Source organism: Pseudocercospora fijiensis, assembly GCF_000340215.1.
Source record: "Pseudocercospora fijiensis CIRAD86 unplaced genomic scaffold MYCFIscaffold_8, whole genome shotgun sequence".
In the NCBI taxonomy this organism is placed as follows: Eukaryota; Fungi; Ascomycota; class Dothideomycetes; order Mycosphaerellales; family Mycosphaerellaceae; genus Pseudocercospora; species Pseudocercospora fijiensis.
This window is the reverse complement of record NW_006921539.1, coordinates 2064668-2126665: the sequence shown is the minus strand read 5'-3', so window position 1 is coordinate 2126665 and position 61998 is coordinate 2064668. Positions and strand designations below refer to the sequence as shown.

At 44.7% G+C, this 61998-nt stretch overlaps 4 protein-coding genes across 4 annotated transcripts; 2 read left to right on the top strand and 2 right to left on the bottom strand.

Annotated features, from left to right (window-relative positions):
* Window positions 1-9828: 9828 nt before the first annotated feature.
* On the top strand, window positions 9829-22159 carry MYCFIDRAFT_93879 (uncharacterized protein; the record flags this gene model as incomplete). The annotated part of the gene is made up of 5 exons (XM_007931990.1): window positions 9829-16716; window positions 16879-17642; window positions 17723-18668; window positions 18759-19823; window positions 19928-22159. Coding segments are annotated over 5 exons (11895 nt in total), but the record flags the coding sequence as incomplete, so codon positions are not given.
* A 708-nt stretch (window positions 22160-22867) lies between these two features.
* Window positions 22868-23443, top strand: MYCFIDRAFT_123063 (uncharacterized protein; the record flags this gene model as incomplete). Its single annotated transcript, XM_007931989.1, has 2 exons — window positions 22868-23085; window positions 23245-23443. Coding segments are annotated over 2 exons (417 nt in total), but the record flags the coding sequence as incomplete, so codon positions are not given.
* A 165-nt stretch (window positions 23444-23608) lies between these two features.
* MYCFIDRAFT_35041 (uncharacterized protein) lies at window positions 23609-24660 on the bottom strand (the record flags this gene model as incomplete). The annotated part of the gene is made up of 3 exons (XM_007931480.1): window positions 23609-23875; window positions 23945-24493; window positions 24556-24660. The coding sequence occupies 3 exons, from the start codon at window positions 24658-24660 to the stop codon at window positions 23609-23611; spliced, it is 921 nt and encodes a 306-aa protein (XP_007929671.1).
* A 525-nt stretch (window positions 24661-25185) lies between these two features.
* MYCFIDRAFT_156764 (uncharacterized protein) lies at window positions 25186-26765 on the bottom strand. Its single transcript, XM_007931988.1, has one exon. The coding sequence runs from the start codon at window positions 26527-26529 to the stop codon at window positions 25432-25434; it is 1098 nt and encodes a 365-aa protein (XP_007930179.1). The 5' UTR covers window positions 26530-26765; the 3' UTR covers window positions 25186-25431.
* Window positions 26766-61998: the final 35233 nt, after the last annotated feature.

Below are 61998 nucleotides of genomic sequence, written 5' to 3'. Positions count from 1 at the left end.
CTTCCGCTTTAGTCGTCGCTAGACCTAGATCGATTCGTACGGGAAGAATAGCTTTACCGATCGAGACACCGGATTCGGACTACTAGAGGGCTTCGGCTATAAAGCGATTACGATATACTTTTATATCCTCGGCAGTTATAGCCTTAAGTTGCTTAAGTGCGCGTTTACTAAAGCTCGTATCGTTATCTAAGAAGTAGTCTTTATCCGCGTCGGTTTCTTACCTAAGTTCCCTACGCGCTTAACGGTTAGCATTGTATATATCGACTTCCTTCTTATAGCGCTAGAGGTAGAAGTTTGCCCTATCGTAGACGATAGCTTACTCGAAGCTAGACAACCGTAATATCTGCTGCCGGATCGCAATCTTCTCGCTCTTGCTACTACTATTAGCCGGGTTCGCTATAGTCTCGATGTTATCCTTATCTTCTTCCCCTTTACTACTACTACTACTATCGCCTTCGTTAGTGTCGATTATATATAGCTGCCTTTCGTAGTTGATTTGTCGGCGATTAGGCTATTTGCCTTTTTAGCCTCGTTTACCGACGATAGGATGCTCGCCGTTCCTACGCCGTGCGTACGTCTTCTTCGTATACCCTCGACCGTCGAGCCTATTTTACTTGTAAACGGAATATAATTTCGGAGTCCCCGGCTTTCCGCTTCGTAACCTTAGCTTACGTTTCTTACGTTCTCGAGCCTTCTTTAGCCGACCCTTCGTCTTCTCGAGTAGCGGAGGCTTAGTAACGCCGTCGAGTTTAATCTGGTTATACGTTATTAGCTATAGAATGCTCGAGTAAGTGTCTAGATACGACGTCTAACTATACGCTTCGTCGATATAGTCTTCTAGGTCGTTCGATATTAGAGCCTCGTTCCTAAAGAAGCGGATCGCTACGTGCGTATATTTATAAGGTATTCGCATGTCCTAGAATACTCTATAGCTATATATCCGTAGATTAAGGTCTACAATATATAATTCTTTTGAAGCACTACTCTTAATTACCGCTCTGCCTAGTGTTGTCGGTAGGTAGATCTACCTAGCCCTAGAACTGTATAGATATCGCTATTGTTCTTCCCTATAATAGTCCGACTATCGTAGTGTTTTGAAAGTACGACGGCGCCGCTCGTAGTTCTTAACTATTAACTTCTCCTATATCGCTTAGTAATACTAGAATACAGTTATTTCGCGTTCTGCTAAGTATTTATTGTTTATCGACTCCGAGTTGTTTAAGGTTAAGTGTCTAAACCGCGGATATTCCTCGAGCGGTGCGTAGTATGTTGTCTATCGAGACGTATCGATACCTTCGAAGTACGGTATTAATTCTACCTTCTCGCCGGTCTTGCTCCTCCGCTAGTCTTAGGGTATCTCGTATAGTATCGCGGACTTTTTGGCTTTAAAAGGAACCTCCGTTGTAATCGTAGCGAGATAGCGGATCGTATTAGCAATAGTAGGGCTAAAATTATTATCGAAGTTCTCGGTAAGGTACTGTATATAGTAGTAGTAGTATATCTTACGCCTACTATATACCTTCGTTACCGTAGGAACTAGGCCCTTCTACCGATCGCTAACTAGAGATCTATGCTCCGTTGCGGACAATTCGTCTATAAGTACTAACTAATCCTCGAGATGCTATAAAAACTACGACTATGTTTCCTCTAACTCCGACCGTATATAGTACTATCCTAGAATGTATACCTAATTCTCGGCATCGATGCCGGCGACTATTAAAAGGACACTACCGTATATACTAGATATATAACTACTATCGAGAGTAAACAACTTACGTAGATATCGAAAGCCGCTTAGCCGCGCGTATAGAAAGATCGTAGAAGCCTAATGCCGATCTTGCTAGTCGGTATATAGGGTATAGAATGTACTAGTATATATATCGTCGAGGCTCTATATTGTAGCTAGTGCGTCGAAAAGCGGTCTAATCCTCTGCTACGAGTCCTTTTCCGAGCTAATAAGTTCGTTTAGACACCGTTTCTTAATCCGGAAAGCTTGCATGTATATAATCTTATTTAAGTATTAGTTCTGTTCCGTACGTCGAAGCTAGTTTGGCTTAAGTCGCTAGTCGGCAGCAATAGCGTTAATATAGTGCCTAAAGAGGACGTCAACTCTGTAATTCCTTAGATTGTTGTAGTATGTTACCGGGGAGCATTCGTGTTCTTCTAAGGCAAAGACTTCTACTTGTTCCCCGTCGTCGCCCTTCTTATTATAGCGTAGCAAGACCTTGAATATGTATTGCTTCCTCCCGTCCGTATCGAATATACGATATTCGCGATTGCTTAGATATACGTACTCTTTACGTTTTAGCTTCGATAACCTAGCAAATAAAGACTACCCCTTCTATACTATATACTAATCGAATGCCCTTACTGCTACCTGCATATTTAGATAGCATTAGCCTTAGGCGAGCAGTGCGGGCGACGCGTTTCTACGCGTCGCTATAATCGTCTTTAGGTATAGCGATTCGTAGTATCGTATTTGTCTAGTATACTATAGTTAATCGTCGTCGTCGTTGTTATTATTATTGTTATAGGAACGAAGGTCGGCGAAGGGAATAGAGAACACGATATACTAATTTAACGTATTTAACGTATAATTAGGGGGAAATTAGCCGGGGTCTTAGCATGCTATCTATCTTATCTCCTCGGTCGCGGTCGGGGACCTTGTCCTACGTGCTCGCAGACTCGACAACGCGTACATTATAGCGGTATTGTCGAGATATACGATTATAATACCCGAACTAGCACTACGAGCCGAGCTTACGGACTTTAAGCTAGAACTCCCTTCGACCCCCTTCTATTTCGATGCGGTATTCCCCGATTAGAAGCATACTATAGACGCTCTTAACCGAGATATTATTAGTATATAGGAGTCTAGGGATACGTTTATCGCATAGTACTAGACAGGTCGAATACGGAGATTTGTATGCAAAGTAGACTCGGAATACGCAATAAATATTATTCTAGTAAAGTAGGACGATAGGATCTAGGTCGTACATTTTACCGATCATTTATCTTATATAGTAGCGGCGGCGAGCCCTCGTTACCTAAGATTCGTACCCGGGGCAATCTATATCGATATAGTTAAGGTATACGAGGCCTTTATTTACTAGCTTATACTACTAAGGGGATAAACAAATACGACCGAAGCGTATAATACGGCGCCGCGTAGCATTTTGTTACATCTAAAGCTTAGATGTAGTCGTTCGAAGGACTGTATGTTTCGTATTATTATTAGATATTAATACGAGTATAAAGGAGGTAGGGCGAAGGTTCGATAGTTTATAGAGCATATATATAGAGTCTGAGATCCGAGTAAGTATACGAGGTATGCCTAAATTTCTATATTCTATACGACTAACTATAAATATAGAAATATAACTATCGAATATTAACTAGAAGTAATCTAATATCGCATTATCGAATATACGAAACTCGCCTTCGCAATCGTACTCGCAATAGTACTTCGTTATCGTCGTCGCTAGTATTATTTCAATATCGTACGCTTAATCGTATAATCTGCGCCGATACGGCGTAACATTGCTCCTCCTATAGGTAGGAACGGTATATATAAGCAGGTTTCGAGAAGAGTAGCGCAGTTCTTTTTAGTAGAGCAGTATAGATTTCGAGCGATAGGGCTAGAGTTTTAATGGTTTCGGGGAGAGTAGCACGGATTTGAAGTAGAGCAGTACGGATTTCGAGCGATATAGCTAGAGTTTCGGCAGGTTTCAAGTATAGTAGTACAGATTTCGAGCGACATAGCTAGAGTTTCGGCAGGTTTTAAGTATAGCAGTACAGATTTCGAGCGATATAGCTAGAGTTTCGATAGTTTTTAAGAAGAGTAGTACAGATTTCGAGTAGGAGAGCTAGAGTTTCGATAGTTTTTAAGAAGAGTAGTATAGATTTCGAGTAGGAGAGCTAGAGTTTCAATAGTTTTTAGGAAGAGCAGTATAGATTTCGAGTAGGAGAGCTAGAGTTTCAATGGTTTTTAGGAAGAGTAGCGCAGATTTCGAGCGAGAGAACTAGATACTAAGTAGGTTTTAAGCTAGAGAATAGGAGTCTAGCTATACCTATATACGGCCGCCGCTTCTCGCTATATCTATACAGCGCTATAATTCTCGCTATTTCTATACTATACTGTTATAACAGAAACTAGCTACGCCTAGGTTTAAACGCTACCTCCGGTTCGTGCCTAGTCGATATTCTATAGTATTATACTATATTATAGTATAGTGCATTTTCCCCCTTGCTTCTAATTCTTATTGCTATACTAACTACTAGTAGATACAGATGGAGACGGTAGCGGCGTCTCTCCTAGATAATTGCCCTATATCCGCCTATACTATTCTCGAGCCTTTTGCTACTACCTTTCCTTCTCCGCTCCCTACTCTCGATCGATTACTACTCGAGCCTTAGCCTCGGTACCTAGACTAACTAGTTTGCCGCTAGAGCCTTGTCGAACTGCTCTCTAGATCTCCGCGTCGATCCGAGCTACCCGAGCCTAGAGATCTCTTATATTCGGTAAAGGTATTAACGATTTCGAGTACTAGTTTTAGAGTTACTCTACTAAAGAGGGGGACAAAGAGCACATAGACTCGTATATAATGTATAGTAACCACTAGTTACGTACTATGCTGTTTGCCGCCTATTGTATTTATATAAACGCAAACAGTAAACGGCAAACGGCAAACAACAAGCAATAGGCAATAAGTCGAATAGTATACGAGTTAACGAATACGGTAGATAGCAAACAATAGGACAGAAGGGCTTAGAAGCAGGGGCGCTAGCTAGGTCTAAATCGAGGCTAACGATAGAGGTATATACGTAGACAATAGCGGAGGCAACGTAGGAGTAGAGACTTAGCCTAGCTTTAGGGAATGTAAAAGACTAATAGTCCGCCTATAAATACAGAAATTCACGATTAGTCGGTAGATGCGGGCACTAGCGGGTGTCTAGTTTAGTGAATACAGAAATTGCAACGAGCGAGGCAAATGGCTAAATAGGCAATCGACGCAACTTTTCGAAGTATACGCTCTACGACCGACGTAACTAGAGTTCTCGAGTCTACGATATTGATACTTTATAAATAGGATATACTAGGCCTTCTAGAGATTACGAATGTAGAAGTACGTAGGTATGCCTATAAATATAGAAATTCACGATTGGCTAGCTAACGCGGGCGCTAGCGGGTGTCTATAGTAATAAATATAGAAATTCGATCGACTATAGGTGCCTACGATAAGAAGGCCTATCGATATAGACAAGAACTGCGATAGTACAAGAGAATAAGAGAATGTAAGCGGTTAGCAATAGTAGCGTCTAGCGCTATATAGTAAGTTTCATTTTTAATAGCGTAATAGCGCGCTAGCTACTACGAGATACTATAAGGTCTTACGACCTCGTCTTGCGACGAGGCGGCCTCGAGAACCGAACACTAGCTAAACCTAGACCAACCTAGACTAAGACTAAACAGTAGAAAAAAAAACAGAAAAATAAAGACCTAGCGCCTACTCCTCGTCCTTATTACCCTTAGCCTCCGAACTATCCGAACTATCCGACGATAAACAAGGCGGCGAGTCGCGATCTATATACGGATAGTTCGCCTAAATGTAGCGGGCGCACTTGCGCTATATACTAAAGGTATTAGTAGCGTACTCGCGGTACTCGTAGGTCGGCTCGCGGTAGTACTCGATATATAGGCGGCGGCGGCGGCGAGATAGCGACAGGATCTCTATAATGCGGCCGATATACGACTAGATCTTCTAACGGCCGGGGTAAACTAAATAATTATTAGCACATATATATAGACCTGAAAAAAGAGGAGGCCGAAGAGGGAGAGGGGGAGGGTAGAGCGGCGGCGGCGGCGGCGGCAGGCTTATCGTCGTCGACACTATAACAATGTTAGCTCTCTATTAATAGTAAAGGAGCTCGAAATGATTAAATATACGGTAGAGTTTCCTCGCTAAAAGGCGGCACTTAGTAGTCGTTCTACCTATAGATAAGATGTAAGAATGCTAAATATACTAAGTTCTCGAGGACTAAACTAGAACTTATAGGGCTAGTTCGTCGTCGCTACTAGCGTCGACTATAATATTATCGCTATATAGACTGTTAGTGAAATGAGCTCTGCGAATAACCTACTAGCTCTATACTTATCCTGCTGCTACTGCTGCTACTGCTACTACTACCGGCGCTAGCGTAGTACGAGAAAGGCCGCGCGGAAACGAGCGGCGTTAAGGGAGCGGCGGGCGAGGTCGGCGGCAGCTAAGCGCTCGCGAATACGACGACTAGAGGCAATTAGTATATATTCCTAATAAATGCTGTTAATATTAACAACTTACAGAATAGTACGGCGGCCGTAGCGGTAGGCGGTAGAGCTCTAAATAAAGCAAATTAGTTACTTAATGCCTTCCTTATCTAAGTTTAGTTAAGTCGTACCTAGCTAAAGAAGGGGTAACCGCGAGCGGTCGGAGCAAACTAGGGACCGGCTATCTTTGTTGCTTCCTATACCGTTAACGTAGGTCTTGTGTTTAAGGTAATGTTATAGACGAGGGTAAGAGGGTATATACGATATCTAAAGGAAGAAGGGAAGAAGAAGTAGAAGGAAGAACTAAGGAAGAGATATACTATCGTGAAACCCTACGGCTATTATTCTATTGTTTAAGTAATAACGAGGGTCTAGGTAGGGCTTTACTTAGATTAGGTAACGGTAATTAGCTTCGCGGTACGGCGAGGTGATGTTGCTAAAGTAAAGCGTTTGTGAATTTCTATATCCGTAGTAGTTGCTACTAGATATAGAAACTGTAATTCTAGTCGGGTAAGATTCGCGACCTTGCGATAATAGTTAGTACGGATTGGCTTCGCGCTGCGATAAGGTGATATTGCTCGAGTAAAGCGTTTATAGATTTCTGTATCCGTAGTAGTTACTACTAGATACAGAAATTGTAAATCGGCTAAGGTAAGCTTTACGACCTAGGCGACAATAGTTAGGGTTTCTTTAAGCCCGAGGCTCCCCGATACTATCCCTACGAACTAACAATAGTAGAACTGCAGATTGTAGTAAAAGGGACCGATTAGGTTTTAAGTTTAGAGTAGAGGAGAGTAACTAGTTAGGCTTAATTAGGATATATATAACCAATCGATTTTCTATATCTATAGTAAATACGTACGAATACAGAAAGTCGATTACTGCGAAGGTAGATTACTGCGAAGGTGGATTGCTACAAAGGTAGATTGCTGCGAAGGTGGATTGCTACGAATACAGAAAGTCGATTACGGCGAAGGTAGATTGCTACGAAGGTCGATTGCTACGAATATAGAAAGTCGATTGCGGCGAAGGTCGATTACTACGAAGGTCGAGCGGTTAAAAGCTAGTCGTCTCGTACTTAAGTCGTAAAGTCGTAAAGTAGTGCAGTCGTAAAGTCGATCCGCCGAGTCTATACTATCTTTTCTATATTCACAGCGCGTAGTATAGGATATAGAAAATGTAAGCTAAACAATAGGATCGAGCGTACGAAGGACTCTTTAATCGTTCCGTACCAAATTACTTTAGTAGTATATATTTGTATATCTGCTAGCTAAGGCTACGAATATAGAAAATCCTATGCATGTAATTTTTGCGCTAATGTTTCCTATGCCTGTAATTCCTATAGCTATAAAAAGCTAGTTAGATGGGACTAGTCCTATCTGAGTAATTCCTATGCTAATGTTTACCATCTAAGTAAGAGGAGTCCTATCTTAGTAATTACCATGCCAATAATTCCCATTTAAGTATTTACCCGATTTCAAAACCCCCGAGCTTTTCGGAGCCTCGCTGCGCGCGCTCTCGAATTTCGACAATTCTTTATATTCTTTAGATTCTTAGGTAAATTCTCGCTAATATATATCTTAATATTATCTATATTTATTATATAATACTATACTCTTAGTCCTATAAGTCTTAAGTTATATACTACTAGTAGGGTACTTGTTACGCTATTATCGTCGTTATCTAACGCTATCGCTTAGAGACTTTCGGCCTAAGGCAACGAAATTTTGCTACGAAGAACTTCCGAGAACTTCGCGGTACTAATAGCGATAGATATAGCGAATATATAGCGAATACTAGATATAACTTACTAGTATATATATTACCTAAGTACTTATACTTTAAGCTAGATTTTAATATATATTTTATCCGATATTACTTAGTATAGTAGGCGGAAATAGGTTATTTCTATAGAAATCGCGAAATTCGAGAGAATATATAGCGAGGCTCCGAAAGGCTTAGGGTTTTTAAAATTAAGAATAGAAGTCTTCCCTACCTATTATATAGCCTTAGTACTTGCCTATCGTATACCTTAACTTAACTTTCTCGAAATTCGACCTTCTATCTTCTAATAACTATAGCTATAGATATAACTAGTAATATAGGCGTATAATACCTAATTTAAAAGAGTAGAAAAAGCTAAATATTTCTACTACTATAAGAAAGTATTCCGTTAAGCCGTACGAGCCTTCTACCTATACTAATCTATAAGGCTTAGTCTAGTAGTCTTTAGGATACCTAGGTAGAAGATATAGACCTAGATAAGTATATAGCCTTCTTTATAATCTCTCGAATAGGCTAGACTTTAGATAAACTTAGCTTTAAATAGTTAACTAAAGTATACGACCGTTTTATAGGGAAGAAGGCTCGTAATAGTCGCGATTAGAGGCTACTTATAGTTAATAAATACCGTAACGGCTCTTATTTAACTATAGGGTTTATTAACTAGGGTCTTAAAAGGAAGATACTAGTAGGCGTATATTCGCCTTATCTAACTATTAAGAAGGGCCTTAGTATTTTTATATTATTATATTATCGCAGAGAGGTTCAGTTATAGCCTTAGAGGGCAAATAGCTATATTCTATAGGCTATTTTAGCCCGGCTTGTTCCTAGGCTCGTAGGCGAAGAATTAGGTAGAGTGGTCGTAATTGGTTATCGGCAAGTTCGGAAGCTAGCCCTGATTACTAATCTATTACGTGCACTCGGTCGCAATGTGTGTAATGGTAGCAAATAACTTGGAACATACTAGTGACCTGGAATTCTTCTTCATCTCCCTGCACGCGACTGAGGCGACTAGCTGTCTAGCGTGCATTGTCGGTAGAATGTAGGGAGATAGCATTGTTCGGCGTGACTGCTCGCTATCTATCTCCAATCACGCTACAAAATGGATGGCCCGAAGCCGCGACACTGGAGGCATGCTTATGACACACCTGCGTCAAGGTCGCGCGGAGAGCGACGAGCGATATGTGAGCGATGAGCAATGAGCCGATGATGTTTCGCTGCTAACAAGGACCGGGCAGAATGACCACGCAAGCCTCCTAGACTCCTAGGCACTCCTAGACTCCTAGGCACTCCTAGACTCCTAGGCACTCCTAGACTCCTAGGCACTCCTAGACTTGTAAACTCCTATACGCCTGGGCAGTCTGCGTCTCGGCCTCTCTCAAACGCGCGCAATGCCTCCACGAGTATGGACTGTGGCTCGGACAAGGAGACAACGCAATCCAGGCGCAATTCGGCCGTCCTCGGAAGATCGACTCTGTACACACAATTCGGGATGAAGTGTTACGCCCATGCCTTACCCTTGCTGGGCCTCGCACCTAGACTATCTCACTGCTACTAGACGTATCCGGGCACGGACGCCTGTGCCTAGGTGCACATGCGTGAATACCGCTGCGTACAGAGTTCCGATTTCCAGTACGCAGTACCCACATCCCTACTCTGCAGTGCCCTGCAGCCATTCATCTAAGTCTTTAATAGCATTTCTTACCCTAACAGAATTCACAGAAGCGCATCACGCGAATATGATTGAGCCCATTGCTGTCGTCGGGTCTTCCTGTCGCTTCCCAGGCGGCGCTTCATCTCCGTCCAAGCTGTGGCAACTGCTTAAGAATCCGAAAGACGTTCTTTCCACCATACCCAAGGACCGTCTCGGCCTAGGGGCCTTTTACCATGAAGATGGCGAGCATCATGGATCTACCAACGTTGTCGCCAAGGGATATCTGCTTGAGGAAGACCTGCGATTATTTGATGCCCCATTCTTCAATATCAATCCGATGGAAGCCGACGCAATGGACCCTCAACAGCGTCTGCTGCTTGAAACCGTCTACGAATGCATCGAGAGCGCTGGATATCCTCTCGACCAGCTGCAAGGAAGCGCAACGTCGGTATATGTGGGCTGCATGACGAACGATTACCGTGACATTCAAGGACGAGATTTGGAGACTATCAATCGCTACCATGGAACGGGCTCCTGTTTTAGCATTCTCTCCAATCGAATCAGTTACTTCTTCGATCTTCGAGGCCCTTCAGTCACGCTGGATACTGCATGCTCATCGTCTCTGGCCGCACTCCACTTTGCCGTGCAGAGTTTGCGAAATGGCGAATCAACTAGTTCAATTGTCGGAGGCGTGAATCTAATCTTCGACTATACTCCATATATTTCAGAGTCAAAACTACACATGCTGTCGCCAACATCACGAAGCTCCATGTGGGATGCGTCTGCCGACGGGTATGCGCGTGGGGAGGGCGTGTCCGCATTGATGTTGAAAACACTTTCTCAAGCCCTGGCACATGGCGATCACATCGAATGCATCATCCGCGAGACGGGAATGGGACAAGATGGGAGGACGACAGGAATGACGATGCCAAGTGGCGAAGCGCAAGCTTCTCTTATTCGCGAGACATATGCTCGCGCCGGCCTCGACCTTCGACGCAAAAGCGATCGACCACAGTATTTTGAGGCACACGGCACTGGAACTATGGCTGGTGATCCACAGGAGGCTCGTGGCATTTACGATGCATTTTTCAAGTACGATAAGAATGACGATTCCGACGGCGACATTGACGAGAAGCTATTCTGTGGATCGATCAAGACTGTCATAGGTCATCTTGAGGGTTGTGCTGGCCTGGCTGGCCTCCTGAAAGCATCATTGGCGGTGCAACATGGAACCATTCCGCCTAACCTGCTCTTCCGGAGCTTGAATCCAGACATCGCGCCGTACTATCATCGTCTGGAAGTTCCTACAAACGCAATGCCGTGGCCTTCAGGATCGTTTCCACGTCGTGCGAGTTTGAACAGCTTTGGATTTGGTGGTACCAACTGTCACGCAATCATTGAGCAGTATATACCCTCTTCTGCTCCCTATGCCTCAACACCTGAGCCAACGCCCAACGGACAAGATTTCTTCGCTGGGCCATTGCTGCTTTCAGCATCCACTGGAGCGTCTCTTGCTGCAAACATCAACGGCTTGGCAGACATGCTGGAGATGCAAAGCGAGGACGTAAGCAGCAATCCCGTCAGCATAGAAGACCTTGCCTTTTTCACACAAAGCCGTCGAACAACACTCCCACAGCGCATATCGTTCTCGGGAGGTAGATCTAGAAAGTCGTTGATCGATGCACTGCGATCGTCGACAACCGGCGTGGCCTCCGAGAACGTTGGCGTTCGAGCTCCTACGAAGCTGAAATGGCACAACCCTGGAATTCTTGGTATCTTCACAGGTCAAGGCGCACAATGGGCGACAATGGGCCGCGATCTGGCGAGCAAGTGCTATACATTCAAGAAAAGTCTCCAGACTTGCGAAGCTGCTCTTGCATCACTTCCTGATGCGCCGACTTGGTCACTCACGCAAGAACTTGCTAAAGAGCAATCGGAATCGCGCCTCAACGAAGCAGCCCTTGCACAGCCTCTCTGTACGGCGATTCAGATCGCTTTGGTGGACACTCTGGCGGCTGCCGGTATATCATTCCGCGGCGTTGTGGGTCACTCATCCGGCGAAATCGCTGCTACTTATGCCGCCGGCCTGCTGTCCGCCGAAGATGCCATGCGAGTGGCCTTCTATCGAGGCCTCCACGCCCACCTAGCGCAAGGAGAACGAGGTCAAAGTGGAGCCATGTTGGCGGTTGGCTTGGGCATCGACGATGCTGAGGCTTTCTGCTTGGACTTTGGCAGCCGTCTGAGCGTCGCAGCCAGCAACTCTCCTACATCGACCACACTCTCTGGCGATGAAGATGCGGTGCTGTCAGCCAAGGAGTTGTTGGACGAGCGAAAGACCTTTGCCAGACTGCTGAAAGTTGACACAGCCTATCATTCGGCCCATATGCTCCCCTGCGCCGCGCCTTATCTGGCTTCGCTGAGAGCATGTAATATTCAAGTGCGACCTCAGAACAATGAATGCATCTGGATCTCCTCAGTCCATGGTCATGCTGAGCTGTTAGACGACCCGGCGGATCTTGAAGTACTGGCTGATGAATATTGGGTTTCCAATATGTGTCAGCCAGTTCTGTTCTCTGATGCCGTCGAGTGCTCTTTATGGCGTGCTGGACCATTTGATCTTGCGGTCGAAGTGGGTGCTCACCCTGCATTGAAGGGTCCTGCAACACAGACCATCACGACAGCCTTGGGTCCGAATGCGCTACTTCCGTATGTGGCCACTCTGCAACGCGGCCAAAACGACGTTTCAGCATTCTCTGCTTCGCTCGGGTCCTTATGGACTACTCTCGGCAATTGGGTGGATCTGGACGGCTGGAGGCGAGGATACCTAGGGCCTGGCTCTGGGGCCTTCGCTCCGGTTGTCAAGTCAATACCAAGTTACAGCTGGTCACACAACCAGATTTTCTGGAAGGAGAGTCGCTTGTCCAGCCGATACCGCCTGGCAGACCGACGACCGCACGAGCTACTTGGTAGACGAGTCGCTGATGACTCAGACAACGAAATGCGCTGGCGGAACGTTTTGAAAGTCAGCGAATTGCCGTGGACAAGGGGTCATGTCTTCGAAAACGCAATACTTTTCCCCACCGTAGGCTACGTGGCTTTGGCTGTCCAAGCAGCAGCAGAGATTGCTGGCCTTGATCGGATCAAACTAGTCGAGGTCCACGACTTGGTCATTCCTCGTGCCTTGGTGCTTGAGGATAACCACGCCGGGGTGGAGATAGTATTCTCTGTGCGGCGTCGACAACCAGCAAGCCATGACGCCTTGACTGTCGACACAGATTTTGCTTGCCATTCGAGCGTTCAGGGTGGCGCTCTGGAGAAGAACGCCAGCGGACGCCTCATCATCGAGCTGTTCTCCTCTAATGATGAGGAAGATCACCTTGGTGATGTGAATCTATTGCCAGAACGCCGGCCATGTCGTTCCGGGACGACGTCAATCGAAGGTGAAGCATATTACCAGGCCATCCTCAAGACCACTGGATTGAACTACACTGGAATCTTCCGAGGTATGAAACACATTCGTCGAACGCTCGGCTTCTCCAGCGCCCGGGCATCGTGGCCAGCCGAAGATGTGGGAGATCAATACATCGCTCACCCAGGCCTGCTGGATGTTGCACTACAGGCGCTCTTGGCAGCGAAGATGAACCCTGCCCGCATCCCCATGCAAGGGTCATTTTTGCCTTCGGCAATGTCTCGCATGGTATTCAATCCTCACGCCCGTAGTCTCTCTGACGATGGCACGGAAGTGGTGTTTGAGACAGACTGCGTCCTGACGAAGAACAATGCTCGCTCTTTCGTAGGCGACCTTCATGTCTTTGGACCCTCGGCGGAATGCATACTGCAAATTGAGGGCTTCCGGATGGATAACTGGAAGCAGCTGAGTGCGAAACAAGATCGCCCGGTGTTCTCTCATTTGGACTACCAACCAGACCTGTTCCATGCTAATGGCAACAACCTTCCTGAGCTCCATCCAGACGCGGCCGAACAGAAACTCATTGAAGCAATCAACAGATCATGCCTGTACTATCTACGCACTTACTTCTCTTCGGTCTCCGATGCGCAGGTCGCTAGCTGGACCTGGGATCGTCAGGCATTCTATAATTCAGTAAAACTCGTCTTGCAGCATACATCGAACGGCACGCATCCAAACTTACAGAAATCTTGGCTCGACGACACGGCTGATCTGATGGAGAGCTACAAGCAGACGCCAGCCTTCAAAGATCAAATCGACATGAGAGCTGTGCACGTGGCGGGCGAACACCTGGCCAATGTCATGGCAGGGGAGGAGAGGCCGCTGGAAGTCTACCTGCGCGAGAATGTCTGGGCAAAGCTATACTCGCATGGCCGCTATCAATTACGGCTGAATCAGACCATTGCTGACCTTGTCCGCACCTTCTCCCACCGATATCCACGTGCGAGATATTGTGAGGTTGGTGGTGGCAGTGGGGGCACAACGCAGAGTATACTCAGCGCTCTTGGAGATGCTGTTGGCCAGTACACCTTCACAGACGTCTCGGCAGGCTTCTTCGAGACGACGCGAGAGCGCTTAGCCCATACAGACGCTGCAGCCGCAGGTCGAGTGGTGTACAAAGTCTTCGACGTGGAGCGAGATCCTGTCGAGCAAGGATTCGAGGCTGAGTCCCAAGATGTGGTTATTGCCGCAAATGTGCTCCACGCCACGAGCGACCTGACCAAGGCGGTGCAGAATGTACGCCGCATACTGAAGCCCGGAGGATACTTATTCATGCTGGAGGTGACGGGGGAATTCCTCGAAGGGCTATTGCTCATGGGTCCTCTAGAAGGCTGGTGGCTCGGAAATCGCGAGGGAACGGCCAGCCAGCCTGGATTGTCACTTCAAGGATGGGACGACCTCTTCCGATCAACAGGCTTCACGGGCGTTGACCAGCATCAGAGTGATGTCCCGGACCTGGATACGCACGCAATCTCAGTGGTCGTCACGCAGGCGACCGATTCGCGGGTGGAGATTCTTCGCGAGCCTTTGGAATTCTTGGACGACTTGCCGCTGAGTGATCAAGTGTTGATCATCGGAGGACAATCCCTGGCTATGGCAAAGACCGTTCGAAGCATCGCGCAGTACGTAGCGCGCTTTGCGGGACGTGTCCAGGTTGTGCAGAGCATTGACAAGATTGATCCCGACATCCACACGACGGCTCCTACTGCTGTCATTGCCCTGTGCGATCTCGAGCGGCCCTTCTTCGCCGACGCCATCACCGAGACACGGCTTCGGAAGGTTCAAGCTCTCTTTGCACAGGCTACGGATATGTTGTGGGTGACTCCGGGCCATCTCGACGACCATGACCCGCACGCAGCCATGATGGTCGGTCTTTGCCGGACGGTGGTGATAGAATTGGAGCAGCTCAATCTTCAGTTCCTGAACATGTCTGCGAAGGGCTCTCGGTCAGTGAATGCTCGCCCGATCGTTGAGGCGTTTGCTCGCCTTCAGCTCGGCGCTTCAGAGAACTTCCAGCTCCAGCCAGTTCTCTGGTCAAACGAGCCTGAGCTCACGCTTACGTCCGACGGTGAGGTGCTGATTACACGCTTAAAGCCAGATTCAGAGCGTAACAACCGGCTCAATTCCGATGGACGGCATATTAGCAAGGCGGTCGACTCCGTTGACGTGGCTAAGCACAAGTATACTGCTGTGTCTCGCGATGGCTCCATCAATGTCGAGCAAGCAGAGCCGTGGCTGCTTGGTGTAGGCCGTTGTCAGCAAGAAGTCGAAGGGGCCACTTCAATTAGAACCCTCTATTCTGTCACTTTGCCATGGTCCTCCTCCACAGTCCTCGCCACAGGCTTGGATAGCAAAGACCAACCCGTCCTCGTCCTCGCCAACGCCCATTCCTCGATGGTCTCCGCTGGTCCGACTTCGTCACTAGCGCTCGAGGCGACGACTCCATGCAACGAACAGCACCTGAGAGCCTGCGCTCTTTCAGTGTTCGCTAGACAAGTCCATGCCAACATTCCTCCTAGTCGCACTTTACGAGGACACAAGGTGGTCATCCATGGCGCATCCCCGGCTCTGGCTAAAGTTATAGCGAAGCTTGCTACGGGTCAGTCGCAACTCGTGTTCACCCAGTCAACGGCCAATGTCAAGTCGACCCATGCTCATGCCGTGCGCCTACATCCTCGAGCATCGACGTACAGCCTGCAGAGGTCTCTTCCTGCCAACATCGGCTACGTTGTAGCACTTGACAGAGACGATCCGGTCACCACTAAGCTGCTGTCAGTGTTCCCAGGCATCACGTTCGACCTTGATGCGCTCCTGCTAGAGGGGAAGATCTTGCCGCTCGCAGAACTTGGTTCTGTGATTTCGCAAACCCTAGCAGACATGGATGGTACCGTCGAGCATAGAACAGCAATATCAGCACACCACTTGCCCGGTCTTCCAAGTGCTTCGCTTCAATATCCTGCTGTCATCGATTGGACCATTCCTCATGAAAGCTCGCTGCAGGTCACCATCGGCCCAATCCGCGGCCAAGGACTATTCAACCCAAACAAAACATATTTCCTGGTTGGTCTTGTCTCAACCCTTGGTCGTTCGATCTGCAGATGGATGGTTGAGAATGGAGCGCGTCACATTGCGTTGGCCAGTCGCAGCGCCAATATCGATCCCCAATGGCTTGAAGAAGTGTCTCAACTCGGAGCCAAGGTCATGGTCTACCGCATGGACGTTTCCGACAAGACCAGCGTACAACGGACTGTTGCCACCATACGCGATGAGATGCCACCGATTGTAGGCGTGGCAAATGCCGCGCTCGTACTTCGAGACCGACTCTTCCTGGACATGCAAGCTTCCGACATGAATGACGTTCTTGGGCCAAAAGTCAACGGTTCATTGTACCTTCATGAGGAATTCAGTGACCCAACCCTCGATTTCTTCATCCTCTTCTCCACCCTGTCATGTCTCATTGGAAATGCCGGCCAGTCTAATTACGACGCCGCATCTCTTTACCAAGTCATGTTGGCAAAGCATCGTCGACAACAAGGACTCGCTGCATCGGTCATCGATGTGGGAGCTGTCGCGGACGTTGGATACGTTGCCGAACGCGGCCAGGCAATGTTTGACAAGCTGGCACGAACAATGAAGCTACCTCTTTCCGAGGTCGATGTGCACCAGATCTTTGCCGAAGCTGTGGCAGCAAGCCCTGTCCGGGAAGGCGAGATCGTGACTTCGACTACCGCAGAGATCGTAACCGGCATGGGACCTTACGTGTACGACAGCAACACGCCTAGCGAATCACATCCTCAATGGTACAAGAACATTCTTGCCTCTCACTACGTTCGAGAGGAAAAAGTGTCCAGCAATTTGGCCGGTGGAGCAGATGCTGACCCCTTGTCGGTCGCTGCTCGCCTAGAAGCCTCGACGTCCGAAGGCACTGTCACTGCAGTTCTGACGCAAGCCCTGGCCAGTAGGGTGGAAAGAATGCTCCAAATGTCTCCAGGCAGTTTCAAGGCCGACGTCCCCTTGCTAGATATGGGCATTGACTCGCTTCTTGCAGTCGAGTTGCGTACCTGGTTCTTGAAAGAGGTACACGTAGATGTCCCCGTCCTCAAGCTCCTGAGTGGAGAAAGCGGCGAATCCATATGTGCCTTTGCCGCATCTCAGTACCTTGCGGAGAAGAGCAAGGTCAACATAGAAGCAGATCCTACAGACTCCGCGACCCCCGAGAAAGATTCGGATCGTGATGGGAGGGCAAGCATATCATCTTCGGATGCCGAACGATTGAACTCGTCGTCGGGTACTAGTGATACTGGCGATTCGGGTGTGGAGATGAGGATGAGCGACAGCGAAGCTGAGCACAAAGAGGAGGAAACAGATGATGTAGTACCATCACCGCCGACTCTCAAGAGCACCGCGCCCATGACCCACGCTCAGACGAGGTGAGTCTTGGCCTGCGACCGCCCCGAGCGGACGCCCCTTGCTATTTCGGATTACCCGTGGACTGACGTGTCTGATTTAGAATGTGGATTGCTGACCAAATGTCAGCAGATCACACCCGAAACAACAACATCCTCATATATGACGTGAAAGGTCACGTTCATATCGCTCGTCTTCGTCGTGCAGTCGCGACAGTCGTGGCTCACCATCCGGGACTACATACCTGTTTCTTCCAGGACGGCACGGATGCACCACGGCAAGGCCTTCTCGAAACCCCTGTAGAGTGTTTCAAGCACATTCCCGCGTCGACAGAAAGTCGCGAGGCCGTGAGAGCTACACAGAATGAGCTACGTGCACGAAAGTGGCGCCTAGAGCATGGTCAAGCTCTCGAGGTCGTGCTCATTTCTCATACGAGCAATGAACATACACTGCTGTTCGGTTATCATCATATCGCGATGGATGGCTCCTCTTGGCGCACGTTCTTTCGAGACCTACACATGGCCTACACAGGTGTAGCTTTGCCGGCTCCTGGCAAATCTACCATCTCCCTTGCAATCGAAGAGGCGACAGATGATACTATCTCCGATGGTCTGAGCACGTTTTGGTGTCAGCAGTTCTCAACGCTGCCTGAGCCCTTCCCCCTTCTCCCTTTCGCGTCTGTCAAAGCACGGCCAGCTCTGGAGCGACTCTCCAATCATACAGTCCTCGCCGAACTTGATGGAGAGATAGCCGACCGCATCAACATCATCAGTCGATCCCTTGGCGTTACATCTGTTAATCTGTACCTGGCAGCTGTGCAAGCTCTCCTCTCACGCCTCGCTGAGACGGACGATATCTGTATCGGAGTCACAGACTCTGGTCGTGATGCCGAGACTGCCGAGAGCATGGGTTTCTTCGTCAATATGCTCCCTGTACGACTTCGAACATCAACGTCGAGACTTTTCGGGGAACTGGTTCAACAAGTCAACGCGACATATCGTGAGGCACGGGCCCATGCCAACGTACCCTTTGATTCGATTCTAGACAAGGTGAGTGAACCGAAAGGGCGAGGCCGATTCTCTCGGACGGAGTTATTCAACGTTGGAACATTTGCTAATCTCAAACCCACTTAATTACAGGTTGGCGTTCGACGTGATCCAACATGCACACCTCTCTTCCAGGTCGGCTTCGATGTCCGTCCTGGACAGTCCGCTGCGATGCCGCTCGGGAACTGTCAATTGAATATCTGCGACTCTATCGACTCGACCACGCCATACGATATCACCTTCCTCGTCGTTCCGATGCCTGTATCTGGACCTTCTTTCGTTCAAGTCTTCACACGCGCAGATCTCTACTCCCGGGAGGCCACTGAGCTCCTGGCACAAATGTACATCACACTTTTGAGCAACGCGATTCACCAGTCCGTGGTCGACTTTCCTCTCGAGAATCTTCAGATCTATCCTCGCGCTATGGTCCAGAAAGCCCTCGAACATGGTAAGCCCGATCGCAAAGCCTTTGCTGATTGGCCATCGACCATAACAGCAAGATTCGATCAAATCCTGACCGTCCATTCCACTTCCACGGCTGTGAAGGATCTCTCTGGCTCCTTGACCTATGCTGAATTGGCCCATGCCATCATGTCCTTGGCTGTCCGCATCCTTCCCTACCGAGGCCGTCGCATTGCTGTCATCTGTGAGCCCCTGCGGGAGTGGGCAATCAGTATGCTCGCCATTCACCGAGTCGGTGCAACATTTGTTCCACTGGATGCAACACTCCCTCCCGCGAGGCTTGTAGCCATGCTGCGGGCATCTGAGGCCGACGTAGTCCTGTGCCATACCGCAACCAGTGTGCTTGCCTCTCAAGTGGTGTCTGATTCTGGCTCAAAGGCTCAACCACTTTTACTAGAGGACACACCGATGTTGTGCGACCCAGCTCAAGTGGTGGACAATTTGGAGAAAGCATTGACGCCGTCTACAATCATCTGCACAAGTGGAACGACTGGTGCACCCAAGGCCATCTTGCTTACCGCTCGTGGTCTGCTCAATTGGGTTGCCAATCAACATGACCTGCTGGGTGTCAAGAAGGGCGAGGTTGTACTTCAGCAGAGCAATCTCGGGTTCGACATGGCTATTGCACAGCTTTTGTTGGCCTTCTGCCACGGAGGGACACTGATTATCGCTCCGCAGGCAAGCCGTGGAGACCCGGTGAGTATCCCCTTGCACACATTCTTCTCGGACATGACACCGCTATCTCGAGATCAGCGCCGACATCATTTGAAACATTGCTAATCGGTCTCTCCTGCTTTCAGGTGGCTTTGACCAATTTGATGGTGAAGGAGAACGTCGGCCTGACCATCGCTACTCCAACCGAGTATCTTATGTGGCTATGTTACAGCGGCGACGTTCCGTCTCGTATCAGTCACTGGCGTTTAGCAATATGTGGTGGAGAAAAACTTCCGTCCACCCTTCGCAGAGAATTTGAGGCCCTCCCTCACCGTCCACGTTTCACCGACTGTTACGGACCAGCTGAGACCACCATTTGCTGCACGATGCCTCATGACACAGGCAGGCCTGCCGAGGATCCGCTCACAATAGGCGCAACATCAATCGGCCGCCCTCTTGCTAACGTTGGTATTTTCATCATCGACTCTCAAGGTCACATCTGTCCACCAGGCATTCCTGGAGAAATCAGCATCACGGGAGATGCGCTCGCTCTTGGCTATGTGGATCCAATCGCTACTGCGAAGGCCTTTGTCGACAGCCGTAGCTACACCATTGACTCCCGGGAAGGCATCAGGCTTGAAGAAGGAACAATGTACAAGAGCGGCGATCGTGGCGTTTGGCGCTCTGACGGCACTCTTGGCTTCTTGGGTCGACTAAGCAACGACACGGTTGTGAAGATACGAGGTATCCGGGTCGACTTGAGTGATGTTGAACACGCCATCCTATCTCAAGGCTCGCATCTCATTTCTGACGCTGTCGTCACTTTACATCAGGACAACGATGATGTCCTTCTAGTGGCGCATATCAGCCCAGCTATCAAGAACAATGACGCGCTCGAGGCACCGCTCGAAGACTTCATGCGACAGCTAGCGCTTCCGCGACACATGAAGCCCACTCGCGTTGTGCTCTACACGAAATTGCCAATGAACGCAAATGGTAAAGCGGACCGGGGAATACTGGCTCGCACTCCACTGCCTCCACGGAAAGCCAGTGCTGAACATCACGAGGGACCTGCTGCTGGCATGGCGATGCTGAAGCAGGTGGAGCTGCATCTGCTATGGCAACGCGCTCTTGGTCGTACGGACGTTCCTCGTCGTACGGACGTTGACTTCTTGGCCATCGGAGGCTCATCTCTGCACTTGGTGAAGCTCCAGGCAGCGATTCGTACAGATATGCTCGTCACCCTATCCATTCGAGATATGTTCATGCACAGCACGCTAGGAGGTATGGCCGACTTGATCACGAACCGCTCCGCCGACCAGTCTACTCCTGACCGAATCGACTGGGACCAGGAGACAAGGCTCAGCGAAGATATGGTACTGGCATTGAGATGGCAACATATCATGGACAGGTCGTCTCCCCGAGACACATCCGAGGTCCTGTTGACTGGTGCAGATAGCTTCCTTGGTGGCCACATTCTGCGTGCTCTACTTCGCGATCCCGCCATCCAACGGGTTCACTGTCTCGCAGTGGAGTCAGTTCCCGCGGATGTCGATGCCCGGCGCGTTGCTGTGTACGAAAGCAGCCACAGTCTACGCCAACAGAATCTTGGCTTGAGCGAAGATAGCATTTCCCGTCTCGTGGAAGGCGTGGACCGAATCATCATCGCCGGAAGTACTGGCCACTGCTTGAACAACTACTTCTCACTCCGACAAACGAATGTGGCCAGCACGAAACTCCTCGCCAAATGGGCGGCTCGTCGCCGTGTGCCGCTCCACTACATCTCTTCCAGCCGAGTGACACTGCTTCACGCAGACTCACAGGCCGCGCTCCCACCGATCAGCGTGAAAGAGCACCAGCCACCGCTGGATGGATCGGAGGGCTACACGGCATCCAAATGGGCCAGCGAAGTCTTCCTCGAAGGCGTGGCAGAAGCAGCAGGAGGCGCATTCCCCATCACGATCCATCGTCCTTGTGCACTGCTCGGAGACGAAGCTCCTTCCGACGACGCGCTGAACGCCATCCTCGAATTCTCGGCCAGGATGGCGGCAATCCCTCGCGTCTCGCAAATGGCCGTCCACGGATTCTTCGATTTCGCGCGCATTGAGACCGTCTCGGCGGATATTGTGGGCGATGTGCTTGCGCGGCCGCAGCCACAACATCTTCGCTTCCGTCACTACAGCGGAGGGGTCAGAGTGCCGCCGAGCGATTTCAAAGGCTATATGGAAGCATTCTATCAGAAGGAGTTTGTGGAGGTGGAGTTGGACGAATGGCTGGCGAGGGCGTTGGAGTTGGGCATTGAGCCGCTGATTACGGTGTACTTGCGGGCGACGTATGGGAGTGTTGGGAATCGCAACATCGTATTTCCCTACATGGGCGCTTCGGAGGAGAGTTGATATGTATATGAGAGACGAATGGAATAGACAGGGACATTAGAACCCGGATTGCCTCAAAAGGGAACCCGTCGATCCCGTTCCCAAAGCCTCCGCTGAAATGAACATCTCTCGTCTCTCTGCATCTCCAACAATGTTCCAATGCAAACTCGCGATCCTACGATACGCCACGTACCTCATGTCCCCAGCGCGTTTCGACCACCGCCACGTACCTCATGTCCCCAGCGCCTTTCGACCACCAGCTTCCGAGTCTGCGCCTGGATGATCATTCTTGAAGGGAAGAGAGGAGATATACGGCACAAGGGAATTCAGACTGGTTGCAGATGAGCTATTTTTCGATACATGTCTGGACAATGCTTCGTATGAAATCACGGTCTCTGCTGGCTGGAGCAGGAGCAAGACAAAGAAAGCACATGGCCAATGATGTGGTCTGTCTGCAGTTCTTTGTGTCGCCGAGTATGGCCATCTCGAAGACACGCATGAAGAAGTCTCATTTCCGTTTCGGACAAAGAAGCCCTTAATAGCAGCCGGCGAGCACCTCGAAATGGCACCAGTACATCTTCCCATCCACCAGCTGCGCAAAGCAGTTCTATCCGCATTTCATCCTCCGCAGGTCGCAGGAATCACCACTCGCCGTTTTCTTTCCCGTAATCCATCGAACAGCTCCCCGAAATGGCACCTTCCACGCGCAACAATACAGTCCTGGCAAAGAAGATCGCGACGCTGCAGCTTCGTCTCGCACCGCTCGTGCCTCTCCCAGAAGGCCCACCACATCCGGACTTCCCAAAGACGCTGATGGCCTTCCATCTGCTCACGGAAGACCAGCTCGACAGCATCGCGCACTATTACCATCAATCCACCCCGCACCGCTTCACCCATCACTATCCGGCGACCATGAATTGGGACAAAGAGTTTCTTGCAAAACCAAGAGTCACCACACCGACTTCCGCTGTCAGCAAAGACGGCAGGCAACCGCGACGGCACAGCAGAGCTCTGTCCCATGATGAGGCACAGTGGCTCGAAGACTTGATGGACACGGTGGAGGACCTTCAGACCCCCGTCGTCCCTAGCCAAGCAGACGACATTCAAGGTAGCAGCCGCAATCCGTACGCCAATCTCAGTGACAAAGAGCGCATACGCATCAAGAGGAGGAAAGTAGGCAAATTCATCGGGCTGGTGGGCATGGAGACACCGATTGAGGAAGTCACGGGTCGCGTTCAGGCGAGCATCGATCGAGCTGTAGAGCGCAGCAGAGAAGAACTGCGGCGGAACGAGGAAGTCATGTTGCGAAGGCGAAAGATGGCGTGAGTTGGATCGACCCTACCCACATTTCTTTTCTTCAGGATGCTCGTATTGATCGTTGATTACAGTCCTTCGACTTCTCGGCGTGCTAGCTCGTAGCGTTTGGATAGAAAACATCATTCGTTCCCCAATTCATAAAGTCTCCTTCAAAATCGCAACATCTTTCCATCCTGCGCTTGATACCTGGATTTTCATGCTCTCGAGAACACGTGCTTTGACGTTTTGATCTCGCACATCAATCCCAGCAAATGCACCGTGCGTGCTCGTAAAGTCGTACGGCTTCAATCTCTTCCACATCTCATGGATGACATCCGGGGGAAGAGGGATCATATTCGGGATCGACCACATGAAGACATAAGAGTTCGTTCCGGGCGGGCGATCGACATGGTACAACCCAGACTGTCCTCTCATCAGCACCACTCATCTCCCACCTCCAACAACAATCCCATCATCATACTTCCCACTCACCGGCGTCGTCACCAACGTATCAGCAACCATCAACTTCTCCTCCCAAAGCAAACACAACGATCCCGGAAAATGTCCGCCCACCTTAATGGCCTTGACAACATCCCTTCTTCCACTCCCACCCCCCAAAATCTCTTCTTCAATCCTCCCCGTCCCAATCATTTTCCTCCTCCCATCCGGATCACCCCGATTCACCCACTCGACATCCTCCTCGGACACAACCACGGGACAATCAAACGTCTTCGCCCAATCCAGATGCGTGGTGTAGTAATGCGGATGGGAAATCACAATCGCGTGGAGTCCGCCCTTGGAGGTGATGAAATCCACCGTCTCCTGGTCGAGGTAGGTGATGCAGTCCCACAAAACATTCCCCCCGGGAGTTTCGAGGAGAATGCAGCGTTGGCCGATGGCGAATTTGGGCGAGGTGAAGATGGAGGTCATTCGGGGGTCGAATTTTTCGGGTTGGATTACGTTGTGGTAGGTTTTGCCGTGTCGCATTGCGGAGAGATTTGTCCATGTTTGGCCGGTGGGAGGGATGAATTGGCGTGGGTCCTGGGGATGGGTGGGTGTGGTTAGTGTTGGGTTGGGGTGTTGCGATAGGGAGGGTACTGTACGTCGCAGATTCTACAGCCTTTGGGGGGACTCGATGCCGGGATGTCGAATTGTGTGCCGCATGCTACGCATATGAGCAGATCGTCTCTCGTTTTTAGTGTCGCCATTGTTCGATTGTCTTGTCTTTTGGAGGATTGGGTTGTTGATGATATCGTCGCTCAGCTTTGGCCGATGCTCGGCGTCGGCCCTCCATCCCTGCCACTTCCCTCCCACTCTTGCACAGATACATCCCTACCTAGATATATGTGGGACTCGGACGCATAGCTTCGTCGCGAGTTCAGACAATGCTTGAGGCATCTCGACAATCGCAACTATTAGGTAGGCATCGGGAATGAGTTGCTAGACCTCGTTAGGGTAAATTTGCTGAGGGTCATGGGCTACGAGATTACCAATATACTCTCAAGACTTCTATATCTTGAGGGTAGCTCAAGTAATTGAATTTTTTTCAGATTGTACCAGTGAGTCGTGATGCCAAGTCGACATTTATCGTAGTTGCATTGCCGCTTCCTCTCCACGTCAACTGCAGAACTGCACTACAGTACCAGGATAGATCTTTGCAATATTCAAATTTCGAAATCATACATGGAACAAGGCCAGGCCTTGAGAACTTGTCGACGCGATGTTGAGAGCGGCACGGTTCCATGGTCGATTCCAAAGCAATGATCGAACCTTGTCCCACAGCAGGGACAAAGCATACAGAGGACTGCTACCAATGCTATCTCGCGACAGCACACGAGCTCGCAATGTGAAGAGTGATTAGGTTGAGTATAGGGAGGGCCCTCGATGAAAAGACTCGTGTATGCGTCACTGGAGTTTGCGTTGGAGCAAGACGTCTGCTTTGTTGATGCTGGCATCAGAAAGTATCAGAAAGCATCAGTTTAGCTGCTGTCTTCCTCGTCATCGCTTGCGTCCTGGTTGGCTTTCGCCAGCTCCATTCTTAAAGCGCGCAAAGTGCCCTCCAAACTCTCCTTCAACATTGGCGTCTTGACCTCCTTGATCTGCGATTCAAGCGTCTCGATCTTCTGCAAGAGCTCTTCCCTCTCTCGGTCCTCTTCTGACTCACCAGCCGATGCCATACCCTTTCCATCCTCCATCACCTCGATCTCATCGCCCCATGCCCCAGCGAATTCTCTTGCCATGCGAGAATCCTTGATAGCGAAAACAACCTGATTGAAATTGCCGCATTCTCCTCGCAGCGCATACCTCCACGCTTGAGCAATCTCATGAACAGGGTTTCCGTAGGCTCCACAGCCCCAAGCCCCCAACACGACGCGATCGGCTTTCTTCTCGACCAGAATCTGTAGCACACGTCGAATTTTCTCTCGGGCAAGATCTCGATCCTTTTGACTCGCATAGCAACCATGCTCTGTAAGGTCTGGAAATCGTAACATGCCCGCTGAGATAACATCGACATAAAATCGCCGAGCCTTCGGAAGAGTTTCTTCTTGCAAACGGAAGACGAGAGCATCCGGTGACCAGATTCCGCCGAGCTCAGGCAGACGATACCATTCTTCCTTCAATGACGGCAAGAGCGTGGTACGTGTACACAGCAGTTCTTCTTGTGATGTTGCGCCGTTCAGCACGCCGCCACCAGGTCTCAAAGGCGAGGCCATGTTGAGAACAGCGACATTCTTCTTAGACCTTGAACTATGGTGCAGATCTTGCGCTACCACAAGTGTGTCTGCGACGTGGATGCGAAGCTCCAAAGAAGGCGAGGCAGAGTCCTGATTCGGGGACGTTTGAGAAGAGTCATCAGCTCCTTGGCTTGCGCGCCTCGTAGCTTTCTTGCTTCGACTCTTGACGCCTGGAGGATGCGAGATCAGCTCAGCGTTTGCAACACCTTTCCGCGCTCTTGCATCGGAATTCAGGATTTGCGGAATTGTCTTGGTGATTATGACGCGTGCGTGTTTGGCTCTCTGGTCCTTTCGAAAGCCTTGTTGAGCGATGGGGGCGTAAGAAGGTTGAGCTCGACCCATGGTACGATCTTCCTCGATATGATTGAGTGTATTCCCGTAAGGAAAGACTTTGGCTGTGACCAAGTCATGTTCGAAATCACGCAGTTTCTAGTGCGTTTCTCGCCACCGTGATGGCTGACTGCGAGCGGATGCTGCTCAAAGTTGTTGTAGCGACAGAGTGCATCTGAAACATCTCTTTTCGGATCAAAACAAGACAGCCCGTTACTGTCGACCGATATTCAGCTTCTTTTTGGCACGATAATTTGGAGAGAAACAGGTGAAGAAGAAGGCGTGAGGAAGCTAGATGTGTCTCAGAGATCTCAGACGGAAAGGACTTAGTCCACCCGGCCTAAAGCTTGAGACAAGCCATACATCTTCACGACGCACTTCTGCCTCATACTACTTGGACCAGATTATGCGGTGACTTGTTTCGAGATAGTGCCATCAAGACCACTAATACCGCCCCAATGTCGACTCTCAATGAAAGCTGGGACCATCTCACAGCCTCTTCCTCGTCCCATCCTCCTCAACAACAATAATTCTCTTCCCAATCACAACTCCCGTCGCATTCGGATCAGGAGGATTCATCTTCCGGTTCCATTGACCAGTCACAGACAAATGATTGACATACACAGGTCCGATCGGGCGAGAAATATAATGACTCCGCACCTCTTGTGGCATGTTGGTGAGATAGTGACGTTTTTGAAGTTTGCTGTTGGAGATGGGGTGGAATCTGTCTTCGCTGGGTTGCAGAAAGAAGACCTTGAGGCCGGCGTAGAAGTCGGAGAGGGATGGCATGAGAGGTGTGTGGCGGAATCAAGGATGAGGGATGCACAATTGTGTTTTATGCATCGTCTCTGATCGATCTGCTGGGCCTCTGTGATCGAGCAAACAGCATTGAAGGGCTTCTTGATGTCGTCAAGGGTGTTTTTGAACCTATTCACTTAAGCCTGCTCGTCTTGGGTCGTAGATATGTCCCGCTTTGCTCTGTATCGTATGGACCTGTCGTATGGACCTGTCGTGACACTGCCTCGACTTGAGGCGGCACGTAGCCGTGTTGGACCTCTTTCTCTATGCTTCTCACGGTATCTGTTCGGACGAGCATACCATGTTGGCTGGTGTTCTGGATGCAGTGATACGCAGTATGGATGTAGACAAGCGTCGCCGTCGTCGTCGCCGTCGCCTGAAGGGCGATCAGTGTTACGTGGCTTCGACGAGCAGAGACCCATCCTTCCTGCGAATGTGTGGACTGCTTCAATAACAGGGAGTCGCGATCAAAATAGCGTTCGAGGATCTTTCTTCACTACGACTGGAAAGATCTGGCATCGTCATTAGAACGCCGTGTGTTGCCGCTCTAGCGCCTTCACGATGGCACTTCCACAGTGGAGGGGCTGGGAATGGTCACGGTCGCCATCTCATGCCTCCCATAAAGAGCAGTGCATGTAGAGAAGTTGACTTGCGATCTGGGAGAATTTTGTCTAGATATCCCAGCCTTTTGAGAACCAATACAGCCAGTCGATCAGCGCCTCATCATTCTCGTTCACATCATCGCGTACTGGCGCACGCCTTCCTCTCAGACTCACACTCGATTGCTTGCATCCTGGCGCTCAAAACGATCGTTAGCAAACCAGTCTAGCCTCCTGACCATACATGTATGTATGCCACTTGCCCATATCTAGACGTCAAAGTAATCAGCCACCAGTTTCTGACGTGCGGCATCGGTATCGACAGCTATTCCGTACCCATGTGACTTGGACTCGACCTGCTGCTGGCGTCGCAACGATAGCTGTAGCCTTCGACTTCTTCCTCATGTTGCCAATGTCTCGAATCCAGGAGCATATGCACATCGTTCGGGATGTGCTCGTTCAGTATCGCTTCGGGCGGGGATCGAGGCTCAGCAATGGCGTCTATTCTCTGATCAGCAAATATACGGACCGGCGTGCAGGAAGACTTCTACCTTGAAGCTGAAGCTCCGACCAGGACGATGGGCTCGTTGGCAGGGCAAAGACATGCGCAGTTAGGATAGAGACAATGATATAGATCTTTATCATTGGAGGCGCGAAGATGTCAATGTGACAAGATGACAAGGGTTGAAGATCCGGTCCGGGACCAAGCACCGATGTGGTGCGATGTAAGTCTCAGGCCTCTGCTGGAGCGTCTTAGCAGTGCCAAAGCGACGACGACCTGGCTCTATGAAAACTGTGGATATGGCCACCGGGGCGCAACCTGTGGTATATCCCTATGTGTTGTGATTAAGCTGAGCAGAACAAGTCATTAATTGATTAACTATAGAATTGTATAAGGAAAGGAATCAAGTTTCTATCTAAGCTAAAGGCTATATATATCGCTAGGAAATTAGGCCTTAGCACTTGGCAGTGCTAACTAATCTGTAATACTCCCCCTCTAGTAGAACCTATTAGAACAAAAGGCTATTTTCCCTTACTTTTCCCTTTCTTAGCTATTATAGGCATTATTAGATAAAGTATAGCTATCTTGTAATTAATTAGATATAGGTAACCTATATATTACGTTCTAAGTAATATAGGGTTGCTTCTCCTAGTTCGCTAATTAGTCTAGTTCTTTTATATATACTAAAGTAAAAATAAAGCCGTACTTACTATACGTTTACTACTTAGACCCTATCTGTATAGTAAGCCTAGCAGTCTATATTTAAGAAGTGCGCTTTCTGTTTAAACTTAAACTTCTTCTTTCTACTAACTAATATATAACCGAAGTTTTCCGATATAGTTTAATATAACCTAATTTTAACTAAAGGTACTATTATAGCTGCGGCAACTTAGTCTAGTCTAGGTAGCCTAGCTACTAGTATAGGTAGTAGTAGTAGCGGCGGTAGAGGAGATGATCTAAATAAGAAGCTACCTAGTCGCTACGATAAGCAGTAGTTAATCGATAATAGTAAGGCTTTATTAATTAGATACGCCTTCCTATACTAATAGAGAGTAGTCTTAAAAGAGATTAAGATTACTATCGCGATCCTATAGAAGATCCTAATCGCTCTAGCTAATTCGAAGTTTAACGAGATACCTCCCTAGCTACGTAATAGCGACGTTATTATCTTTATACGCTCCTTTAAGCAAAAGGGCAGTAATACTCCCTTATATCTAGCTATCGCGGCTGCAATACGTAGGGCGGATAAGAAGTTTAACCTAGCCTCTAGATCTAACGTTAACTATCTTCTAGCTATACTTATATATACTACTTCTAGTCGTACTATCTATTAGGGGAATAATAGGTGCAAGCCCTATTAGGAAGGTAAGGGTATATATAAGGAGTGTGTTACTCTAACTGTTAATAGGAGTAAGTTTCTTAAGGGTGCCTATACTAATTGTACTAGCCTAAACTATTATAGTTGTTATAATAAGTCGAGTAAGTTGGGTTTAACTTGAGACTTAATTAGAAACTAACTAGGTTGTGGGCTATATATCGCGCCCTCGTTCGAGTACTAGTCGCTAGGCAAATCTTCCGGGTCCTGTTAGGCTACTGCCTCGCAATATAGGCAGTATAGCAGGTAGTAATTAGCGTCGCCTATATATCCCGATTCCTTCTAGGATTAACTAGAATACTCCGGAAGGCGCTTAAGCGATTACGAACGCGTTAGCTTAGTAGGTAGGGGTCTATACTACTACTACGATAGCTAGTCGTAGTCGGAATCTATACTCTCGGCTTTCTTCTAGATCGGCTATACTAGTCCCGTCTAGCTCTTCTTAGAGTAGGCTATTAGATCGTTATTCTTCCTAGAGTAGGCTATTAGATCGTTAGGATAACGACAAGGTCGATACTAACGAGGAAATAGGTAGTCCTTAAAAGGATAGGAGTATTCTTAGAAGGTTAGAGATCCTTTAGACAAAACTTCTAATATATAATTTAAGATTTGCAGTATTAGGGAGCTTCTAGTCCTTATAGATTAGGCAAATCCGGTTTTAATGTTTGTTTCTACTTTAAGATATTGTACTAAGAGCTAAAAGATTGCTCTAGATACCGAAATACCCTAGCAGAGAACTAGAAGAGTACTTAGTCTATAGAGAGTAATAAAATAAAAATAAGTATATTAAGTTTAACTTCCTGTTCTAGTAATAAATAAGAATAAAATAAGTGACTTTAGAGTTTGTCCTTTACTAGTCTAGATCCTAGAGGATAGGGTTGTTTAACTTAGGCTTAGTAAGCTAGTCTGCTATTTAGAGATTAGTAGGAATGTACTAAACATTAATCCTCCCTTTATTATACTACTCTCTATAGTAGTAGTTCCTTAGGGAAACATACCTTAACCTACTAGAGTTAGTATAATTCTTTATAAGATAGATAGTTAACTAGTTATTACAGTTGATTTTAATATAGTTAAACTTAAACCTAGTAAAGCTACTAATTTCCTTAGAGAGGTTCCTTAGCTACTTTAACTCCCTTATAGCTTTAGTAAGTGCTACGTACTCTACCTTAGTACTAGAGTAGACAACTTCCTTCTAAAGCTAGGATTTCTAGAGAACTAGTCCTCCTACTATAAGGAGTAGGAATCCTAATATAGACCTCGAGGTTTTTAGGTTACTAGCGAAGTTAGAATCTAAGTAGACCTTAAGATAGCTCTTAAGATCAACTTTTCTAGACTTGCTCTTCTTAAATACTAGGGACTTATTAACTGTTCCTACAATATATTTCTAGATATATCTTACTACTATAATATGCTCTAGTCTAGGGTTTTATAGGAATCTAGCTAAGTAGTTAATAGTATAGGTAATATTAGGTCTTGTCTAGTTAGAAAGATACTATAGCTCCTTAATTATCTAATTAAAGAGTTCGTAGTCCTCCTTCTTATAGTCTAGTTCGAAAGCAGTTAGGAGTTTCTTAAGTAGGTACTTTATACCCTTATATTAGTTAAAACTATGCTTTCTTAGCTTCTCTAGAGTGTAAGAAGGGTTATATTAGCAGGTAGATAGGGTAGTAGTAAATTAGTATAGTATTCGATAGAGATCTAAGAGGAGAGGGAGGAAGGCAGGCTAGTTAGCCTAACGCTAAGCGCTAAGCCCTGCCTAAGGCATTAGGACCCTAGCTTCACTCGGTCTAGTTATATACCAATTACGTATAACCTCTAATATACGCTTCCCTTCTAAAGGCCGCGCCCTCGTAGCCTGTCTATATTCTAACCTAATCTCCGTTACCGCTAACTTAGTAGATTAACTAAGTTGTTTAGCCGCGCTAAATTAAACGCTTAACTACCTAATTATATAACTATATCAAACCTTACCTTCTAGTACAATGTCTAACTTCTAACTGCGCTATTACTACTAATATAGTGCTAATAAGGGGTTATATAGCTATATAAATTGAAGGCTAGTAACTAATTATAATACGAGCGTACCTTCCCTACTATAATAGGTAGGTATACGGGGTATTGTAGCACTACCCCTGTTCTAAGTAAGGTTATCCGAGTTCTTTGCGTCTACTCTTAAAAGACCTAGAAATGTCCGCTTCCGAAGGTTGTCCGCTTCCGAGGGATTGTTCTTATTATTATAAGGGCTATTATTTACTATCGTAGTTTTACTAGCCCTAATTAGTTAGGTTTAGCAGCCTTTAATTGTTAATCTTATCTTATCTTTTTAAAAACATAGTTCGTCTAGTTTCTATAGGTAAAGGCTATTATAAGTGCAATAGTTAAGGTTCGCCTCGCTTAAAGGGTTAGAAAGATTAAGGAGTAACCTATTATCCGCAAGATCGACCCCGGCTAGCTTAGCTCTATAGTTTTTGCCCTTAGTTAGTCTATTAGTCGCTTAATCTTTTAAGCGGCTTAAAGTTTTAATTAACCCCTTAGTGCCTCGGCTTATATTATAGGTAAGGTTGTCTCTATAGGCGTAGCGATAATAACAAGTAATATTAATAATAGCGGCGCTAGCCGTCTTAGCGCTAACTTTACCTCGCTTCTAATCTTCTTCTTTAACTAATAATACACTCCGTAATACCGTTACTAATATAGCTATATCGGCTACCGGTATACTACTAGCTTATAGCGCGATACTATTATCTCTATTACCGTTATTCGTACGCGCGCGCGTATCGCTATAAAGGGCTACGCCCTAGGTAGAAAGCGCTAGCCTTAGGTATTCGGCCTACGCGACTCTAACCTACTACTTAGCGCTTAGCGCACTATACAAAACTATTCGGATTTACGTAGATAGACTTAGCTCTTTATCGAACCTATTAAGTCTTATATCTAGCATCTGCGTACGCGTTACTTACCCGTAATATTAGGTTCGATCTTTATTATAGGAAACGCTAAGGTTTACTAGGAACCCGAGTAAGAAGGCTAGGGGAACGCTACCTCTACTACGCTAGAGATAACTAGGGATAAGATTTATCGCGCCTTCGAGAGTCTCTATACTAGGTAATAGACAATAGAAGCCTAACTATAAGCTACGCGCTCTACGCTCTAATAGGCGGAAGTATCTCGCTAGGCCGGGTCTACCGAAACTAGTACGACGCGAGACTAGTCTACGAACGAGATCCTAAAAGGACTCCTAGAAACCCTCTCGGCTACCGGCTAAAATATAACGGCGTTACGCGAATAGAAGCTACTATCGTAAGACGGAAAAGCTAAGACGTTTCGGGACTATCTACTACGACTAAGAAGTTCGTACCGAGTTCGTTCTAGGTTAAAACCGAAGCTCTCCGAAGATTACTACTAGGATACTATCTACGATACCTTACCGGCGAAGGAACGCGCTAGAATACGCTACTTCTAGGAAAGAGGAAGCCTTACGAAAGGAAAGGACCCCGAAGCTTTCTTCTAGTAACTTAAGGACGTATTCGCGGATAGTAACGAAGCCGCTAAGGCGCTAGAGCAACTCTAAGCCCTAAGATATACTTAGGGACAACCCTAGTACGACTACTAGCTAGAATTCGACGGCCTCCTACTAAGCGTAGGTAGAGACCGCTAGACCGACGATACAAAAATCGGATACTTAAAGAATACCTTCTCGAACGTAGCTAAGACTTATACCGCCGCTATACTAAAGATTAAGGATTACTACCTCTATATAAAGGAAGTCGAGCGAATTATAACGAACCTCGAATCGACGGACTAGTTTAAATAGGCTATAAAACGCTAGTAAGAAAGGAAGAAAGAGACCGCGAGCCCTTCGGTAGTTATCCTACCCTATATAGCTCCCGCGGCGAACCCGAAGGTCGACTCCGATAGGGACGTAGTTATAAACCCCGCCTAAACGAACGCCTTCTATAAGAAGAACCGCGGAGGTTAGTAAGGAATAGTAGGGAAGCCTAGGGCTAAATAGGTCGACTCTATAGAGAGAGAGAAACGTAAGGAGAAAAGGCTCTACTTCCGCTACGGAGCGAGCAGGTACTATATTCGCGACTATCTATACGTACCGCCGGTTTAACCTACTAAGATTAGCGTTACCTCCGTATAACCTATACTAGAAGACGCGGAGGATTAGTCGGACTTAAGTAGTTCCGACTTAGGAAAAGAGTAACTCTCGCTTAGAGTTAGGAGTTGAGAGTAGATAAAGTATAGGCAAGGAAATAGGAAGAAGTTAAAAAGGATATAAACGGGAACCTTATATATACCGATATAGTCCTCGAAAATAACGTCGGAACTTCTACTCTTATCGACGAAGGATACTAGTACTACGCTACGATTAATACGGGCCTAGCTAAAGGCCTCGGGCTTAGCTATATTAGCCGAGAGTCCTAAGAAGTAAAAGGAGCGTCGTCTATAATATAGGACGCGAAGATTATCGGAGTCGTCGCCTTCTAGATAGAAATTAATAGGTTCTAGTAGACGGTATACGCTTATATCGTACCGGGATTAACCTTCCCCCTTATCCTAGGGAACCTATAGAAGGTATATAATAAGGTTAGGACTACGCCCGAAAAGCGTTAGTACTATTATAAGAGAGCCCGGTATTAGGTTAATAAAGGGCGTTACTACCGCGAATTCGATATAAGCGGGAATATCGCTACGATCGACGCTACTAGGAGCCTACTTACCGCTATAATTGCCGAGGATATTAAAAAGGCCCTTAGACCCCGCAGTGGTTCGGGTTGGTTTGGTTTAGTTTGCCAAGCCGAAATTCTAGTTTAGTTTGGTTTGGTTTGCTAAGGAACTGGTATACGGACCGGTTTGCCGGCTACGTGCCGGCTACGGACAAAACCCCGACCTAAAACACGTCTAAATAGCCCGAAATACAGATGCAATTGTGTAGCGTAGACAATATAGGGCCTCCGAGGACCTCCGGACCCGATCTAAGGTCGTCGTATATCGTCGCATATCGTCGCAGTTTAGTCGGATTTTCTCGGAAACCGGCTTAGACTAGCGGGGTAAAAAACCAAACCGGAACCAAACCGGAGGGGTACCGCTAAGAAACCAAACTATATACGTTTTATAGTTCGCAAACCGAACTACTACGGGGTCTAAAGGCCCTAAAGACGAAAGAATATCCGACGATCGAGGAGCTAAAGAAAAAGCTACCTCTAGAGGTTCGTAATATAGCCGCGCTATTTTATTAAAGGGAAGCCGATAAGTTAGCGCTCTATCGCCCCGGTATCGACTATACGATAGAACTCTATAAAAACCTAGACGGATCCTAGCCGTAGCTCCCCTAGGGCCCGCTCTATAGTATATCGAAATAGGAGCTCTTAGTCTTACGAAAGTTACTTAACGAACTCCTAAAGAAGGGATTTATTAGATCCGCGAACTCCGAAGCGGCGGCGCCTATATTGTTCGTTAAGAAACCCGGCGGTAGGCTCCGGTTCTACTACGACTATAGGGCGCTTAATACTCTAACGAAGTAAGATAGATATCCCTTCCTACTAATCCTAGATACTATAAGGAACCTAACGGAGGCCTAGTAGTTAACTAAGGTTAACGTAGTCTCGGCCTTTTATAAGATTAGAATAGCAAAAGGATACGAGTATAAGACGGCCTTCCGGACTAGGCTAGGCTCGTTCGAATAGCTAGTATGCCCGTTTAGTTTGTCCGGAGCCCCGGCTATATTTTAACGGTATATTAATACTCTTCTACGGGAGTATCTAGACGACTTCGCATTAGCGTATATAGACGATATAGTTATCTACTCGAGCGGGTCGAAGGAAGACTATTTCCGTAAGGTAAGGGCGGTTCTTAAGAAGCTTTAGGATAGAGGCCTTTGTAAGAAGGGTATGTTAGCAGGTAGATAGGGTAGTAGTAGGTACAAGTAGTATTCGATAGAGATCTAAGAGGAGAGGGAGGAAGGCAGGCTAGTTAGCCTAACGCTAAGCGCTAAGCCCTGCCTAAGGCATTAAGACCCTAGCTTTACTCGAGCCTAGTTACATACTAATTACGTGTAACCTCTTTAGTCCTAATACACGCTTCCCTTCTAAAGGCCGCGCCCTCGTAGCCGGTCTATGTTCTATTCTTAACCTCTGTCGCTACTAACTTAGCAGGTCTAGCAAGCTTCTTAATCCGCGCTAAATTAAACACGCAATTACCGATTATATAACTATATTAAACCTTACTTCTAATACAACACAATGTCTAACTCTAACTGCGCTATCCTTATATACAATAAAGTAATATATAACTACGAGAATTAGGGACCTTCGACTAATTACAATACGAGCGCGTCTTCCCTACTATAATAGGTAGACGTACGAGGTATTGCAGCCCTACCTCCGTTCTAAGTAATATCGTTCCGAGTTCTTTGCGTCTACTCTAAAAGACCTAGCTATGTCCGCTTCCGAGGGTTTATTCTTATTATTACGAGGGCTATTATTATTCGTAGTTTCGCTAGCCCTAATTAGTTAGGTTTAGTAGCCTTCAATTGTCAATCTTATCTTATCTTTTTAGAAAAAACACAGCTCGTCTAGTTTCTATAGGTAAAGGCTATTATAAGTGTAGTAGTTAAGGTTCGCCTCGCTTAAAGGGTTAGAAAGATCGAGGAGTAACCTATTGTCCGCAAGATCGACCCCGGCTAGCTTAGCTCTATAGTTTTTACCCTTAGTTAGTCTATTAATCGCTTAATCTTTTAAGCGGCTTAAAGTTTTAATTAAAGTTTTAATTAAACCTTTAACATAGCTATTCTTTTAACTTAATTAGTATAGCGCGCCTCCGGCCTTAGGCCGCAGTATAGGTAAGGTTGTCTTTGCAAGTGTAGCGGCGACAGCAGGTAATGTTAATAATAGCGGTGCTAGCCGTCTTAGCGCTAACTTTACCTTCTTCTACTTTCCTTCTTTAACTAATAACAACTCGGCAACACCGTTACTAATATAGCTGTATCCTTCCTTTCTTAAATAGCAACACCCTCCGTAACACTATTACTAATATAGCCGCGCCGGCCGCGCTGTCCTTACCGACCGCCTAGGCCTCGAGGCCCCGATAGAATAAAGGAATAAAAGGGGGATCTATAGAGCGCGTTAGTAAAGAGGTAGAGTCCTTAAAACAGCAGGCAATTAGTTAACGCGTCGTAGCGCGCCTAGTATAGTCTTATTATCCTTTGTTACTAACAATTGCTTATCTCTAATTAGTTAGCTAATAGCACCCCGGGGGTAGTATTATTCCTAGGCGACATTATAGGCCCTTAGCCTTCTTCTTGTTCTTTATACTAGTCTAATACTTATCTAACAACTTAGTTATATCTTCAAAAGAGGCTTTAGCTTCCTACGAGTCCTATTTAGGTAAATAGCCTTGCTATCTTAACAGGTACTCCTTCTTGCCTTTCCTAGTCCGATGCTATAGGATACGTTCTATAGACTATAGTTCTTCGCTATTAGCTAGTATATCCTCGGATTTAGTAGGTGCTTTATCGCCTTCGCGCTAGTAGTATAGTTTAAGGAGGGAGATATAGAAGGTATTATAGATAGTGTAATAAGGTAGAAGCTATAACTAGTAGGCCTAGCTATTGCCCTTCGGTTCTCGGATACGAAATAGGCTAATATATCTTAGTGCGAGCTTGGGCCTTGTTTTACTATTAGGCGATAGGTGTTTGCGGATGCGGAGGTTCTTAGTGCTAAGTATAACTATATCGCCTTGTTTAAAGGTTATTAGTATATAACGCTTATCGTAGTAGGCCTTTTAGTATTCTTAAGCCTTTGTCAACTTCTTAGCTATCTTAGCATAGATTTCTCGCATCTTCTAGATACGTTCTATTGCCGCAAGTGTCTCTAGTACTTAACGCGCTTCCCTTCCCTTACGCTCGGCCTCGAGCGAGGTAAATGGATCTTATAGTAACGCGGCGTTTTAACCTATTATAGCTATGTATAGTAAAACCTTAGTTAATAAGTATATACTGTTGTTATACACGAATTCTATAGGCTATAGGAGGTTAACCCAATCCTTAGGATTCTCGTTAATGTAACTGCGTAGGTACTACTATAGGGTAGCATTCTGTCTCTCTATTTAACCGTTAGTCTATAGATAGAAGGCTGTTAATAGCCAATGCTTCAGTCTTAGCTATAGGCATATTTCGCTCTAATAGTGCGATGTAAATGTCGAGCCCCTATTAGAGACTATCCCCTTAGGGGTTCCCTAATAGGTATAGAAGATATTACTCTATAGCGCCTCTACTATATTAATAGCAGTCTAGTCTTTCCGCGCCGGGATATATCGAGCGCCTTTAGTAAATCGATCTACTATAATAAGGATAGCATTATACACGTCCTTACTACCCCTACGCCTAGTAGATAGAAGGCCTATAATAAAGTCTATTGTTAGCTTAGTAAATAGCTTCTTTAGAACAGGGAGCGAAGACAACTCGCCGAACAGTAAGTGCTTCGGTGCTTTAACTCGCTAGTATACTATATAGGTCTGTATATACTCCTTTATATACCGCTTACTATTTAGCTAGTAGTATATACGCGATAGTAGCTCGTGCGACCTCTCTATGCTATAGTAACTAGCGAGCTCACTATTATAGTGCCTCTTTAAAAGCTCTTATCTAATCGATTGTTTAGCGGGGATATAGTATCTGCCCTTAAACTTTAAATAACCTTTGTCGTCGATCGACTAATTACTCTTACTAGATCGAGTCGTTCGCCTACTTATAAGCCTATTAATACGCTCGACAGTAAAGGCGTCCCTCTACTAAGTACGCAATAGCTTATCTATAAACGATTGACTATCCCTATTTGCAAGGTTATTTAATAGTACCCGTACTATCGAACGAGGTACGTATTATATACATCTAATAGCACTAGCAGCCGGAACTACTACAACCTCTTCTATAGTGCTATCGCTATAGATAGCAATATCTTTAATCGAGTTATTATAGCTCGAGCGATCTACGTCCTTCTTAACGTATACTAGAAGAACGACAACTCCGCTATAGTATTTGTTACCGCCGCGGGGTCCGGAAGTCCGCTTATCCTACGCTTACTTATTAATAATACGGGCTATAGCAATCTTATACTATAGGGTTGGAAACAAAGAATTAATGTGTTAGGTCTCGCTATCGTAATTAGGTCGCCTCGATAGGCTATTAGTAGGGTTGCTTACGCCTAGCCGATATAATACATTAAAATCAAACCCGGCGAGGTAGACGGCCTATCTAGCCTATCGACCTATAACCCTAGTAACCTTAGTAATGCTACGGAGGTTGTTATAGTCTGTATAGACCTAAATAGTGTACTATACACTATCGAGATAGTGCCTCTAATGCTTAAAGGCCTCGATAATAGCTAGGAGCTCTTGCTCGTAGGTCTCGTAGCGACGCTCTATATCGATTATCTTTCGTAAAAAGAAGGCAATTAGGTGCTAGTAATAGTCCTTATCTGATTGCTATAACATAATAGCCGATGCAGCGAACTGTAAAGCGTTAGTCTTAATACGGATCTGCTTGCTTAGTACAAAATAGTATAGCAAGGGGACTTTAGTAAATCGCTTCTTTAGACCGTCAAAAGCGGCTTGTGTCTTGTTAGTCTATTTGAATTCTCTAGACGGGTTAGCCTTGGTTTTAGTAAGCTTAGTTAGAGGCATTATATACCGTAAATAGCCCTTAATAAAGCGGCGGTAGAAATTAGCGAAGCCGAGGAACGATTGAAGCTCCTTAATAGACGTAGGAATAGGCTATTTAGTAATTGTTTTAATCCGATTAGGATTAGCCTTAATACTATTAGTTAATACGATGAAACTAAGGAAGGCTACCTCCTTAGCAGCGAAGGTGCATTTAGAAGGCTTGCAATACAGTCTATAGGCTCGTAGGCGGTCGAGGACCTTGCGGACTATAGCCTAGTACTCCGCAATATTAGGTAAGTGTATATAAACTAGGATGTTATCTAGGTAGACTATATAGAGGTAATCTAATAGGCCTAATAGGGCCCGATTAATATAGGACTAGAATGTAGCAGGGGTATTAGCTAGCCTAAATAGTATAACTAAGTACTTAAAATAGCTATAGCGAGTACGGAAGGCCGTCTTCTATTCGTCGCCCTTACGAATGCGGATACGATAGTACGCATCCTTAATGTCTAGTATAGTATAGAAGTAGGCCCTAGAAAGGCGATCGAGGGTCTTATTAATAAAGGGGAGTAGATGGCGGTCTTTAATAGTAACAGCATTAAGCCTACGATAGTCGATATATAGGCGTAGGCTACTATCCTTCTTTAGTACGAACAGGATAGGTACACCGGTAGGACTATTGCTATACCGAATTCGACTATTAGCTAGGTTTTCCTCTAGGTACTTACGCAATACAGCAAGCTCTCGTTTACTAAGGTTATAGAGGGGACTAAAAGGAACCTCTTTGCTCTCTATAATGTCAATCTTATAATCTGTCTCTTTAAATATAGGCAATGTCGATGCTAAGTAGTGTTTAAATACATTAATATAGGTTTCTCGAATAAGTACTAGTATACGAGAGAGCTAATTAGGGTCTATGCTATTAGGGGGTATAGGTTTATCGTTATCTCTACCGAGAAGATTAGCTATCGGATTAGCTAAGGTAGGTATTAGGTTGCTAATAAATAGGACCCTAATATTATTAGGACACTCGCTAATGTCGATATATTTAATGTCCTCTCTCCTAGCGATTCTAAATCGCTATTATTAACTGCCTAAGTCTATAACTATAGCATAGTACTTAAGAACAGGGTTGCTAATAACAATATCGGAGGGGAGGCTATCTATATCTACTATATAGGCAGTAAAGTCTAGTAGGCGTTTATTTCCGAGGTCGTCCTTTAGAACTATAGGAACATAGTAGGCCCTATAGGTTAAGTGCCGAGCGTTATTAAACTAAGCAAGGGTTAGCAGGTTAGTCCTCGGCAGTTGTCGAAGGTCTAATTGCTTAGCTAGGCGATAGCTAATAAGGGCACTAACTGAATTTCCTAGATCTAGTATAACCTTAGTTTAATAGCTAGTGCCCTTCGTATCCTATATAAGGTAGGAGCGTATTATAGCTAGTACAATGTCGATAGTCTTACGCCGTACAAGGCTAATAGTTAGTGCGGCGCTTACTCTTTTTTCGACTAATTAAAAGAGCCGACTAGGGTAGTATTAGCGGCTAAAAGGTGTTTCTTATACTTAGCGGAAGCACGGTCAATTCGGGCCTAGTCCTTAGGTTTGTCGCATTAGCCTAGTAGATAGCTAGTGCTATTACAATTGAAGCACTTCAATCCGGTTAGTAGACTACCGTAGCTATTGTTGCTATTGTTAGCCGAGCGGTTAGTATTGTAGGGATACGAGCCTCTTCTACGGCCCCTATCGCGGCCTCCTCTATATAGCCGCCGGCTACGGCCTCTTCTACGGTCGTTGTTACTGTTCCTACTATTAGTATTGTTGTCCTAGTAGGAACCTTAGTTTCCTCCGCGGCTACGGTTGCTACGGTTAGTACTAGCTAGTCGGATCCTTAATTCTAGTCGTTATTAGAGCTAAATAGCCCGTTCGGCTGTTTCTACTTCGACTATAAATTGAATGCGTATTAGATTAGCTTATTCGAATACACGGCGACGGTCCAATTCGAGGATAAGTTCCTATCTAAGCTTAGGGCGTATTTCCGAGATCTATATAGAATTAGTCTTAGGCGGAAGGTCGTCTTTAAGGGTTTTTAAATAGGCTTCAAATAAGCGAGCCGATTAATTAGTCTTCTATTTAGCTCGAAGATACAGGTCCTAAGCATATTGTTGCCTTAGTATAGCGTTTCTAAGGGTGTCTAGTATAATAGTTTTATAGGTTTGCTACTAAACAGCAGTCTAGTTATTAAGGGAGTCGAAATAGTTATCCTATATACGCTTTAGGTCGCTATTAATGTACTACATAGCGTATACGACTAAGGAATAGTCGTCTAGTAGCGCTCTTAGTACGTTGCGCTAGTTAAGTTCACAGTTACGAATATAGTCGTTATACTACTTCCGACTAGAGCTATTAAATACAGTACAGTCCTTAAGTTTAGTATCCTTCTTTTAGATAGGTAGTAAAGAAGGTCCTACTATTGGCTTAGCAGTAGTTGTTAGAGATTCCTAGAGGCGGCGAATCTCGAGAAGATTATCCTTCAGCTATTGTTCTTAACGCAAGGTAGTAAGCCTGTTTTAGGTAGCTTCTTAAAGCCTCGCTACTAGCTAGGGCCCGAAGGCTAGTTAGCTATATCGACGGTTAACAATGTTATTAAGAATGTCGTTAACAGGCAATTCTAGATTATTACCTAGGACTATAGGTTCTTCGGTAGGCCTAGTAGCAGGCTCTTTAGTAGGAGGCACTTTAGTAGGTGCTTTAGTAGGCAATTTAGTAGGTACTTCGGTAGGCACTATGCTACTAGTGTTGTTATTGCTAGCGCTACTAGCGGTAGCACGGTTATTGTTTCGTAATAAACCGGCTATTATAATAGGGGGTGACACTAATAATGTATTATTAGCCCCTAAGATACGGATATAGCGGAATTAGTAGATATTAGTCTAGTACGATTGACTTAGTATAATAGGCCGTATAGAAGGCCTTGCTTAATAATTGGTACGGTTGCTTCGATAGAATAGTACGTATAGGTCCTATTCTTCGGGCGCAATATAGTTAGATTAGTCTTATTCGTAGCTATACCGCTAAAAGCTTAAAATAAGGACTATCTAGCTACTGCCCTTAAAGGGTAGATCGAATACTATATAAGAAGGGTATGTTAGTAGGTAGATAGGGTAGTAGTAGGTACAAGTAGTATTCGATAGAGATCTAAGAGAAGAGGGAGGAAGGCAGGCTAGTTAGCCTAACGCTAAGCGCCAAGCCCTACCTAAGGCATCAAGACCCTAGCTTTACTCGAGCCTAGTTACATGCTAATCACGTGTAACCTCTTTAGTCCTAATAGCCTTTACCTCGATATTAAAAAGAGCGAATTCGCCTAGAAAAAGATTAAGTACTTAGGATTTATTATCTACGCCGACGGAGGAGGAGTATTAGCCGACCCCGAAAAGATAGAAGCTATATAAAAATAGGTAGCACCTAAGACCTAAAAGGAAGTTCGTCGTTTCTTAGGATTTACGAACTACTACCGTATATTCGTACCGAATTATTCTAAGATCTCTGTACTATTAACCGCGCTTACTAGTAAGGGAACCCCGTTCTCCTAGGGAGAAGAATAGGATAAAGCGTTCGAGACGCTAAAGGACAAATTCTACCGCGCCCCGGTACTTGCCTAGTAGGACCCGTCCCTTCCTACCTTCCTTAAGACGGATTATAGCGGGTTCGCGATTAGGGGCGCTCTTATCTAAGAAAAGGCGGGAATCCGCCGATCGGTAGGCTTCTTTTCGAAGAAACTAAATAAAGCGGAGATTAATTACGATATCTACGATAAGGAAATGCTCGTAGTCGTATCTAGTATTAAGTTTTAGGACTCCGAGCTAAAATTATATAGCCCCTTTACGATTTAGACGGACTATAAGAACCTAGAATACTTTATAGTAAAGCGCTAGCTATCCGAAAGATAGATCTAATAGTAGGAAGAACTAGCGAAGTACTAGTTTATCCTAGTCTACCGGCCGGGAATCGAAGCTATCCTACCGGATACCTTATCGAGGAGAGAATAAGATACGTTAGGCTAAGACGACAAGCTTTCGAGGTTCCGGAGATTCTTAGAGCCGGACCTCTCTCTAAACTAGCCGGAAAACGTCTAGATTACTAGTACTACTATCTATAGCTTCCTACGTATAATAAAGGCGAGCCCGTTATCCCTACTCGCGAACGAAACGGAGCCCGCGTAGCCTTCGCCGGAAAGCGCTAAACTATTCTAGGACCTAGAGATAAACGATATATAGAAGAGCATTATCGAGAAAGATACGGTATACTAGACGGTAGTATAGAAAGTCCGTAAGGGATATAGAATATTGTAACTAGAAATTAAAGTAAAAATTTAGATTAGGGATTATATAATAGACCCTAAGGGGTTCCTTCGCTACCGCGGTAAGCTCTAGGTTCTAGGAGCCCTAGCGACGACGGAAACCGAATATAAAGATATAGGGGCCGAGGAACTATAGTAGGATATACTACGTACGAAGATTATCTAGTCGATCTACGACTCGCCGCTCTACGGCTACCCCGGCTAGGATTCTACTACTTCTATACTAGGTCGCGACTTTTACTAGCCGCTATAGTCGAAGTAGGTACGGCAATTCCTACGGAACTGTAACTATTATAGACGCAATAAGGTATAGAGGGAATATAAATACGGCCTCCTAAAACTACTACTAGTACCCGACCGTTTCTTCTAGGAAATCTCGATAGACTTTATAACTAACCTACCGGAGTTAGATAGGAACCGGTATCTATAGGTAATTAAAGACCGCCTTAGTAAGTAGATCGCTCTTATCGGTACTCCCTCTATAAAAGTAGAGGAATACGCGGTTTTGTTTCTAAAATACTAGATTAGGTATTACGGACTACTTCGTACTATTACTAGCGATAGAGGTACGAATTAGATAAGCACTTTCTAGAGGGAGATATATCGACTACTCGGCGTAAAGTAGAGGTTAAGCTCCGCCTACTACCTATAAACCGACGGAGGTCTAGAACGCGCAAACTAAGATATATAAGCTTACCTATAGAACTATATTAACTAGATACAGTCTAATTAGAACTAATAGCTTCCTACGGTAGAACTAGCGTTTAACGGGAGACACTAAGCGGGGCTAAGGATAAGCTCTTTCTTCGCGACTTACAATTACGAATCTACCTCCCCCGTTACGTTAGAAGAGGACCTAGCTATCGATAGACGGCTAACTATAGCGAAACAGGCGGAGGAGTTCGTAGACAAGATTAAGAAGATCTTAGATCTATACTAAGTATAAATAGCGGAAGCTATATAGAAATAGGATGATAGCGCGAATAAGACTAGAACTCTAGCGCTAGTATATCGTATTAGAGACAAGGTCTAGCTCGACCTAAGGAATTACTAGACCGGTAGACTAAAGAAGAGCCTCGACTCGAAGTACGCTAAGTATACGGTAGAAGAGGTATTATCGCCTATCTTAGTATAACTCTCGGGGATATCTAGCAATATTTACCCGGTATTCTATACCGACCTTCTAAGACTTACGAGCCGGGACCCCCTTCTAGGGTAGGTAACCGACGACGAATAGCCGGACCCTATTTTATTCGAGACGTATAAAGAGTAGTAGGTCGAAGAAATCCTATATACTTAGAAAAAGAAGCAGAGCCGAGGGCGAGAAGTACTCGTAAAATAAAGCAGGTACTATAAACCTACGTAGGAACCCCTAGACTATATCGCGGATACCTCCGCGCTAGACGACTTCGAAGCGAAATATAGACAAATCGAGAAGAACGACGGGCCTCTAGAAGATTAGGAGAAAAGAGGAAAACGGAAGAAATAACGCGGCAACCTAGAGTTTTTTCCGTAGAGTAACGGGTTTATAGATTCTAGGGACTTTTACTAACTTCTAGAGTTTAGATTTTCTTACTAACTTATTAGACTTAGGTTTACTAGAACACTAGAGAAGAGAAACATAATTTAGAGTTAAGAAGAATTTTATTTAGGTATTTATAAGTAAGTATCGGGTCTCTACCCGAAATTAGAAGGTTACCTTAGGACTATAACAAAAATAATAATAATATATCCGAAACCACCTAGAGCCTACTAGAAAACCTACGGAAACCTTTACTCCTCTAGCGGACCTAGACGATTATTACTAAGGTAGAGGGTAGTCGGAACGCTACTAAAAAAGAGAGGTTAGCGAGAGAGAGTCGAAGAGTAGCGAGGAACTTACGTCTAAGTCTATTAAGCTACGACATTAGCGACGGTATTCGTTACCTCCGAAGCGATAGCGCTAAAATAAACGGTTAGCGAGGGTTTTATCGCGGAAAACGGGGAATCTTATCTAGATAATAACCCCTACGGTTAGAGAGACTTAAGAGCTTTCTATACCTTAAAAACCTTAAGAAGCTCGGAGTGCTTCTCGGCGATATTAGCGCGGGTCGCGCGGGTATAGCTCGCGTAGGCTACGTAGGCTATTTAAGGACTAAATAGTTAGCGAGAGATTCGGTACGGGAATCGCGATAACTTATAGTAAGGCGCAAGCAATTCTCTTATAAGCGCAATTAGCGCAAGCCCTCGAGCTAGCGGGCTTAAGAAAAGTTAGCGGACCCCGCGATAAATCGGACGGGAACCTTATAGATTAGTCGGTATAGTCTTCGCCGGAGTTATAGCAACTAACGTAGTAAATTCGACGAGCTATCTAGGATAAGTTAATTTTACGAAGGGAACCGAAGAGGAAGGGGAGGGACTTACGGTATTAGTAGTAATAGTAGTAGTAGTAGAGGTATATATAAAGAAAAGAAGAAGAAGAAGAAGAAGAGGGAAATATTAATACTCTTAGAAAGCGACGCCGAAGTAAAGGTCGCGAAAGTAAAGGAAAGCGCGATTATAAGTAAAGCGTTTAAAAGCGCAGTTATAGCGCGTTCTAGAAGGCAGTAAGCAGGTAAAAGAGCGCGGTTTAGTAGTCGCGAAGAAAGTTATAGTCGTTAAAACCCTAGGTACGGCAACCCCGACTAGAAAGTAGCGGAAACCCCGATCGTAAAGGAGGAAACTACGAGCGCGTTACTCTAGGGAAGCTTAGATAGGTACAGATCTAACGGATAAAGTAATAGCGATAGAAACTACGGAGGGCTTTCTATCCCTGCTAAGGAAGGGGAGGAGGACGAGGGTAATATAAAGGGCTACGCCCTAGGTAGAAAGCGCTAGCCTTAGGCATTCGGCCTACGCGACTCTAACCTACTACTTAGCGCTTAGCGTACTATACAAAACCATTCGGATTTACGTAGATAGACTTAGCTCTTTATCGAACCTATTAAGTCTTATATCTAGTATCTACGTACGCGTTACTTACCTATAACAATCGCCCTTATTAATCGCTTAGGCCTCGAGGCTCCTAGAATAAATAAATAAGAGGTAGAGTCTTAAAAGAGTAGTAACTAATTAGCTAACGCGTTGTAGCGCGCTTATTAACGCTTAGTGCGCGTTCGCTATAATAGTGTAGTCTTATTGTCCTAGTTTGCCGGCCTCTAATTAGTTAGCTAATAGTACCCTAGGGGTACTATTAATCCTAGGCCTTAATAGTAACATTATAAGCTTTTAGCCTTTTTCTTGTTCTTTACGCTAGTCTAATACTTATCTAATAACTTAGCTATATCCTCGAAGGAGTCTTTAGCTTCCTACGAGTCCTATTTAGGTAAATGGCCTTACTATCTTAATAGGTACTCCTTCTTGCCTTTCCTAGTCCGGTGCTATAGAATACGTTCTATAGACTATAGCTCTTTACTATTAGCTAAGACTTCCTCTAACTTAGTAGGCGCTTTATCGCCTTCGCGCTAGTAGTATAGCTTAAGGAGGGAGATATAGAAGGTGTTATAGATAGTATAATAAGGTAGAAGCTATAACTAGTAGGCCTAGCTATTGCCCTTCGGTTCTTAGATACAGAATAGGCTAATATATCTTAGTACGAGCTTAGGCCTTGTTTTGCTATTAGGGGATAGGTGTTTGCGGATACGGAGGTTCTTAGTGCTTAATATAACTATGTCGCCTTGCTTAAAGGTTATTAGGGTATAGTGTTTGTTATAATAGGCCTTCTAATAGGCCTAGGCCTTTGCTAGTTTATTAGCTAACTTAGCGTAAATTTCCCGTATCTTTTAAACCCTCTTAATAGCTACTAGTGTCTTAGGGGTTAGTACTTAACGCGCTTCCCTTTCCTTACGCTCGGCCTCGAGCGAGGTAAATAGACCTTGTAGTAACGCGGCGTTTTAACCTATTATAGCTATATATAGTAAAACCTTAGTTAATAAGTGTATACTATTATTGTATACGAATTCTGTAGGCTATAGGAGATTAACCCAATCCTTAGGGTTCTCGTTAATATAACTACGTAGGTACTGCTATAGGGTAGCATTCTGTCTCTCTGTTTGACCGTTAGTCTATAGATAGAAGGCTATTAATAGCCGATGCTTTAGTCTTAGCTATAGGTATATTTCGCTCTAATAGTGCGATATAAATATCGAGCCCCTATCGGAGACTATCCCCTTAGGGGTTCCCTAATAGGTATAGAAGATATTATTCTATAGCGCCTCTACTATATTAATAGTAGTCTAGTCTTTCCGCGCTAGGATATATCGAGCGCCTTTAGTAAATCGATCTACTATAATAAGGATAGTATTAAAGACGTCCTTGCTGCCCCTACGCTTAGTAGGCGGAAGGCCTATAATAAAGTCTATTATAAGCTCTATAAATAGCTTATAAGGGATTAGTAATAAGGATAACTCGCTAAAAGGCTAATGCTTCGGTGCCTTAATACGTTAGTATACGGCATACGTGTTTACGTAGTCCTTTATATCCCGCTTACTATTTAGCTAGTAGTATGTGCGCGATAGTAGCTCGTACGACCTCTCTATACTATAGTAACCGGCAAGCTTACTATTATAGTGTCGCTTAAGAAGCTCTTATCGGATCGAATACTCGGTAGGGATATAGAGCCTACCCTTATAGCGTAAATAGCTATTAGCATTAATCGACTAATTCTTGCTAGATCTAGTCTTGCGGCTACTTCTAAGCTAATCTATACGGGCTATAGCAAAGGCGTCCCTTTACTAAGTACGTAATAGCTTATCTATAAATGCTCGGCTATCCCCGTCTATAAGTTCGCTTAATAGCACCCTCGCTGTCTTATATAGTACGCACTATATACATCTAGTAGCACTAGCAGCCGGATTAACTATATTAGTGCTTTAATCGCTATTACTATATATAGCGATATCGACTAGGGAGTTATTATAACTTCTCCTATCTGTGTCCTTAGCCCTTACCTTAATACGTACTATTAATACAGTAAGAGTATTAATATACTTTAAGCCGTCGCAGAGTCCGGTAAGCCGCTTATCCTACGCTTGCTTATTAATAATACGGGCTATAGTAATCTTATGCTATAGGGTTAGAAATAAAGAATTAATGTATTAATAAGTCTCGCTATCGTAATTAGGTCGCCTCGATAGGCTATCGGTAGGGTTACTTACGCCTAGCCGGTATAATATATTAAAATCGAACCTAGCGAGGTAGACGGCCTATCTAGCCTATCGACCTATAACTCTAGTAACTTTCGTAATTCTACGGAGGTTGTTATAGTCCGTATAGACCTAAATAGTATACTATGTACTATCGAGATAGTAGCGCTAGTACTTGAAGGCCTCTATAATAGCTAAGAGTTCTTGCTCGTAGGTCTCGTAGCGACGTTCTATATCGATTATCTTCCGTAAAAAGAAGGCAATTAGGTGCTAATAATAGTCCTTGTCCGATTGTTGTAATATAATAGCTAATATAGCAAACTGTAAAGCGTTAGTCTTAATGCGGATTGGTTTGCTTAGTACGAAGTAGTATAACAAGGGGACTTTAGTAAAGCGCTTCTTTAAACCGTTAAAAGCGGCTTGTACTCTATTAGTCTATTTAAACTCTCTAGATAGATTAGCCTTAGTTTTAGTAAGCTTAGTTAGGGGCATTATATATCTCGAATAGCCTTTAATAAACCGACGGTAGAAGTTAGCGAAGCCGAGGAATAACTAAAGTTCCTTAATACTAGTAGGTATTAGCTACTTAGTAATAGTCTTAATCCGGTTAAGATTAGCCTTAATACCCTTAGTCGATACGAGGAAGCTAAGGAAGGATACCTCTTTAGTAGTAAAGGTGCATTTAGAAGGCTTGTAATATAGCCTATAGGCCCTTAGGCGATCGAGTACCTTACGGACTATAGCCTAGTGCTCCGCAATATTAGGTAAATAGGTATAAACTAGGATGTTATCTAGGTAAACTATATAGAGGTAGTCTAATAGGCCCGAAAGGGCCCGATTAATATAGGACTAGAATATTGCAGGGGTATTAGCTAGCCTAAATAGCATAACTAAGTACTTAAAATAGCTATAACGAGTATAGAAGGCCGTCTTCTATTCGTCGCCCTTACGAATATAGATACGGTAATAGGCGTCCTTAATATCTAATATAGTATAGTAGTAGGCACTAGAAAGGCGATCGAGGGTCTTATTAATAAGCGGAAGTAGATAGCGGTCTTTAATAGTAATAGCATTAAGCCTACGATAATCGATATATAGGCGTAAGCTACTATCCTTCTTTAGTACGAATAGGATAGGGGCGCTAGTAGGGCTGTTACTATACCGTATCCGGCTATTAGCTAGGTTTTCCTCTAGATACTTACGTAATATAGCAAGCTCTCGTTTACTAAGGTTGTAGAGGGGGCTAAAAGGAACCTCCTTACTCTCTATAATTCGAGCGGAGCGATAGACTAAAAACAGGCACCTAGAGCAACCTAAGGAGCTTACGACGAAGGTTGTAGAAGGTGTCTATTTAGTCTAGCGTAGAGATCGAGAACAAATCAGATTGCTACTAATAACGTATAGTTGTTATTGTTGTTATTAGCAAAGAGGCAGTAGCAATATATACTATATACTATAGGGGCTAGATTTTAAAGATATGCCCGCAAAATTAAGCGCGCGCTATAATTAGCTAATAATTCGAGTCGCAATTACGTGCCCTAAACCTTAGGCTGCACTTTTACGTCGCTAATAGCACTAGCACTACAATGCGCTAATAGTACCGCTATCTAATACGCTAATAGTACCGCTATCTAATGCGATACTAGCGGTAAGCGATACTAGCGGCAAGCGATACTAGTACTAAGCGATACTAGCACTAAGCGACACTAGTACTAAGCGATACTAGTACTAAGCGACACTAGTACTAAGCGATACTAGCACTAAGCGACACTAGTACTATACCTGCCTCTTTCGCAAACTACGACCTTCTATTATAAAACAAACAAACCCTTATCTATAGCTACCTTTAATAGTAAAAGAGCAATATAGGAAGAGCAAGAATAGCAAGTACGAGTAATTAAGGACTTAGAGATATAAAGGACTTAGTTAAAAAAAAACGGAGAATACTAAAAGGCAAAAAACTATAGACGGGCAATACCCGGGGTTACTCTTGCGGATACGATATAGCCCTCGAGTATACGACCCTTTAAGACAAGTTACGAATCAACTAAGTAAATATGCCTACTAGACTTCGACCTTATACGAATCTTATAAAAGAAACGCCGCTATAGAAAACCTGTCCTAGAGAACTAATTTCTTTAGGTTTAGACAATAGGCAGTTACCTCTACTAGTTTATTAGGCTGCTAGCTGCCTTAGAAAAGACTATTAAATAGCCTAAATCCCTTAGGTTCCCTACGTAACTTAATAACTAGGCGCAAAGGATTACTGCAACTCTAACACCTAGTTGTAGCTAGGTATACGCTTCGTTTTAGTCGATTATTATTAGTTAAAGGTCGTAAATTGAAGTGCTATTATATACCCTTATTGCTACTGCCTAGGATAGCTTAGACAGTAATAGCTTAGTTAGAAGGGGAAGGTAGAGAGGTAAGGTTTAAACAGTATACTAGTTGAGTGTTTAATTCCCTATCTAGAAGCTATATTAATATTAAGTTAGTATCGACAGTGTATACTAAACTAGTACCTAAACTAGTACCTTAACCTGCCCTTCGAAGCCGACCGAGTTTAGTCGATTAAGCGCATTTCTAGCAAAAGCACGCTAGCAAAAGTAATTAACACGATAACGACGGCGGCCTTAGGCTCTAAGAATCCTACGCCTATATACTAAAAGCGAGTAGTTAAGTTGTCCGGAAAGCGCCGTAAAAGGAGAGTACTAAAGTAGAGGGCAAGTTAATATCGAGCCTTAGCGAGTGCTTAACTTGTCCGGAGCGCTAGCGCCGCAAAAGGAGAGTACTAAAGTAGAGGGCAAGTTAATATTAAGCCTTAGCGAGTGCTTAACTTGTCTAGAACGCTAGTACCGCAAAAGGAGAGTACTAAAGTAGAGGGCAAGTTAATATCGAGCCTTAGCGAGTACTTAACTTGTCCGGAACGCTAGCGCCGCAAAAGGAGAGTACTAAAGTAGAGGGCAAGTTAATATCGAGCCTTAGCGAGTGCTTAACTTGTCCGGAACGCTAGCGCCGTAAAAGGAGAGTACTAAAGTAGAGGGCAAGTTAATATCGAGCCTTAGCGAGTGCTTAACTTGTCCGTAACGCAACGTTAGCAAAGTAATATAAGTATTAAGAGCGATATACGGTTAGGTATAGCAAGTCGAATCTATTATATATAGGAGGCCGCATTTACCTTCTAAGCCTAATTCGGTATAGCTTAGCGTTCTATAAATAGAGAGCGCCTTCCGCCGTTCTCCTTTCTCCTTTCTCTTTCTCTTTCTACCTTCTACCTTCCGCGTTTCCTTTACTGCTTCTATTTGCCTCTTCTACTTTCCTTCCGACCGCTAGCTTAGAACTACGTCGTACCCTCTCTATTTAACTAAAGATAGCCGATATTTAGCACTTCGGTTAGTAAGCCGCTACTAGCGTACTAGGCGGACAAGGCCCTCTTAGTAGTAACCTACGTAAGACTCTTCCGCCCGACTACGACGAGTACGATATCGATAATCTAGTACTCGACGATAAAGAGGTCGATCCGAGTATTAATAGTAGTCGAGTCTGCTTAAATCCTTCTTATAGCAAGCGTAAGAAGCGTACCTAGTTCTAGAGCCTTCGTACTACTAGTACTGCGACTAAACTAACCGCGTACTGCCTCCGATACTGTTTTACGGATTTAAAGAATAAGAAAAAGAAGGCTATAGCGTCTAAGAAGCACCCTCTCGATGCTAAAGACTAGGATACCGATATAGTTACTCTAAACAAGCGCGGCCGTCTATTTAAGATACTAATACTAATACTACGAGCCGGCGCTACATTAAATCTAATTTCTATCTCGCCTTCCCCTATATAGAGCTCTACTATTCCTTCGAGCTCTATCCCCTCCTTATCTAATCTATCCGCTAGAGATCTAATTAAGCGTAACCCGCTATAGTTGTTAGGCTTAGGCTTAGGCTCGATAGGCCTACCGCCGCTTCTAACGTAGTCTTCTAGTATAGTAGGTCTCCGTTTATACGGGTAATACAGTAGTAACGACCTAGCGACGGCCACTACTCGTATACAAGTCGCCGCAATCTCCCGCTAATACCGATAAGAGCGTCGCGCTAGTAGATATCCTCCTCCTACTCTAACTATCGAGTAACTATTAGTAGGCTATACTGTTTAGTCCTCGCTTCTACTAACCTAGTAGACCGATTATAGTAGCGATCCTCCTTTGCCGAGCTCTACCTTTAGTAATATTAGTAAGACTAGTATGCCTACTAGAGACCTAAATTATCCGCCTGTCCGTAATACTCGACAGTAGTTTAAGTATAGCATTTGCGACTAGCTACGCGCTATCGTCCGCAAACACGATATACTAGAGGCAGACACTAATATAGATATATATTGCTATTATACGGAAGGAGATAACAATAAGGCTAGTTAATATAAGTAGTATATCCTTCGTCGATACGAGATACGCCGTTACGAGTTCTACCTACCCGACGGCTTTTAAGAACTCGAGAATTGCTACGTACCTTACCGTATAGTCTACGACGAGAACGATCGACCGCTACCTCGGCCTAGCTAACGCGACCGTGCCCGCGCTAACTAGTATAAGCAGTCCCTTCGTATACACTTTCTTACTAATAACCTAGTCGACCCTCCTATTAAAGTTAGTACTAATCTTAACGGGCAAAAGGCTCTTATAGATATTAACTACGGTTTAGTTACGGACTTCTTTACTACTCTAGAATAAGAAGAGATAGAGATATACTAGAACGAATAGCTTTAGAAGGGCTATAAAGAGCGATAGTTTAATATATAATTAGATATATACGAAGGATCCCCTACTTTAAATATCTGCAAGAAGTACCGTACTATACGCGATAGTAACAAGCGACCGGAAGAACCTAACCTTATATCCGCTACTAACCTTATAGATCTAGGCGAATACCCGGTAGATCTACCGAAACTTACGATAATCGAAGAGATCCTTATCGCATACGTCTATATATATGTCGAACTACGGCTAATTAAAGGCGCTTAGTATCGATATAGGAATAATGTCGTTAACTTCCTCCGCGATATAGGTAAGGTTTAGTAGGAGCTTCCGTTACTTCCTAAGCATCTAGAGACCGTACTTTTACGACTAGCATAGGGCGATAAGACTACAAACCGGATCTTTAAGCGTAATTTCCGTATCCGCTAAGCTGCTATTCGTTAGTAGCTGCAGTACTTAAAGGACTATTATAAGGGCTATATAGGCATCTCCGTCGATAAAACCCGACTTTCTAGTTTGCCTAAAGATATAGACGTTATCGATCGTATTAACGTCTAATACTATATAGAAGAGGATATCCCTTCGCCGCCTAATACCTCTCCTACTTAGAAGTCTTCTAGTTAAGCCGAAGATAAGGTAGAAGACTTTACTAACTATCTATTCGAATCTGCCCTTCCCTAATCTCGTATACCTAAAGATTAACGTTAGCAATTATAGGAAGTTATCGACTAGTAGGAAAAGCAGCGTTAAGAGCAGGACAATAAGCTTCGTATATAAGCGGCTTAATATAATAGTCTAGGAGATACGCTATAGAACTATCTAACGCTACCGCCCTACGATCGCGTACCTCTGTCCGAATTTAACAAGTCTATAGCGCTGCTTTCGCTTGCCTTTCTAACCCTCTATCTAAATAGTATTACTAACTTCGTAGAATGCCGACTACGTAGTATATCGTACGAGGAGTACGTTAAGTATATACTTAAGTACTAAGATAGCCGCTTTATATAGAACCTACGTTTCCGACATATCGCTCTTAATACTTCTATAAGGAAGTAGAGCAATCGCATTGCTAACTTCGTAGTATAGTAAAACCTAGAGTACTAGGAGATTTCGCTTAAGGATTTAAAGGCTACGCTTGCCTCTTATACTAACGAGGAATCTAAGAAGATGCTTTCTAATCTTATACGCTACGTAGATAAGCTACGAGGAACCCGGGCCTACTAGATTAGCAAGCGGAAATAGCTAGAGATCTACGTTATAGCCCTTAGAATACCGTATCTCTTCCTTACCTTTAGCGCTACGGACAACTAGTAGTAGTCGCTATAGAAACATATGCCTAATGTGCCTACTAGTAATAAACAATAGCGACGCAAAACAGCGCGTAACAATGTCCGCGATAACCCTACTATCGCGGCTTATTATTACTATCGCCGATATACGATACTCTAATAGACAGTTCTCGAGCCTAAGTTTAGTATCGTAGATTTATAGAACCGCTTCGAGTTTCAAGCTCGTAGTAGCTCTTATAATTACAGTATATACTAGCTCTAGACCGACATTAATATATAAGAGCCCTTGCTACCGCTTCTACAATCAAATACGTAGGCCGACCGAGACAGACTAGCTAAGTTCTAGGGCTGCTATATTACTGCTTTCTAGCTAGACCTCGAGCGTACTAGGCTATAACTAGGAGAGCCGATAGTGCTATTAATGCGTCTAGACGAGGTGCGCAATATAGCATACCTCCTTATACTAAATCTGAATAGAGTCTAGCGCTACTAATGCGGTTACGAGTACTATTAACGTAAGAACAAAGATACTAGCTAGCGTATATATCGCTTCTATTATCCTCGAGAACTTTACGAGGAAGCTCGGATTAGTCGAGATCTTAATCCTCGCTACTATATATACGATAGTCCTCGTAACGATAAGTAGATAAATAGATATAATAGAATAGTGTCTATAGCCTAGCTCGCGAATATAGATTTCGCCCCCTATATATTAAAAGGTACCGTCGTTAACTACCTTACTAAGTACTATAGTAAGGCAGAGAAGCGTAGTACTCTATTGCTCGAGATCGTAAAGCAATTAGGTCCGTAGTTATAGAATTCTAACCGCCCTATAATCTCCTTCTTTGCTAAGATAATAAATAAGCTTATCGGTAAGCGCGACACATTAGTATAGGAGGCTTGCTATTAGCTTTTAGGCCTTCTACTGTCTTAAGGCACTCGTACCGTTTAAAGCTTCGATTGTCGGCTCCCTTAATACTAGGCAAAGGTTAAGCGGTACGATAAGTAGGCTAGAGAGATTGTTATATAGGGCAAGTTACCTTTGCTAAAGTATATTAACCGCCTTAGTATTAGTCCTAAGAAATTTGCTAAGTCTTATCTGCTTACGCGACCTAACCTTACCCTCTTCGAATTCCTAACTTCCTAGGACTTCGGTACCTTTAAAATGCGACTACGAGCGAAAGCCCGGCTAATTGACTACTTCCCTAAGTATTCCGGCAACCTAGAAGAAGACGACGGCACGTACGAGGACTATTGTCGCACTAAGGTTATCCTATACTACTTATTCGATAGCTAATACCTAGCCCTTCCTTACACTTTTAGCGACGACTATACTAATAAGGAGTTTTACACTTAGCGTAAAGCGTACGAGTAGTATTAGGAGAATTACTACAATTATCCTTTTAACTACTTCGGAATCAATCTTCCTATACCTACTAAAGACCTCTTCGAGGAAGAGTAATACGATTTAGAAGAGGAGGAACCTAAGGGTAAGCTTCTCGTATATACTATACCCGATTGCAATCCTATAGAAGAGGAGGAAGATCTAAATAACCTTAGTAACCGTTAGATAGACAAGGACTACGACTAGACACCTTATATTAGACGATATAACCTTAGACAAATAAAAGATTAGTAGAAGGCATATCGTAGCACTATAGCCTATTAGAAGGTCGGCTAGATCGCTAACCTATAGCAAAAGGTTATAGGTTTGTCGCTAGAGCAGCGAATTTAGTATAACCGGATTTACAATCATACCGATAAGATAATTAATAGAAACACTATTCTAGCCTCGATACTACTAAACATTAATAGTAAGGCTAGAGTCGGCAAGTCCTTTATTATTGAATTGCTATCTTCTGCTATTAAAGGTCTCGCTAAGTAATACGATGCGAGTAGTCTTATAGAATACAAGCTTAATAACCCGATTATACGTATTGCTCCTACCGGTGCTACTACTTATAGCATTAAGGGATCTACTATTCACTCCGCCTTCCGCTTACCGTTAACTATAGAAGAGTACGTTCCTCTCGAGGGTAATACACTCTCTGCTTTCTAGGAGTTTATAAGCAAGATCCTCTATATTATAATCGACGAAAAGTCTATAATTGACTTAGTTAAGTTATATTAGATCGATAGGCGGCTACGATAAGTCGGATAACAAGACTCGAGCTATTCGTAGGCTAACTAAGAAGATCCTAACGTCGATACCTTAATACCGTTTAGTAGTTTTACTATTTGTATATATAGCGACTTTAGTTAGTTACTTCTAATCGGCGGTCGACCGCTCTTTAGTAGACCTACCTTAATCGACTCCCCTAAAGTCGTTCTTAGTCGCTATACCTAGTATCTCTTCGATAAGACTATCTAACTCAATGTCGCTTAACGTTAGTAAGGCAATAATCTAGTATTATAGGCATTTAAGGAAGCACTCGAGGGCCTACGTACTAGACCTAGAAAGCTAACTATTTAGTAATAGCAGACACTTACAACTCGTATCCGAGATGCTACCTACCTATACCCCGTTACCTTCTAGAAAGCTATTCGTCTTTTTAGCTATAAGAAGCAGGTAGCTACTTTAAACTATACCTCGATACGCGACAACTAATAACCTATTAAGCCTATCTAGGCTATATACATTAGACGATTTGCACCTTTAGCTAATTACGAGACGAGTAGCAATTTGTATAAGATCCTCCCTATCTATATTAATGCCTATATTATAGTTACTAAGAACCTCTAGGTATAAAAGGGTATTATTAATAGTAGTCTCGGTACTATTCGCAATATCGTTTAGGCCTGAGATAATACGCGTACGGACTAGGAGATCGTCGACTAGGATATACTAGCTATAGTACTTATAGAGCTCGACAAGTACTCTAGACTAATACTAAACTAAGAAGTAGATAGACTTCCGGTAAATATAGTGCTAATTATACTATCTCGCCGGGAGTAGAAGTATAACGAGCGCGCTAATAGGCAATGTATCCGTACCTAGTTCCCGCTTACGATCGCCTATACTATAACTATTTACAAGTCGTAAGGCATAATATTAGACAAGGGTATATTAGACATTTCTAAGAAGGACTTTACCCCTGCTCTAACCTACGTAGTATACTCTCGCTTCCGTAACCTCGACGATATCCTCTTTAATAAACCCTTTAACTACGATCGCTTTAAGGGCAAGCCGTACAAGTCTTATATCGACCGATATACTAATTATATACGCCGCAAGAAGTAGCGGACTCTGCTACCTAGATATATACTTTCCTTAGACCTACCCTATCTAGACCTTAAGGCTATAGGTGCTAAGCGCGATTAATAGTAGCGTAATATACAAGCTCTATATACCTAGTATAAGAACCTAATTAAGTAAAGTCTCCTGTCCTGCCTTAGCAAGCCTATGTAACAATTATATAATGTTATTACGTGCACTGCGGTGCTGCTACGCTAGCGTAAAGCCTACTTAGCGTATACGCGGAAAAGCTCGGTCGCTCGTACGGATATGCTCGGTTGCCGGCTCGGTATATGTACTATCCGTACGTAGCCTAGTTAATAGTAAACGCTCTGCCCTGTTCTAAAAAAGGCACGGTTTAGTTCTACTTTCTACTACGGCGATTAGTAGAGGGTATTCTATACGTTGCTATTAATAGACGGAAACCAATACTACTACTACTACTTGTAGCAATAGTATAGGCTACCGAGGGTAACATAACCTATAGCAATACGGGCAGCTATGTTTAGTAAGATAGGATGACGAGACTGTCGCTTAGGCTAATAACTAGAGCCCTGCAATATAGGCATTGTAGAAGTGTAACATAAACAATGTGCTATACGAGGTTAATGCTCTATCTACAATGCAGAAGGAGGCCTCTTATATAGGCTCAAAACTAGCCTATAGGTGTAGGGCCGGTTACTAGCTAATATCCCTCCCTTTCTTCGTATCTAACTAGACACGCTTCACATTGCGCGCTCAAAACAAACATATATACATCCTTAGCGTTCTTAGCTAAGGCTATTCTTAGAACTCCGCAATAACACCCCCGGGGTAGCATTAATCCTAGATACTATAATTATATAAAAACAACTTCCTAAGCAATACTATATAGACTTACTATTGCTTTAACGCGCCGTAATCCTTACTAGCAATAACCTCATCTGCTAGTCGGCTCTCGAAATCTCCTCCGTACGCGTTAAAGCTATTAGTACCGAAGTACTGTCCCTCGTAGAAAGCTTAATTAACGAGGAGGTTAATAGCCTTTTCCATCGTAGCTTTCTCCTAATCGTATAGATATTCCTTTAGTCCCTCGTTATTAAGCTAGAGGATCTATTTAACTTCGTTCTAAACAACGTAACTTAACTAAGGAATCCTACTAACTAGAGCGTCGGAGATGTAGCCGAGGCCTTCGACTAAGATAGCTATAGGGAAAGCGAATAGTACGAAGGAGTTAGAGGCTAGGAGGGCGGTTAGATTGCGGTACGCTTTAGTAACCTAAGAGACTATTAAGTTCTCGTAGCCCTTAACCTTAGTGCCGTTAATAACGCGAGAGTAGCCTAGGTCAATTAATATACGGTTGCTCTTAGTCTTTAGATTACTATATAGTAGGTATAGTATCTAAATAGAGACCTCGCACTCTTTTAGAGGGTTAAGGATCTACTCCGCTTTACGCCCCTTACTATTAGGCTAACTATCGAACATATAGTCGAGGTCGTCGTCGGTAAGGTGCTTATTAGTAAGCTTACCGATCTTAGTTAGTAGGACTAGGCTACGAGCCTTAAGCTTCTTAACCTAGTTCGCAAAGACCTCGGGCTAATATATGCCTTCGACAACAGTAGAGCAGCTAGTCTTATCCTTAGATATAAGGCAGACCTTGATACGTAGGTAACTAGCACCCTCGCTAGCTGCGAGCTTAACTATATCTTGTCCGAGACGAGCAGACTCCTTAGAAGGACAGTTTTCGTAAGTACCGCTAACCTTAAAGAACTTAGTAGGCTTAGGGACGGAGATAAGCTCGTATACGTAATTAGGTCGAAGGGCGACAGCTAAGAGCTATAGGGCAGGGTACTAGCGGACGATTTGGTTGCTTATACTATAAGTTTAAAGGGCATTGCGGCCTTCCTACTTAGACTTAGGCATCGTACGTATATACTAAAGGTATATTTCAAACTCCTCCTATATTAGGTCGATAAGGAAAGGAAGATATACTCTACGAGGCTCTTATAACTAACTAAAGACTTGAGGGAAGATAGCATTGCTAGTCTAGCGAAAGCGGTCGAAGGAAGTGCCTTAGCTAAGGATACCGGTAACGAACTTGCTCTAGCGATCCGTTAGCGTAAGGGCGCGAGTGATAGTACTAGTAGGGTTAAACGCGTAGAGTCCTAGAGATATCGGGGCGGCAATAGGGCGTCTAGGAAACTAGTTAGTATAGGCCTAATTAGCTTTAAGGGCAGCGAAGGCGTCTTAATTAGGAACCTTACGACCAATCTTTAATAGGCGACCGACGAGGACACTCGCCTTAGCACTAGTATAGAGACTACAGACCTTAGCGGCCTTCTTAACATAGTTAGCATATATAGAGAACGGCTCTTCTCCTAGCTTACTAAGGTCGTCGAGCTATTAATAGATAGAGAGGGCGGTAGGAGCTTCGCCTATTACGGCTTTAGGAACTATATCGATCTTAGTAATAAGGTACGCAATAGAGTCGCCCTTGCAAGAACTATAGATATTCTTAGTTAATAGGATCGGCGAGAGCCCTCTATCTCTACGCTCGCTAAAGGAGCCTTCGGAGGAGACATCTTCTAGTAGTGCATCTAGTATATTAATATCCGAGTTACTATAGTTAGTACTATAGTTAGTACTAGAAGGGGCGCTGTACTTCTTAGTAGCCTTGCGGAGGGCCTAGCGAGTATGCAATACCTTCTTACGCGCTGCTTCGGCCTTAGCGCGCTCGTCCTTAACTTCCTAAGGGACCTTACGGTTACGGGTCGAGCGACGGTCTTAAGCCTATATCTCCGTAGCGAGCGCGAGACTAGCAGCCGTATCGGCCTCTATTTCTAGGCGAAGAGCCTTACGTTTAAGGACATTAACGATAGGAGCCTCTTAACCTTCGATAATAAAACCTGCACTATTAATGCGATAGCCCTTCTCTTTTAGTAGATCCTTAATTGTCTATACGTTAAGATCGACCTAGACAATCGTATCGTAGTGCTTCTTCTAGTAGGATATCGTAAAGTCGTTAAGCGCAAAGGACAAGTTAAGTAACTGCTTGCCTACCTTCTTACTAGCGGTAGATATACGATAGATTATAGTGCGGGAAAGGTGCTCGGCGCCTTAACGACGGACCTTGTACTTATTAACGAACGAAGAGACCTGCTTAGTACGCTCTTATCTACCGTAGGCGAAATTAATAAGGCTCTTAGGAAGACTGCTTAGTCCTCCCTAATGTTCGAAGGCCTAGTCGAGGGTCTTAAAGCGTAAGCGAATCTAGGTGCCGGCCGTCTCGAGGCTATAGACGATAGGAAAGGCTTGTTCGATATCTATATCGTTAAGAACCTCGCGCTTAAAGATACGCTTACCGATAGACTAACGCAAGTTATTTATACCGTATATAACTAAGATAGCAGCCTTCTTAATATTCCTATTAATAACGCGTAGTAGGGTGCGAGCGTTCTAGATCTTCTCTTAAGGGTCTTTAAGGGCGGTAACGATCTAGAAGCAGTACTCGAGGCTAGTTGTAGCAGCTAAAGCGCTATCGGATAGGGCTTCGATCGGGACTAGTGCGCCTAGGTTTAGGGCTAGTAGGTTGCTACTACTACTAGCGCCTAGCGGATTTAGGGCGCCGGAAGACATCTTAGTCGACCGGAGCGGAAAGGAGTTAGTAACGAGTTTTACAAAAACGTTCGTAGCTTGTTAATAATAATTAAAGGGTTTAGATAGAAGAAGGGGGAGGGGGTAGGCGGTAGTAAGTTAGTTAGTATTCGAG

What these genes read in the sequence shown, in the direction of transcription:
- MYCFIDRAFT_156764 (XM_007931988.1), bottom strand. Translation starts at nt 26,529, where the DNA reads ATGGGTCGAGCTCAACCTTCTTACGCCCCCATCGCTCAACAAGGCTTT.